Source organism: Monodelphis domestica, chromosome 3 (assembly GCF_027887165.1).
Source record: "Monodelphis domestica isolate mMonDom1 chromosome 3, mMonDom1.pri, whole genome shotgun sequence".
Classification (NCBI taxonomy): Eukaryota; Metazoa; Chordata; class Mammalia; order Didelphimorphia; family Didelphidae; genus Monodelphis; species Monodelphis domestica.
In genome coordinates this window covers 385,995,249-386,067,337 of record NC_077229.1, presented here as the reverse complement: position 1 = coordinate 386,067,337, position 72,089 = coordinate 385,995,249, and the positions used below count along the sequence as shown (strand labels likewise).

The following is a 72,089-nucleotide window of genomic DNA, read 5'->3' as shown; positions in this document are numbered from 1 at the left end:
TATACTAACTCTGCCCACACTCCTTCCCACAGACAAACAAGATATCTTCATTGGAAATACACATAACATAGACCCCCTGCTCTCCTGACTGCCTTTCTATGATACCAGACACCCCCACAGACCACACTAATACAGCTAGGAAAGAAAACAATCAAGAACCCAAACCTAACATAGTCATGCTGGCAGAAAATAGCTAGATCCCTCCTTGCTTTCTCCTTACTCTCATGTCATGTGTCATCTTTCTGCAGATACAGAGAGAAGGCTAGTTTTAGAGTATCAGCAATGCATGAACCTTTTTTTCTCCTAGGTAGAGCAGTGGATGGAATTCTGGACCTGAAATAAGGAAGACATGAGTTCAAGTTCAACTTCAGATACTGGGAGACCATGGGCAATTCTCTTAATCTCTGCCTTAGTTTGCTCAATTTATAAAATAAGAATAGTAACCTATCTCAAAGGGTTGTTGTGAGGAACAAATGAGATAATATTTGTAAAGCACATAGCACAGTGTCTGGCACATAGGAGGTATTTAATAAATGTTTGTTCCCTTTTCCCTTCCCTTTATTTATCCTGGTTGATCACAGCTCATGGGGTAATGAGGGCCTGTATTTATGTAGTAATGATGGAAATAAGGAGAAAGAGATAAATGCAGACAAAGTAGATTCAATAGGATTTGATACCTGAGAGGACAACATTAAAAATTCAAACTTGAGAGACAAGGTCTTGCCACTGACAAAAGCAGTTCACTAAGGAAGAGAAGATTTGTGGCAGGGAATAATAAGTATAATCCTGGGAAATGTAGATTTTGAGGTACACAAAGAAGATGCAGGTAAAGTCCTGGGTCTGTAAATTAGGAGAAAAATCAATGCCAGTAATATAAATTAGATAATAACTTTAACTTTATATATGCTTTCTGATTTACAAAAGTACTTTATCAGTATTTTCTCATTTAGTACTCACAGAAACCCTTTGAGGTTAGTACAAAAATTATTGTCCACATGTATAGGTCAGTAATTCAGTTCATTGGCTTGACCAAAGAACACAGCTATTGAAGTGGCACAACCAAGGCAGAAGCCCTTGTCTCCTGACCCTCATCCAGTGCCCTTTCTATTCAATAGTCACTACGAGGCCACCAAAGAAAGTCTTTTCCACCTTAGTTGTGCCAAACATAGCCATGTGGTGGCCGAAGAGCACTTGATCCTGAGACATCATCTTCTCACCAAGATTCCAAAGGACCTTTGGTGCAGCCCTATGAGAAGCCATTCTCCTGAGCAAGAGGGAAACTGAGCTTTGCCTTAAACTCTGAAATATTTTGTTAAATACTTTGAAGAAAGTTTTATTATTAATGAAAAAAGAAGTGAAGCTTCTTGTTTGTGTGTTTAGAGAACTTTGACTTTTCAGTATGAATGTAGGATCACAGTATAGTAGAACACTTTACTCTGTGCTCTATGGATTTAAGAATAATCCAAAGACCAGGATTCAAGTTTACAAACTATGTGACTTTGGATATTAATATTATTATGACTACTACTACTAATGATTATAATAATAAGCAGTATTTATATTATACTTTAAGGCTTGAAAAATATGTTATCTCATTTGATCTTCACAACAACCTAGTGAGGTAAGTGATATTGTTAACTCCATTTTTAGGAGACTGAGCCTAAGAAAGAATAAATGACTTGCTCAGTATCACTTGGTAAGGATCTGAAGCAGGATTTTAACTCAGGTCTTCTGGATAGCACTCTATTAGCTGCACCACTTAGTAATGCCATTTTCTTCATCTTCATACTCTGTGAAAATTCTTGTGAAGAAATTATTTACAAAGAAGCCTTTGTAAATATGAGATATAAATAAAATATTATAAATGCACATCATTATTATATGGTTATTGATCAAGGACCCTGATAAATACTCTTTTATTTAAAAACAAAAAAGTAATGATGTCAAACACAGTACAAAGAAGTAATTTGATAGATGTCACTCCACTGCAGATGAAAGTCATGTGCAAAATTGACAAGAATCTAGCATTTAAAATGTGGCCAAAATTTAATTACAAATAGAAAGGTGTCAGTTGGATAAAAAGATGCTGTTTTCCTTTTCTCCTGTAGTAATCATCTCCTGTCCTAAGCTTAATTGTCTTGCTTAATCAAATGAGATTATCCAAGAAAAAACACTTGCATTTAAAATGTTTTATGCTTTATGAAATATCTTCTAATTTACTGGTCTCTTTTCTCTTGTCTAGGACTTGTATCATCAGTCCTATGACTGTGTCTGTGTCATGTTTGCTTCTATTCCGGATTTCAAAGAATTTTATACAGAATCAGATGTCAACAAAGAAGGCTTGGAGTGTCTTAGACTCCTGAATGAGATCATTGCTGACTTTGACGATGTAAGTGCTAATACTTTTGGAAAATGAACTGTGTATATACCATGAGATCATATGGGGTTGAGGATTTTGCAAAATAATGAATTGGAATCATATTTTAAATAAAATCAATAAATTTTGAGTGAAGGAATTCTACTGTATCATATCTGATGATCACCATTGTAGCCTCTTGCTGGCAGTGATAAATATAATCCATTAACCTAAATTTAGACTCCTTACGATGGCAGAATACAAATGTGTATTTTATTAACAAAGTTAATATGATTATTTGAATCTGACATCAAAAACTGTTAAATAAAGAATATTATATGTGCTCTAAATGCCAATTAAATTTTTAGAGAGGCATAAAGCTCAAGGAAATTTTTCTGATAGTGCCTTTGTGTGTGAAAGGATAATAAATATATTCTTCTCTTTATGTGATTCTCAGATCAGGGTGCATATTCTAAAATGATTAAGTGATTTGTTGTATTCCATTTTGAAGACTATGCAAAACTACCATCTGTTCTTTAAAATAAAAGTAAATTATGCTGCTTAACTTGTCTTTTTTTTCTGGAAAGCAAAGTGTGCTACTCTTTCCACAAGGGTATGGAGTTTAGAATTCAAAATGTCAGGTGTTCTGTGCTAACATTCACAACAAATCTGAATATGATTTAAAGATTATTTTTTGTTTTCAGGAATATTGTCAATGCTCCATCATGATCATATATAAAATGGAGGGAATGTAAGATTCATTGGCATATGTTATCAATAAACCATAGACACATTTTTATATAAAATAATATATTTAGTCAGTAAGTCTTCCTAGATTATCACTCTCATTTTTAATATATCTTACATAATTTTATTTGCCACCTCCTTCACTGAGAAACTATCCTTGGAAAATGTCAATTATAATAACAGAGCCCAAACTATTTTATAGCATCTCCTTTGGGAACCAAGTCTGTTAAATGTTGTAAAAGATACACAGCAATATACATTGGATTGGATAATGTAGTGAAAAACTAGGGGGGAAATGGATGTCCTTCTCTTCATTTGTTGGCTAAAACTCTACCCTGAAGCCATGAAGTCTCAGGTGAATAACATCGTGCTTGTAAGATGAATTCATTTAAAAAAAGTAATAGTTGGATTTTTCCTTTAATATGTTGGCATAGCTAAAGTTTTATAAATATGGAGATACAAGAGTTGAGTCAAATAATCAAGCATGTACTATATATCAGACACCATGCTAAATGCTATGATAATAATTTAATCTAAACCCCCTCAGCAACAAGAACAGCATTTGTATAGCACTCTCATGTTTATAAGATGTTTTATAAATATAATCTCATTTTATCCTTACAATTGCCCTGTGAGGAAGGTGCTATTATTATCTTTATTTTACACATAAGGAAACTAAAGCAGACAGGAGTTAAGTGACATATCCATGATCACACAGTAAGTGTATAAAGCAGGTTTCTAACTCAAGCCTCCTTTCTCCAAGTCCAGCTCTCTTTCTATTGTGTCCCCTATCTAAGACCGGGAGAGATTAAATGTCTTTTACAGCATCATATAACTATTTAGTAACAGAGTTGGGATTCAAATCAAGTTCTAGGACTCCAAATCCAACATCTTTCCACTGTTCCATTCTTTTTGTAGATAGATAAACAAAGAAAGATAAATAGACATGGATTTAGAATGTCTTCCATAGAATCCAAATTATATATTAATTATGTTTCCAGTGATTCTATTAAGACCCTAATACTAATGTCCATGGCCTCTTATACTGGTTATAACTGGATAGAATGAAGAATAAAGGGTAGGAAGAGGAGGGTATATGCAGGCTTTTTCTGTCGGCATCTTTAATTCCATCCACCCATCTCTGAACAGAAAGAAATCATTTTCTATTCCCTAAAACCTTTCTTTCTTCCCTTGATTTCTCCCCTTACTTTCTCTTCCTCTTCTCATCCACCCTTGCCCTTTCTTTTCTGTTCATGCTTTTATTCCCCTCTTCCTTAAACCATGTTCTCACTCTCACCACTTTTTATTACATTATTCTGAATACATATGTAATGATCAACCATATATAACCTTTTTATTTACACAAAGTCTCACATCTTTTAAAAAGTCAGAAATGTTATTTCTAACCAAGAATCATGAAAGCTACTCAGAATCATCATTCACTGGCTTCAGTATTTGAGTATCTTGAGTCCATGACTACCAAATTCTGAAAGATATTTTCTGAAAACTACTCTACTTCTCTCCAAGAACAGCCTGCTCATGACATGTAATCTATTAAACTATTCTCTCAGGTAAAAGGCCTAAGGCAAACAAACTATAGCCGAAAGCAAGTTCACATTGACATGAACTAGGTATTTAGAGTGCTGCTAACACGTTCACTCTTGGGTCAGTACAAACCTCAGTAATTGAATAATTGTTATTTATTTCTTCATAGTTGCTGTCCAAACCAAAATTTAGTGGAGTTGAAAAGATCAAGACCATTGGAAGCACTTACATGGCAGCCACAGGACTGAGTGCCACTCCCAACCAAGAACACACACAGGTACAGCACAAATATAAACCCAGCCAGGAACAAAAGTGATTGTATATGTGCTCTTTATGTTCATTCACAAAGAATTAGGACAGACATGCCACAACTGATCCTTTCGAATAACACAGAAACCTGGTCCCTACAGTTGTGTTTATACACTGAATCTCATTTACTTTGGCAAGTTTGTAAGTTCCCTGATTCATAAAACTGTCCTCCCTTCTTCTCGTGGCCCAATTGGCACTCAGCAAGACCTCAAGTACGTGCTAGATAGAGAAAAACAACCTTCTACATGACCTCTTTCTTGATTCTCAATTACTAGTATCTCTACCAAATACGTTGTGTCTATTTTGTATACTTGGGTCCAGAAATTGTGTCTCTGTTGCCTTTGTAGACGGCTTGGCTTTAGAACATCTGAGCCACAGTAGGTGTTTAATAATGTTTGTTCATTAATTGATTAATTATTCTTCCTTCTCTTTGCCTTTTTTTCTTAATACTCTCTTTTAATGATGTCACTCACTTGCAAGGTTTCGACTATCACCTCTATACAAATGTCTGTCAAATCTGTATCTTCACCTTTAATTTCTCTCTAGCTCCAGTTTCATATGTGTAATTGCCTACTCAACATTCCCACCCGGTTACTACTGGATATCACTTCAGATTTAATACATTTTAAACCTGACTGTCATCTTGCCTATAAAAATTAACTGTCTATTCTCCCTTCTATATTCCTTCTATCAGTTTTCATCATTCTCTTTGTTAGAGGTTAAATCTCAAAGTGACTTTCATTTTCTTTGTTCCCCACAATTTTATAGCCATCATCCTTCACACTCTAGGGTCCTTTTGTATCTTCTTGGATAATTACAACATTTGTCTCCTGTTTTTCCTCCCCATCCCATCTCCTTTAATCTTTGTCACTTCAACATACATAGTAAGGATCCCTCTGACACTCTAATCACATCTATCTCATATTTATTTCCACTGTACTTGAGTGGCCAAGTAGTAAGGCTCCATCCTGCACTGACTATATCATCAATTAGTACTGTTTTGCCCTCCAAAATCTTTTTTAAAATTTTATTTAATTGATTAATTAAGAGAATTTTTCCATGGTTACATGATTCATGTTCTTTCTCTCCCCTTCTCCAACTCCCCTCCTGTAGCCAATGCACAATTGCACTGGGTTTTACATGTGTCATTGATCAAGACCTATTTCCATATTATTGATATTTGCACTAGGGTGATTGTTTAGAGTCTACATCCCCAATCCTATCCCCATCAATCCATGTGATCAAGCAGTTGTTTTTCTTCCGTGTTTCTACTCCCACAGTTCTTTCTCTGAATGTGGATAGTGTTCTTTCTCATAAGTCCCTCAGACTTGTCCTGAACCATTTCATTGATGCTAGTAGAGAAGTCCATTACATTTGATTGTACCACAGTGTATCAGTCTCTGTGTATAACGTTTTCCTGGTTCTGCTCCTTTCATTCTACATCACTTCCTGGAGGTTGTTCCAGTTCCCATGGAATTCCTCCATTTTATTATTCCTTTGAGCACAATAGTATTCCATCACCAATATATACCACAATTTGTTCAGCCATTCCCCAATTGAAGGGCCTCGCCTCATTTTCCAATTTTTTGCCACCACAAAGAGCACAGCTATGAATATTTTTGTACATTTTTTTTCCTTATTATCTCTTTGGGGTACAAACCTAGCCATGCTATGGCTGGATCAAATGCCCTCCAAAATGATCTTCATGCTCTCTCTTCAAATACTACCTTTCTACCTGTCAACTTTCCCCACTGCCTCACACTGTTTCACAAAGTCATCTATCCCCCTGACCCATTCTATTTCACTCAATATATTGATCTCCATCTGGTTTTACTTGATTCCCAATCCATCCTGGTCTCCAATCTACTGCCTCAACCCTTGTCCTCACCAATACAGTTTTGTATCCTTGACCTTTCATGGTGCCTATTCAAGTCCTTCAGTCCTGAATAAGTTCCACATATCCTTATAAGCTTTTATACAGAACATATCACCTTTGACAGTCCATCTAGTCCACCTACTGTACATGCCCACACCCAGACTTTGTTTTCTTACCACAAAGCATTACTTAGCATGGCTACCATGCCTTCAGGGATTCAGAGACCTTTCTCTAGCCTGTCTCAACTAGCTCACTGTCCAGATGCCACTGACACACAGGAGCACTGCCCCAGGGAATTCATCCTCCTCACACCAGCTCCTATTGCTTAGCTCCCATCCTATAGCAACTCACCACCTTCCTAGCCCTTCCTCTCCATGAGCTAACCTAAAGTCTCATTATGGTTCCTCCCTTGCATCCACTTCTTCCCCTTCCTAACAGTCACTAGTCAAAAACCATTTTCATTACTGTCTAGACTCTAAAAAGTCTCACCTTGTAGAATTTTCCCTCTAAAGCCCTAAGACTTTCCGAATTCCCTAAACTTGAATCCTCCTAAAGGTGTTACTTCTCTTAAAGGGAATGTGAAGTCCTTGACAGCAGGTATTATCTTGTTTTTCTATTTGTATTACTAGTACATAGCATGATTTTTGAATAAACATCAATCACATAATCAATGTTTTTCTGTTCAGAAATGCTCCTAAGTCCTCACTGATGCTTTCAAGCCTTTTAATTTCTCCATTGTTAATCCCTTAAAATTCCCCCATAATGTCTCTCTTAGATATTTTTTACTTTCCCCAAGTTCCAAACTTTCCCCAGCCACACTATTGACTAATGATCTTTTCCCTACTGAGAAGACCAAATTATTTGGTAAGGGACAAGAGTTTAATGTTTGGTGACCTGAGGAATCATCTAACCAGTACAAGGAACCTATGGGTAGACAACCAGAGGGCACAAAATGAAAGCAGCAGATAATTCTGGAAGGTGGACCCCCAGTGGAATAACAAGGGGATGATTCAGGAAGGACCAGAAGAGCATAGCTCTGGTCTCTGATATGCCACCAATAGTCTGATCAATTTAGAACAAGAGAAAAATAAATAAACTAATTACACAGGTATGTATATATACTACCAAATGCTCTATATTACTAATACTAATACAAATTAATATAACTCTAAAGTACCACTATCAGTGTTGGAAGGAAGGAAGAGAAGAAGGGAAGGAAAGGAAGTGAGGGAGGGAAGAAGGAAGAAAGGAAAGGAAAAGAAGGAGGGAGAGGAGGAAGGAAGGAAGGAAGGAAGGAAGGAAGGAAGGAAGGAAGGAAGGAAGGAAGGAAGGAACGAACGAAGGAACGAAGGAACGAAGGGAGGGAGGGAGGGAGGGAGGGAGGGAGTGGGGAAGGAGAGGAAAGGGAAATAGAAAGGAAGAGATGGGAATACAGAGGAAGGGAAGAGAAGGGAAGGAAAAGGAAGGAACAGAAAAAGATAGGGGGAAGCTGGGTGGCTCAGTGGATTGAGAGCCAGGACTAAAGACTGGAGGTCCTAGGTTCAAATATGGCCTCAGATACTTCTTAGCTGTGTGACCCTGGGCAAGGAACCTAACCCCCATTACCTAGCCCTTACCACTCTTCTGCCTTGGAACCAATAGACAATATTGGTTCTAAGATGGAAAGAGGATAAGGGTTATTTACAAAAGAAAAGAAAAGATAGAAAAAGATTTATATGTATATATATATTTATATATATATATAGTAATTTATATTGGAGTTTACATTTTACAAGGAGATAATTTAACTCATGAAAGCAGATAAGATCAGGAAGGGAGAAAGTATAGAGAGAAGTGAATTCAGAATTGGTATTTGGGAAACAATACTAAACCAATTCTAAATTTCCCATTCCCTAGGGAAATAGAAGAGAGGAAGTGTGATATAGTAGGATAGAATGATAGACTTGGCATCAAGAGGACTTGTATTAAAATACTACTTCTGGCACTTCCAGATGTCTGACCATGGGAAAGTCATTTAATTTCATACTTTCTTCATCTATAAAACCGTGATTATAATAACTATAATACCTAGTTCATAGTCTTGTTCTGAGACAAAAAAGCTAATGTATGGAAAAAGAGAGAGCTTTATAAACTTTCAAATACTCAATATATGTCAATGGTGATAGTGATGCATGAACAAAGAAATCTGCAAAATAACCAGAGCTATCAGATAGAAAATCACAAGTCCTTAATACATAATGTAAACAATACATATATAGTTAGTTACCTGTGATGAAAATCATTGGAAGAAAACTGGACTTTGGTTTTGACTCCTGCCAATAACAGTTACTAAATATATGATCATGACCAGCTCATTAAATTTCATTCCCAGTTTTCCTTAATCTTTAAATTAGGGGATGAAACATGTTTTTCCTGATCAAACATGTATAACCTTGATCAAACTGCTTTCCAGCTTAGAATGGGGGAAGGAAGGGAGAGAGGAAGAAAATTTGGAACTCAAAATTTCAGAAAACGAATGTTAAAAATCATTACATGTAAATAGGAAAAAAGCAATATGTGTATATATAAATGTATATATATATATATATGCATATACATATATATTTTTAAATTAGGGGTGATAATAGTTTCATGATCCCTGACACAGAAGGACAAGACTCAAAGTGGAATATTCTAACTAAAGCACTTTATAAACTTTAAGGTGTGATGTCAGCTACTCTTGTTGCTGTCATTGTTATTAGATTAGCTAGGAGGGACAAAAACAATATGCTCGGGGGCATCTGGGTAGCTCAGTGGATTAAGAGCCAGTCCTAGAGAGGGAGGTCCTAGGTTCAAATCTGGTCTCAGCCACTTCCCAGCTGTGTGACCCTGGGCAAGTCACTTGACCCCCATTGCCTAGCCCTTACCACTCTTCTGCCTTGGAGCCAATACACAGTATTGACTCCAAGAAGGAAGGTAAGGGTTTAAAAAACAAAACAAAACAATATGCTCCCGGAATACATAGGAGAGGAAATAACACATTTAGCTGAGATGACCGTAGAAAATATAGCTCATGATGTGGCATTTAAGTATGAGGAATGTAGTACATTTGGATGGAGAATAAGTCATACAAGCACCTGGTAAAATTTACCTTTTCAACGTCATCTCTGTACTTTACTTCTCTTCATCTGTTCTAGCCAAATAACTCAAGGTTATACAAAAAGGAACCATGCTTTTTTACCCTTGTATTTTGTCTATCATATTTCCTAATAACTTTTCTGGTTTTCTGCCTATACTTTCAGAGGCCCAACTATGCAGAGTGAAAAAGGAGTGATGGAAAATCAGGAGACATATGATGGATGGTTTTGAGTGACAGATTATAGAGATGAAATATTCACAGGATTTAAAGATCTTAGAGATCTTGTAACTTTTACAAGTGACTGCCAGAATAAGGGCATGACTTTCTCAAGGTTACACAGGAATAAAGTAGCAAAGCCTGGCCTCAAACCCAAGTACCAAGACTCCAGATTTATTGTTCTCTAATTGAGCCATGCAGTAGACAAGGAACAATAACTGAACATTTAGAAAAGAAACAGAATCAAAAAAAAATCTTTAAAGAGAATAATTGTTGGTTGCTTATAAAACTGGTGAGTTTTAAAACAGGAAAACCATTTAAACTATAGTAATAGATTTAATTCAAGGTTACAAGGGCCTGAACTAAGTTGATGGCAATAGGTATGCAAAGCGAGGGATAAATAAGAAAAATTTTGTGAATCAACAATTAACTGTATTTGGTGACTAACTGGATGTTAGAGCAAAGGTGAAAGAGGAGTAAAAGCCATTACATACTTATTGAAATGAATTATATTCTTCCTTGACCTGAAAATTGGAATGTTAAACCACTCAATTTAATTCTTGCTTTTGGAATAAATCCACGTTTTCTCTCTATATTATTTAACTTCTCTGGAAAGAAAGGAAGGAAGGAAGGAAGGAAGGAAGGAAGGAAGGAAGGAAGGAAGGAAGGAAGGAAGGAAGGAAGGAAGGAAGGAAGGAAGGAAGGATTTCAGAGGATAGAGTGCCAGATCTGAAGTATCTTCCTGAATGCAAATCCAGCTGCAGACAGTTACTAGCTGTGTGACCCTGGGAAAGCCATTTAACTTTGTTTTGCCTCAGTTTCTTCATTTGCAAAATAAGCTAGAGAAGGAAATGAAAAACCATTCCACTTTCTTTGTCAAGAAAACCTCAAATGAAGTAAGGAAGAGTTGGACTGGATAAGCACATGTTACAGAGTTTTAATGGGGGTCATAATTTTGGGTTATGCCCTCTAAGTTTCCTTTAAATTTCAATTTCTATTAGTCAGGGACCATTTGTGATAAATTTATTTGTCAGAAAGGAAATGTTTTGTTGTGTTTTGGTTTTTTTTTCCCTATAATGAAATTGTTCTTCCTTACTGTGACTTAGCTATAATTTTCCTGCAAAGTATATTTGTTACACAGCCTTTTGTTTATTGGCTTACCAGCTTGTGTTTCTAGTTAAAGATCAAAAGAAATTTTACCTCTACATACCTTCATGAAGTGTTTTTTTTTTCCTTCTCTCACAAGCTTAGCAACGTTTGTGCCCTATAAGATAAAAGCTTTCAATGTGTTGTTCCCAATAAAATTTTGTTTATGGTGTTAATTGAAATCAATTTTTCATTTTCAAGTTATTCATTAAAAGTAGAAATATTATCTTCTCTTGCAACAATATCATTCTAATTACAAAGGTCCATAAGTGATATGTCTTATTTCTTTTCTGAGTCATGAAAGCTTTTCTTCTGGGCCACATAGTCCAAGCCTTGCCTTACTTAGATAATGATGCATAAATAATAACATTTATATAGTGCTTCAAAGTTTGTAAAGCACTTTGATCTTCAAAAAAAACTCTGGGAGGTAAGTGCTATTATTATCTCTATTTTAAATATGAGAAAACTAAGAGCAATTAAGTGATTTGCCCAGGGTATCACAGGTATGATTTGAACTCAAGACCTCTATTTTTTTTCATTGAACTACATTTTTATGTTACTGAAAATATGTTCCTTGTCTACATATTTTAAAATAAGAAACAGAAAAGATAGCCCATACATATTAGTGATTAATCTATCAATAAATCCATGAGAATACAAAAGAAACAAAAGCATTCCCTCCCTAAAAGAACTTACATTTTAATGGGGAAATAACACATAAATATACACAAAGCAAGCTATATATGGGATAAGAATTATCAGGGTGAAGGCAATAGAATTTAGAAGAGTTGTGGAAGGCTTCTAGTAGAAGATGAGATTTTATTAAGGACTTCAGGAAGCCAATGAGATCCATAAGTAAGAGTAGAGGAGGGAGAGCATTCCAGACTTGGTGGACAGCCCAAGAAAATGCCCAGAGCTGAGAGTGTCTTTTTTGTAGAAGAGTGTAAACCAGGGTCTCTGAATCAAAGAGTACCTGTCAGGGACAAAGGATAATGAGAAGAACTAAGTCTCTGGTTTTTTTTCTTTGGATATAGGAGGGAACTTCCAAGCCAAAACCAAACAAAAAACAAAATCAAACAAACAAAAAACCCTACATTCTTGAAGTCAAAAGATCTGAGTTCAAATATGACCTCTGACACTCACTATCTGTGTGAGCTGGACATGTCACTCAACCTTTAAAGTTTATTTCAATTTCCTCACATTTAAATGGGGATAATAATAGCACCTACTTCCATGAGTTGTGGGAAATATCAAATGAGATCATATTTGAAAAACTCTTAGCACAATGCCTGGCACATAGGAGAGGCTTAAATATGTATTCCCTTCCCTTCTTTTTCCCAGATCAATGCAGATGGGTACCTTCTCTGCATTTCTCATAGAAAATGGCCTTGAGCACAGATGAAATCAATGATCCTCTCCACAATCACACAGCCACTATGTGACAGAAATGGGACTTGAACCCAGTTCTTCCTGGCTGTGAGGCTACTTCTCTTTCCATTGTGTCACACATTTAATTTTGAAACTTTGTCCCCATTCTAAGTAAGAAAAATACAGTCAATAAGCACTCAGTTCACCTCTGAGCACAGGACAGAATGTTCTGTATGTTCATGTGTATTTGTGTGTCTGAGGTGTTATTTTTTTATTAACCACAAAGAAAGGAAGTGCCCTGTGGATTTGATGGCTATATTTTAAGAAGCAAAATTAAATTTCCAAATGAAACATTTCTACTTAATCTCTAGTGCCACTGGTTATATTCTCTGGTCCTCATGTTGCTGTAGTTCCATATCCACGTTGCTAAAGAAACAAGTTCTCTGTTTAGAAGCATATCTGTCAATCATTGTCTTTATTACTTTATAAGTTTTGTGCTTAGAGATTTTCTTACTCCCCACTACAGTTGCAATACCTTTTAGACACAAATAAAATCAAATCACTTATATTGAAAATTATTCCAGGGTTTTACTTTTTTTTTTTGAGTTTTAGGGGGGTTTTTTGTTTTTATTTTGTCTTTTTTTAACTCTTACCTTCTTAGTATCTGACAGTGCCAAGGCCTAGAGAGTCAGACATAAATGATTTGCCCAGGGTCACATAGCCAGGAAGTTTCTGAGGGTAGACTTGAACCCATGTCCAACTGATTCCAGGCCTGATGCGCTATCCACTGTGCTACTTAACTGTGCCTATGATGTGTTACTTTGGGTTCAATATCTACTCATGGGTATATTAAAGAACACAGGCTAGCAAGTTATCTTAAAGACTTTTTTGATCTTTCCATAAGAACATGAAATTAAGATCTTCTGAATGTATATTTTTAGTTGTTCTTTAAACTGAAACAAGGAGCATTTGGTTCTTAGCAATTAAGTTGCTCCCTATTCTAACAAAGCTGCACATATACTCTAGATCTGACAACGACTAAGGCCTGTCCAAGCTAACAAGCATGTGTGTAATGCCTACAATGCACCAGGCACTTTGCTGAGCACTGTCCTTTTGTCCCTTTGTAAAAAGCCTAAAGAGGTAGGAAGGGCCTGGGCTGTTCAAAACTTTAGAAGACAAACAAAGGGTTTTATATTTGACCCTGGAAATAAACAGGAACCCACTCAAGTTCTGTTTTGTTTTGTTTTTTAAGGAGGGGGCGGAGGTGACGTGGCAGTGCCTGTAATTTAGGAAGATGGCTTTGACAGAGGAATAGAGATTGGTCTGGAGAGGAGAAGCAGGAAGAATCAGTAGACTGTTGCCGTAATCCAAGAGTAGTTGATGAGAGCCTGTACCCAGCAGCAGTGCCATGGGAGAGAAGTGGCCTATAGAGGAGACAGACATGACAGAAAGCCTGGTGGTGCCCTTTACATTAACAGGAAATTTTGGAAGAGGGGAAGATTTTGAGAGAAAGATCATGAGCTCAGTTTTAGACATGTTGAATTTGAGAGTTTGAGGGAACATCTGGGTCAAAATAGATCTGGAGGGAAGGAGAGAAGTCAGGACTGGATAAATAAATCTGAAAATCATCTGCCTAGAGGTGATATCAACAGGAGCTGATAAACTCGCCAAGTGAAAGAGTGAAAAAGAAAAGGGCCCCTTACAAAGCTAGAGGGGATGCATACGATTAGTGGGTGGGCACAACCTGGATGAAATCCAACAAAGAAAACTGAGGAGTGGTCAGATAGGAGAGTAGATTTAAACAAGAACAAAAACAACAAAAAATTTCAATATTATATATCCCTAAACTCAGTCTTGAAAAGTGATATCATGACCTCTTATTTCCAAATACTTTCTTTTATTTTTATTTTATTCTTAGCAATGCTCCAGGGATCAGCTTTTGTTTGACCATATGGATATGGTTGAAATGTCTTCCTCACAGATGACTGATTGATCCAGTCCTGTCAAGAGTAGTCTTCTCCCCTCCTCCTCTCCAATGCAACTTTTGATTCCAAACACTGAGAGTCACATCTTCAAGTATCTATATTAGTTAAACAGTCACTGGCACAAATTTAGCATCCCTCTACTTTTATAGCATGGTATCCTCAGAAGGAAGCATTTTCCTTACCTCCTCACTCAAGTCCAAATTTAGGATTTTATTAGAGTCCATTCACAAAAGGATTTGGAGAAGGATTCAGGGAAAATGTGTGTGTGTGTGTGTTTAAATGAAAGATGATTATTTAATTAAACTGAACATAAATTAAATAAAATGTCTTTGTGTACTTTTAATGAACCTGAAATTACATTGCCCCTCAAGAGCATCATTCACTAAAAATAACGTGAGATTTCATTTGGGCAGTAAAGTCAGACTCCTGTGGGACCCATGAATGGACAGTTAGAAAAAGAAGCTTCTGACATTGTCTAAACCTGAATGTAAGGATCTAGAACTATCAGCATAACTATATTTTCTAGGGTTTCTAAGTCAGTCCAATTCCCTTATGAAAGTAAAATTATGTTAAACAACATTATGAAAGCAGTACAGGCCTAGGCTGGACCTACAATTTCATTGGCATACTGTAATGTAGGGATCAAAGGGAATAAGGAAGATGGAGGGAGAGAATGGGGTTGAGAGGATGAAGAGATTGTTCTTCCCTTCTCTTCTTTTTGAGGGTAATAGCCAAGTCCTGTCTCCTGGAGACAGGGAGTATGTCTCTTCAGAGAATGGTTCTGGGAGATGGCCTTGGTAAGATAACACAATGCCCCCTCTTGAGGTCCAATCTATTCTTGAGAAGCAAGATGAATTCCTATCCATCTGTTTCCTCAGGGGCACCAACTGTCATTTCCCTTCAGGATCTTGGGGCTACCTCACTGCCAAAAAGAGATGTCAGTTCCTTGGCATCTCCTGAATGAAACTTCATACAATTTGACACCTTTTCTGTAGCTCAACGTCTTCAGGAGCTGCCTAGACCATTGAGAGATTAAGTGACTTACTGAGTTGCAGTCATAAACTTGAGCATATCTTCCTGGGTCTAAGAATTATCTCTATCTACTAAACTAGTGTTGGTCAGAATTGTCTAAATGTTACAGACTTAAATTTTATTAAATTTGTAGTGTACATACTTCTACGAATTCCCATTAATTCACTTTAAGCATCGGTTTTACTTATGTATTTACATAGGCAGTGTAGACAATACTTTAGTGACTTAAGTGGTCAATGGAAACCAAACAAGAGTTGCCAATTGTACTTGTAACAAGAATCCATGTAAACTTGCAGATTCTGTAAAGACGTGCTCAAGAGTGGGTGATAGGTCCTTTTTTCCCTCCATGAATTTTTCTCTAGTGTGAATAAGACAATGTCTTTTTTCATAAAATGATGAATATGGAAAAATGTATTATGTGATAATATATGTAAACTCAACATCATATCACCTGCCTTCTTGAAGAGGGGGAAAGGGGGGAAGGAAAGAACATGAATTACAAAATATCAGAAAACAAATATTAAAAAATTATATTGACATGTAACCTGGAAAAAATTAAGATTTATTTATTTAAAAAAAAGAATGGGTGACAGGGATTAGGGGAAGAGCAGTAGCTTAATCAACCCCAGATATAAACTGTGCCCCAAGAAGTCTTTTTTTACCCTTTCTAATGTTTAAGATCTCTCCCTTGCCCCAGTATAGGAAATACTACAAAATGGGAAGAATACCAAGAAAACGTTTTTAATTCCTTAGTAGGATAGGTTTACATATGATGGGATATCCTGCAGAGTTTTATTTCTGAAGCAGTTCAATGTTTGGTTTTTCTGACTGGTATGCATATTCAGTCAACAGAAGATTTTCGGAATTTTTAACTACCCTTTGTACATATTTATCTCTCTTTAGGAGCCTGAGCGCCAATACTTGCACATTGGCACCATGGTGGAGTTTGCTTTTGCCCTGGCAGCTAAATTGGATGTAATCAACAAACACTCCTTCAATGACTTCAAGTTGAGAGTGGGTATGTTTTGGAAAGAATTCCATGTGCTTTCTGATCCCTTTGTGAAAATAAATAAGAAGGATGATCTTGTACACTAGGGAGGCTCAAAGACCTGGAGGAGTTCAAATGAAAACAGCTATAGCCTTGAAACAAGTTGGATTGCTGGCAGAAGGGGCATAGTCATTGTCCCAGAATCTATAACTGAAAAAATAATCAAACATGATTCCAAAGTTTAAACTAGATTCTCCCCATTTCATAGCTTATCGGGGTATATACTCCAAAGAGAAAGTAATACAACTTTTTTTAAACAGTAACAACAGATTGTTTTTCCTTTTTAAAAATGAAGAAAATAAGCACATTGTCTCAAATATTAAGCCTTCATATTTTCGTAACACTCGGTTGCTTTCACATAAGTGATCTCATTTCGTTAATCCCAATTCTCTTTTTAAATAACATTAATTTTGAAATGAGCAAGGATGTAAAGGATGTCCAAAAAATCTACTGCCTTGACTAAGGTTTTAAAACCTATTTTGTTAAAAAGCAGAATAGGTTTTAAAAATAGCTCTTCTAAGAACCCTCCTGCAATTTTAATTTTCCCTGTGATATTTGGGTGGAGCAGCTTGATATTTATCTGGCTTTCACTTTTATTCATGTCCTGAATCCAATAACACACAGGAAGTTAGGCAGGTAGAGAAAACAGGGAATTCAAGAATATAAAGCTTTATAATTCTCTTATATAATGGTTATTGTTCATTTAACCATTTTTTTGCACTTGTAGGTAATATGATGAAAATAGTTGATAGTTTCCTTTTATTTTATTATTTTCTTGCTAATTTTTCTTCTAGCCAGCTTTATTCCTAGTAACTTTTACCCAGACCACATGATGGCACAGAAGAATAAATAAGATAACCACCACAAGGAGGCTACTTTTCAAACTACTTTGTTAGGAAAAAGGAGAATGGTCTGACTTGATAAGGAAAAGTAGGATTTTCCCCCTCCTTCATCCAAATGGACCCCTTCCCCTTCCTTAGTAATATACAACATCTTACTACCACTTGCCCTGCAGAGAAAAAAGAAAGAGAGAGAGAGAGAGAGAGAGAGAGAGAGAGAGAGAGAGAGAGAGAGAGAGAGAGAGAGGAGGGAGGGACGGAGGGAGGAAGGAAGGAAGGAAGGAAGGAAGGAAGGAAGGAAGGAAGGAAGGAAGGAAGGAAGGAAGGAAGGAAGGAAGGAAGGAAGGAAGGAAGGAAGGAAGGAAGGAAGGAAGGAAGGAAGAAAGGAAGAAAGGAAGGAAGGAAGGAAGAAAGGAAGAGAAAGGGAAAAAGAAAGAAGAAAGAGAAGCAAAGGAAGAGAATGGAAAAAAGAAACTATTTTATATATATAGTGTGTGTGTGTGATAGAGTAATTTACTTTTAATAAGCCAAAAGAATATTGTTGCATGTTTCAGCAGTGATGGAATTGGGCTTTGGGACCTATTCTCAACTCTATTCTCATTTAGTTCTTTTAGGTTCTGTTCCCTTTTGTTTCATCCAGACCTATGATTTTGTTAGTGTTTGGAGCTCCCTCCCTGGTGAAGAAACCTCTATTACTATAAATCAGTAATTGTTCTGTGCCTTTTTTTTAAGTCTTAGAAAATTCCCTGGGAAATTAGGAAGTTAAATGTGTCAGTTAAATTAGGAAGTTAAATGTGTAAACTTGAATCCAAGTCTTTTTCTTTTTTATTTTAAACCATTACTTTTTGTATTTAGAATCAATACTAAGTATAGGTTCCAAGACCTCTGTCTTGGAATAGTAAGGGCTAGGTGTTGGAGTTCAGTGACTTGCCCAGGGTCAAAAAACTAGAAAGTGTCTGAAGCTAGATTTGTACCCAGGACTCTGTCTCTAAACCTGACTGCCTATGCATTGAGTCCTATTACTGCCCAAGTCCAAATCTTTCTGACTCCATGACCTATATTCTGTCCACTATCTCCATACTTACCCCTAATCTTTGGCTTATGATTCCAAAAATCACACAGAAGTGACTGATTATAGATTAGGGAAAGTCAATGTTAGGATAAAAGTCATACAGACATGCAATGTATCTATTTTATTGGATAGTCTAGCCTAGTGATGGTGAATCTTTTAGAGAAAACTTCAACCCTCACAGTGCATGTGAGCCCCTACCTTACCCCAGACAGGGTAGTGAGGAAGCACTCCCTTTGGGCTACTATGTGGAAGGGGTGGGTGATGGGAGAAATGTCCTCCAATTCAGGAGAGAGAAGGACTGGAGCCCCCTGTGGCACGCATGCCATAGGCTCACCAACACAGGTCTAGGCTATTCGTCACATACTACCAGTTTCATATTTTCTATTACTTAGACCCCTATGACATTTTCCAATGAACTACTACTAAAATGGCAGGACAAGAAAATAGTTCGAATTCATAACTGCCATGCTATTTTTCAAACTATGAATTCAATGGAAATCATTCCTAAATACCTTTAATTATAATCAGATTTGAAGACTTATGCTATACTTACAAATTCATTCCAACAAAAGCAAAGATCCTATTAGGTAACCTTCTGAAAAAAAACAAACAAAGGTTATCTACCCCATCTTTTCCCCCATATATTTTTTATTTAATTTATTACATTAAAATGCCCAGTTGACTCCCTCCTTCTGACCCTCCCTTCAACCATCAGAGGAAGTATCATTTGACAAAAAATTATATTTATAAACATATGTATAAAAATTGTCGTTTATTTCTGTTTATCCTTTTTTCTGCAAAGCTGGTGCTCTACTCTTCTGCCTAGTAGATACTCCCATCTAGTGGTCAATCCTAGGTACTAAAAATAATGTCTCCCAGGACCTGAGAAAGCATCCATTCAAACAAATTTAAAAAACAGCTTGGAGCTGAATTCTCCTCCCCAGTCTCCTCTTTTGTATATTAACCTGAGCAATTAGTCAGTTAATCAAGAATCACAAATCATTTGTGGTCTTCTGAAAATGGAAATTACTGTCATTGCCAGCAGGAAGTCAGGTCAGGCTGGGCCACCTTTGGGAGCTGTAGAGCTTCTGAGAGTCAGCAGGATGCTGCCAGAATGAGCTGATGGAAGCAGAGACCTCAGACTCTGCAGCAGAGAGAACTACAGTCGAGGGGCTCTGGGCCTGATGGTCACTCGGAACTATTTGCTAGAGTGGAAAAAAATACTTCTAACTCCTAGAACTGAAATGTGTGCTTGAAATTCCTCCTCGGTGAAAAGAAGGCATTCTTTGCTTCTGATGGCCAATGAGAACATGGAGGTTTAATGGGCGAGTGTCTGTATTTTATCAGGTAGCAAAATTGGAAATTGGCTTTAAAAAGTGTATCAGTCTGGTACCTCAACAACTCACTTTGTCTTCATTGGGGTTGTTTCTTTTCTTCCCCCAAAGGAGAAAAGCTTTTATTAAAGCCACCAGACATGAGTAGGGGAAAGCCCAGATTCTCTAGTTGTCTACTGTAATCTAGAAACTTCTTTATTGGGGGGGTGGAGAAGAGCCTCCACCTCCCAATGGCAGAGGCACCAAATAGAACAGAAAAGTCTAATTACCACACTAGCCTGATGTGTACTCCATCTGTGTACACCTTGCTGTTATTTTTTTTAACCTTGATTATCTATCTTAGTAACAACTCTAAGACACAAGAGCAAGGGCTAGACAAATGAAGTTAAGTGGCTTATCCAAGCTCTCACAGCTCGGAAGGGTCTCCTGAGGCCACATTTGAGCCTAAATTCTCCCAAAGCCAGGCCCGGTGCTCTATGCAATGAGCCACCTTGCTGCCCCTACACCTTTCCTTCAAGAAATTTAATGTAAAACCAAGCCCATATTCCCAAATCAGAAGCAAATGTCACTTGTGCCCTTAGTAGAGGCTGATACAGAGGTTTTTGTTTTTGACTAGGAAAATATCAGCCATACCCATTAGTACCCATCTACATATCCAGGAAAAAGGAATTTGAGGCAGACCAAAAGACAATTAGGTAGCCAAAAAAATAGGTTTTTGGTTTTTTGTTTTTTGTTTTTTAATTTCTATTCCTTCTTCATATGACTTTTTGGAGAGGTTTTCACCTTAACATAGACAGAGGAAGGAGAAAATAGCTAAAGTCCTTAAGGAATCTTTGTTTTATTTGATCTAATGACAAAATAAGGCAGATCAGGCATAGAATGAGATGGGGAGTTTCATGGGAGGTGCCTATTTTGAGAACTGATAAAGCTATTTGCTTAGACCTGAAAGCTGTTGTATTTACACCTCCAATTTTCCTTCACTGAGGACAGCCTAGACAATGGAATATTTTTCTTTAGAAATTAGTGATTAATTTTGTCTGTCTCATACAATTCCACCTAGAAATTCTACTGTAAAAAGGTAATTCTGTGATCTTCCTCCCCTCCACTATATTTGGCTCAATCAAAGACTACCCAAAACATTTTCACCTAATTCTATTCATTCTTTTTTCTATCCCCCTGGGTTCCTAACAACAAAAACAGTATGTTAATTTACCCTATTGGTCTTGCTTCTATCTGCCTCTTGGCATGATTCCATTCATGTGTTCAATAAAAAGGTATTTATTCCCCTTTTTATAAAATTTTCCTCTAATATACATAACAAGAGTGTATAACTTCAATCCCAGTGTCCTCTGAAAAACTTGTCTCTTCTTTGAAACTGCTGATATAATCGCTATGGCCACATTAATTAGAATCTGATGTTTTGCAGGTATTAACCATGGCCCTGTAATAGCTGGAGTAATTGGCGCTCAGAAGCCTCAATATGACATCTGGGGCAACACAGTAAATGTGGCCAGCAGAATGGACAGCACTGGAGTCTTAGATAAAATACAGGTATTTCAATTCAGATTTTTATCATTTCTCTTTTTCATGTGCTTAGAAACAATAAGCTGGGGGATGCCACAAACCATAACATTGTCAAGGTTAAAATAGGATACTGTAATAAACACCATGAAAAATAACCATCTTTTTTTGGAGGGGAGGGGATGTTTTTTAAAAGAAGGTAAGTTAGCCATATCAGCAATAAGCATTTATTTAAGAGGTTATTAGTACTAAGCTTTCAAGCAGAAAGAGGATTTCTACCCTCAAGAAACATATTTAAAGACCACAAATTTAAAAAATCTATAAAGTGAAGGAGAGGTGAACAAGGGTACTTCAGCCATGAACATTATGAAGAAAGTCTGGAAGTGGGCATATTCTGGAGAAGAATGAAGACAGGCTGGTCTGTTCACCTTCCTTAAAATGAAGATCTGGGAGAAACCAGCCAAATGGAAGGAGAGGTCACAGGGAAAAATGATAGTTAGTATGAGCAAAAATAATAATAATAATAATAATAATATCCATTGGCAAATTTTAAATTAGTATCTTATTGCATAGTCCACAAAAGTTTTCAGATCATAATAATTGTTTTTCAGTTCTTAAAAAAAGGGAAACTAAAGGTACTAGCCAAGTGTAATTTTACTTGCTTATCCAAGGCTTTTAAAATTGTTTAGTCTAGGGGGCAGCTGGGTAGCTCAGTGGATTGAGAGCCAGGCCTAGGTTCAAATCTGAACTCAGACACTTCTCACCTGTGTGACCCTGGGCAAGTCACTTAACCCCCATTGCCTATCCCATACCACTCTTCTGCCTTGGAACCAATATATAGTATTGATTCCAAGAGGTAAGGGTTGTTGTTTTTTTAATTGTTTAGTCCAACTCATGCTTGAAGTATAATTCATCTTTATAATAATCTTCAACAATATTATCTTCTTTTGAACATCTTCAGTCCTGGAAAGCTCTCTACTTTCCAAAGTGCTTTTTTTTTCAATTTTGGACAGCTAAGTTTAAGGAAATTCTTCTTTATATTCAGTAAAAATCTCACTCATTTTGGGAGATCAACTTCCTTCAGAGTCCAATTAAAAGAAATATATTCCTTCTTCTATATGACAAAGCTATAAATGGTTATATACAGGGACAATGGGTTTTTAAATTAGGTCTTAAATCAAAATAAATTCATCTTTTTTTAAAATCTACTGCTGATTTTACAGTCTAGTTGAGAGACACCTCTTGGGAGTAATGCCTGGCATCTTGAAAGAGAACCAGATTAAGTAAGAGAGGTAAGATGATAAAATGGAAAGTTGAATGGTTCTCAGCCCAGAGGAATTTGGTTCAAATCCCATTTCCCATGCTTGTTATTTGAGTAAGCTCAGACAAGTAACCTCTTAACCACCCTGAGCCTCAACTTCCTCAATGGTAATATAAAAGAAATCAGACTATATGGGCTGGGGTACTTTTCACATTTAGATCTACAATCTGGAATTATTTTTGTTGTTGTTGAATCCTTGTTTAATTCAGTGTCAAAGACAAAGAGGTTGTAGTACTTTTTCCCAGATATGATAATTAAAGAAGAAAAAAATATCTTGGTACCTGTCAAAACATTCTTCAACTTAGGAACCATGAACATCAATAATGTGATCATCAGATTCTTAAGCAGTGGATACAAAAAGATGCATTATTCCCTTTTGTTATATTTCAGACACTGATCAAAGCTCTATAATCATGTAATCATCTTAAATATATGACATGAACTTCATATATAAAATATTATCATCATCATCATCACTATGAAAAAAGATAGGGTATTTAATTCATCTAGTACACACCTGCCATCCTGCCACAGGAGTTTAAATACTCCATATTTCCATGTTTTTAGAACCCTAAAATTCAGTTTTTCAAATAGTAATAAAAATAATAAACTCTAATTTTAATAATAATAATGTTTTTATGTTATCATATAAGTGTATATTATTATATTGTATTACATATTATTAAATGTAATAATATAAATAAAAATAACTAGCATCTGTATAATGCCTTAAGGTTTGCAGAACATTTTCCATATGTAATTTTATTTAATTCTCACAACTTCCCTGTGAGGTAAGTAATATTATCTCCATTTTATAGATGAGGAATGTAAGGATAATTTTAGTGTTTTGACTTAAAATCTAAGTAAGTGGTCACCATGGGAAATTCCCAAATATGAAAATACCCAAGTCAGCTGGGATTTATGGAAATTTTAATTAATAAAGAAAGAAGGACTTAAGGGAAGGAGAGAAAGAGGGAGAGAGAATTAATTTAAACTGCTTTGGCTCAGGCTGAGCCAAGCAGTAGTTAAAGGCCTAGGCCAAAGTGGCCTCCCTGAACCTAAGGGAGAGCAAGTCAGTCTTATTACTCACCACAAGACCATCTTCAAGAAAACTCCAGTCCTCCACTGAATCTCCTGAATTCCAATTAGCCTGAACTGACTTTTTACCATTCCTTTTAAAGAAAATGTTCTCTTATGTCACCTCCCCTAAATTTTCACATCTGCCAATCATAGTAGACACTTTTTTCCAGGACTGCCCATTCTTAGTTCTCATCTTCTTTGGTTCACACCTTCTCTTGTTAGATTATATCTTCTGAGTATTTCACACCTCTTTGCTAAGCTTGCCTTTTGTAAGTTTCTTGACCTTTTTGTGATTAATTTAACCTTTACAGGTACTTAACACCTTTTTGTATTAGATCTAAAAATAGACCTAGCTTAAGGTTCTAGCTTTACTATAAGGTATGAGTTAGGGACTTTCACTGTTCAATCAGGAGTTTACAACTTTATCTTCCCCTAAGGCACTGTCTGAGTAGGGTGGAGTAATTTTAAAAGTTCACAATACATTCCTGATTCTTGTTAGACCAAGTATCTCCATTGTTACAATAAGTGAATAGCTAAACCAACTCTTCTAAGGTACAGTCTGAGTAGTTTTAACAGGAAACTAAGATAGGATAAATAACTTGCCCAGGATCATCCAGCAATAAGTGTATGAGGCAGGATTCAAACACCCCAAGTCTGATCTTCTATCTATTGTGCCCTCCAAGTGTCTAAAATATTGTGATTTTCCCAGCATTCCTGGCAGAAATCATCTGACTGCTAGAGGACTGCCAGGACAGAGTAGAGTACCAACTTCTCTCCCTAGATAAACATTGCTATCTACACCATTGCCCAAACTAAACAACCACACAAGTTGTATAAGAAAATAGATACAATATCTATACAATATTGTAGATACAAGATCGACACTAGATCTTGCTGATCCTTAGTGCCAGGAAAATTGAGTAAGCTGCCCTAATTAATTTTGTGGGGTTTTTGGTGGAGGTGTGGGGGTGAAAGACAATGTGTTAGGCATGCTTCTCCTTCATTACATGCTTCTCTTGTTACAACATTCCCATTTACATACTATCCTGCTCCTTCATATCATTTTCTCTTAGAGAATAATATTCTAAAAGGCAATCAATTTTTTTAATGCTAAATTGTTTTCTCTAAGCATTTTTTCAAAAGCAAATTCAGGAAAGCCCCAAATTCAGGTGAATTCAAGTTTGTCACTGCTAGAGACTTAAAATGCCAACAAATTAATTTTAAAAATGAATGTGAGCAAATGTTAGTTTCCAGAAGGATAGCTGACATCATAAAGGCTTCATGTGACTTAGCATAGTTTGGCAGCCGGAGCAGCCTGAGCTCTGCAGGCCCAGGGACAGATTAAGACAAGTGTTTGCCAGTCAGAACTGAAATATATTGTCAGCTCTGGGTGAGTAATATTAGTTCAGCCGCTGAATGATTTTTCTTTAGATCTACTTTCGTCTCTCTGGAGTGCACGTCGCACTGGATCTTACAGGTTAACTAGTCTCTCAGCTTTCATTTATGTGAAAGGAAAAAGATACCAGAAAAAGAAACCTGATATGAATAGTATTAATAGCTTCTCTTGGGGATTGTGAATGACTCCTGAGTTATTAACAGAGCTATAAAGTTCTCTTCTTTGATCTCACAGAATAGCCTCTCCTTAAGTATAACCTTCCATTATCACAAGATGGATTAATACTTATATAAGAAGAGCTGCTGATAATCTGTGTAGAATTAATCTTCAGCCCTCTAATCCAGATTAGTCTGGTGGCACTACTCAGGTAGATCTAACACGTATTAATGGACAACTCAGAAATTCTCACCAATTCCTGTGGATCTTTAGACATCCGAGCCTCCAAAATTCCTTCAGAGATGTCCAAGTGATTTACTAGTCTAATTAGAATCTACTCCTAAGAAGCAGGTAGTTTGCTCTCATCCTTAGCTGGAGAAAATCAGCAAAAAGACTAGTATCTTACATTTTCCATTCAAATTTTTCATAAACAATGAAACAAAACCACTTCATTCTGCACTTGTAATATAATCTAGTTGCTGAAACACAACTGAATTGGTTAGGTATACTTTTGAGGAATTCACCCAGTAATTCAATTGATTTGTTAAGCATACAGACTTCCTAATTAAAGTCTTTCCAGGCATAATACTAACTAGCATTTATATAGTCCTTTAAGCTTTGCAAAGATCTTTATAAATATTTGATAAATATTATCTTATCTTATCCTCATGACAACCTAGGAGGCAGGTGCTATTATCCCAATTTTACAGTTAAGGAAACTGAGGTGAAGATTAAAAGATTTGCTGAGGATCCCACCACTGATAATTGACTGAAGCTGGATTTGAATTCAGGTCTTTCTGATTCCAAATTCAGGATGCTATTCACTGTTTCACCTAGTTGCTCCTACCTAGGGGTATTAAAAAAAAATTAAAACAAACAAATTAAAACCAAAAAAAAATTAATATACCTCATGATTTCAAAAGGCTTGGGATTTTTTTCCTCCTTTAATGCATATCAGATCTATCCCACATTTTAGTAGATGGTGTGCATGAGTTGCTATGGCCAGATGAATTGATAATTCATTTACAAAATTATAAAATGGAGGCCAGCATGCCAGTTCTTTGAGTTCTCCCTAGGAAAGCCCACAACTGGCAACAGGAAATGGAGCCATAATTACATTTTAATCAAACGGAGAGGGCATGGGGGCAAAAAACCCATAAAGAAAGAAACAAATGATGAAAGAGGTACAGAGGCAGATAGCATGGCTCAGGGATGGAGGGATGCAGTGATGAAGGAAGTCAGTGTGGGGAAGAGGACAGGGAAGGGGAGAGACAGAGACTAGCACTCACATCATTGTAACTTAAAAGTTTCAGCAGCAACGGTCCTATGGAGATGGACGAGCACTCAGGATAAGGAGCTTGAGAATTCATTTTTATAGGGTTTTCTGGGGAAACAGACCAACTCTGATTGGAGTCAGCTTATTAATATATACAAATTATATTCAAGTTTTCAGCAAAACTTTAAAACTCATCATCTTGGCATTATCAGTAATTGCCTTTGTGATATCCTGGTCTAGCACTCTAGAGGGTTTAATTTAGTCTGGCATTTATATACCATCATGCCAGAATCTTGACAAGCAATGCCAATATGATCTATCCCGACTGAACCAATACTACCAGGATGTGAATTTTATTTTATTTTTAAAAATTGTTATCACATAAAAAACACTTCCATATTGGTCATTGTTGTAAAAACACACTCATACAAAACCCAAATCCAAAAATAAAACCACAAACACACTGATGTGAAAGATAGTGTGTTTTGATCTACATTCATCTGACTCCAATAGTTCTTTCTCTGGAGATGGATAGCATCAGGATGTGAATTTTAATTCATATATGGTACATTTTGAAAATCATACTTTTGGTCTTTGGAATGGTCTGTACCTGATTTCCAGGTTCCCCTTTGCTATAATTTCCTTGCTATTGTGCTTTATACTTCTCAACTTACTATCCCAATGGGAAGTGGCAGAGGAGTCAGGGGACCAGAAACAAACAATCTTAATACCTGAAAAAAAAAATCCTTACCTTGCAGTCAACCTTCTGGTGATGAGCCTTTCTGAAGTTAGCCAGGGAGATCCTGGATCTTCAATACATGGTTCATCAATAAACTCATAAGTGAAGTCTTTCTGCCTTCATAGAATCTACCAAAGCCTGTATTCTGCTAACATGGTCTTGAGGAACCCAAGGCCATTCCACTGAGAATTGAAGTAGGATTTCTGTGGAACTGTTGATTATCTATATGCTTTTAGAGAAGAGAGAACTTGGAGCTCATTTAGCATTTTAGACTCTCCTTTCTTCCTCAACATTTCTACTCTGTTGGCTTCTGAGACATCCCATTTTCCTAATTCCTTTTTTACCGCAGACATCACTCTTTCTCTGTGCCCTTCATTGGTTTCCCATTCTGCTCCTGGCCCCTTATTCCTTGAGATTCTGTTCTTGACCCTTCTCTAGAATTTCTCCAGAATCACTCCCTGTCACATGTAATATTTATTGGGAAAGGAAATAGGAAGATTGGAAACAGGGGGATAATGGGAGGTTTGTATGGGGTAAGGAGGAGAGAGGGGAGAGGGAACACTGTTTGGTGAGGCAAAGGAGAGAGATGCCCCCTGCTGAGAGGAAACAGAAGGGGTCCAATGAGGTCTGTTTGTCATTGAATGACTGAAACTGAAGTTTGGCTCCCTCTATGACCAGAAAAGATAGTTCACTTATCTGACTGCTAATTCAAATAATATAAAGTTTAAATAACCAGTTGGGATTATAACAGTTAAAATTTAGGGGAGACTGAAGCAGGTAGAAATTAGTTTCTCTCTGCAAGGAGTATTATATTTATGAGGTTTATTGAAGATTAAGGATTAAAGAAAATACAGGATAAGGAAAACGTGCCTAGGCCAGGGAGGCCTAGACAAGACCTCACCTACATTATGGAAAGAGCCACGTCTGCCCCAAAATGGAAGTCCAAAAAAAGAGTGCTCAAAAGTCTTTGCAATCAGGTTAAATCCCTTCTCAATCTCGGCCCATGTGAGAATTCAAAGCATTCTGGGGAAGTGGAGCAAAGGCTTGTGGGGATTGAAGTCCTGGATTCCAATCCATTTTTACATACCCCCGTTTGATCGTTGTTGGGGGGGCGAAGTTTCCCCAAAAAGGATCATGAGAACATAATCAACTTAAACATTACAGTAATTTGAGGATAAGAGAAAAAAAAAGAACAAAACCAATAACTGCTGGACGAATTGACAAAAAGCCAGTTAGAGGGCAGTCCCCTTTTGGCATGAAAGTATACATACAAAATAAATGTTCAATCAACCACACCCAAAGTTCAATTTTTTTGTGCAGCTGGCTGGTCTGGAGGCTTCTTCATAGTATCTTCTCCAACAGTTCAGTTCTGGATTCAGAGAGGTAGCATCTTCTTTACCTAAAATTCTTCTCAAAAAGAATTTAAACTTTGCAATTTAAATAATGATATTTTTTACATTTCCCCTGTTAAGAAGGTGATTGACAAATACAGGATCACTTAGGGATGCATGGCTGAGGTATGAAGTATATGAATCAATTGGCAAGAGATATTTAAAAAAAATCAGAAAAATCCAAAAGAAAAGAAAAAATTTCTGGATGAAAATATAGACTATCAAAGTCTTATGTGTAAAAATTCCAAGTAAAAGAAAAACAAATCTATGACAGGTCCTTGAATCAGGGCCCAATCAAAATGATCTAAGCAATGATGCATTTACCCAGTCAATAGCCAGGACTACAGAAAGTTACCACGCTATGAAAGGCAGAAAAGGGGACCAGATTATAGAAGCCAAGTAGGAGCCAAGTTTGGGGATACTCATCTGTGAGTATTTTCAGAGTGAGTGTGAACACAAGGTGTTACAAGGGAATCACTTTAAAAGACTGATAAAGCCTATATCGTAACAACATGTTAAACACAGTAACCTCGAGTCTTCACACTAGGTTCAAGACTGATGCTCCCCGAGCCCACGAGAAGCCTCAAGGTAGAAGGATAGAAAAAGGATAGAAGTTTTGGATACCCCGAGGGGCATGGTGGAGTCAAGTTATAGATATGAGGTGGCAGAAATGAGACAGAAACCAGGCTTTATTGATTATAATAGGGCCACAGCATAACCCCAATCTTTAGGATGTCACAGAGGCATGATCCATCCTGAGATCCACAATTAATACCACACAGGTCGGAGACATGATAGAGAAAAGAGAGTGCCTGGCCAAAAGCCAGGACCCAGGTGAGAGAGATAGAGGAGGAAAGGAATTAAAGATGGAGCTTGGCCAGAGGCCAAGCTCCAGCAAGGACAGACATCAGTGAGAGCTAAGATCCAAGATAGGAAGAGAAGGAGGAGCTTGCTGTGGCCCGGTATTTAATCTCTTTGATATGCAAATATACACATCACATAGGAATGATTATCATTGGTTAACAACAAGGTATAGGTGTGTTTTCTCTTAGCCAGGTGAACACAAAGAAACCTGTTTTCCCGCCTAACCTGGGGGAAGCTGGGGTCAAGGGTCAGAGGCCTTCCCAGCCATGAGCAAGACTGAGCATGCTCTCTTCTAAGACAATCTTTACATTCTGTTTCCCTTGTCCCTAGATAGGTGTGGACTGCTACAAAGACCTTTGTATTGGCCTGGAAGTGCATCAATCCATCCTGGATTGGCTTTTCTTTGGCCCTGTGCAATGGCTCTTGTGTGTATATCTTGTCCTGGAATCAGACAGAATCATTAAGCAAAGTCCCATAATTTATTTAAATAATTAGTGGCATCGTTTTTATAGTCACAAGCTTTTTAGGGCGTGCATTAGCAAATGTATTTTAAACTTGTAGTACTGAAAAATCAAAAGGTTAAAAAAAATCTTAATACTGGTGACATGTGCTTCAAATATAAAAAAGAGAAGAAAATAAAAAAACTGAAAAAGTATATTGCACATGCAAGAAAAATATAATAAAAGAGCTATAAAAAATTCAAAAATATAGCTTATAATCATTGACACTGTGTCAGCTAAGAAAATATAAAATACAAGGCTTTCTCACCAAAAAATGAGATCCATTTCCTCTTAATATCTGGCCATGCTCCACTGTAAGTATGAGGCAAATGAATTGAACAGTAGTACAAATATGTAGATATCAACATCCCCAAAATTCTCAATAGCCCAATTAATTACAATAGCAAACAATCACACTATCATATTTCACATAAGTTGCTGTATGACATTATAGAGCCTATGAATTGATGGATATTTGTCACAATTTTTACAAACATAGCAATCTTTCAACCTTGGTATTTAAACATATTTTTAAACAAAGTAAAACTCATCTTGGGTTAAGAACATAATCAAGAAATCTAGATATCATTCTGGTGGAAGTAAAGTAGTGAGCTGAAGAGTATAAATGAGAGGTGCTCCTTTTTTGGAGGCTTTTTAGGGGTACAAATGCCCTGAGATTAGCTGCCCAACTTCCATTCACATATTTAGAAATGTGGGAAGGTTGGGGATTATAAAATGTATTTCACTTCAGCTACTGTAATGGGCCTTACCTCGTGGTAGGGGCAGGCAAAAATGACCAGAGATTGTTAAAAAAAATTCCAAAAATCATATTTAAAAAACCCTTACAATCATTTGAGATATTTAGCATATTAAATTTCCCAAAGGTTGTTATACAATTATAACCAGTCCTGAAGTCCATCCATCCTCTATGTGAGAATTTACAAAGTCAAAATAGAAAGGCTGTTTTTTTTTTCCCATATGGGCTTAATTACAATAATATTTGTTCAATAGTTATAGAGGAAAAACAACAGAATTTCAAAACTCAGTACACTCAAAATAAATTCAATCAACCTTCAGTGTAACAGAATATTGAATCCAGTAATATATGAACTTAAAATCACAAAGTTAAACCATAACAAAAAATGCAATAGAAATAGAGAGTTTTTATAAACCATTGGAGTCTAAAATGCCTTAGAATATAGCCTCTAGTCTTTAAAGTTCCTTAGGTGTGTTTATCCATTTAAATGTCTATTGTCCGAAGGCAGAGTGGTAAGGGCTAAGCAATGGGGGTTAAGGGACCCATCCAGGGCCCCACAGCTGGGGAGTATCTGAGGCCAGGTTTTAACCCAGTATCACATGTCTGTAGGCCTGGCTCTCAGTTTGCTGAGCCACCCATTTGCCTCCCCAAAGTTGAATCTTTGGGCTGAATCTTTCTTCTGGCACACAGGTGAAATCAATGAAATTACCAGAACAGTAAAAAGGTATTCTTTTAAACAGTCCATTGCTTTTTAGGTTCCTGCTTGAAAAATCTGTTTCTTCTTCTCTCCCTTTTCTCTCTCCCCTGCTATGATCCCTCCTCCTGCCCCAGTCCACGTGGAGCCAATACCCGGTTTTGTTACCAGCTGATAGAAATGAGTCCCTAGCGATTTGCTCCAAGGAACTGGGTTTGTTGGGCAGGCAGGTCACCAGGTGATTGCAATCTTGGTTGAATCAGGTGGGCTAGGTGAGCGAGAGAAAGACCTCGGGGTGTTTGAAAAAGATTATTTGCCTTTCTACAAATCTACTCATTGCACACAGCTATTTCAGAATAGTGTTTGTTCTTCTTATAAATTAATTATATTATATAATATATATAATTATACATATAATTATATAATATAATAAATGATATATATTATATATAATTATAAATTAATACCTCCTTACTGATCATATTCCAAAATGATGCTATTGATGCTCTTGCACTCCTTCCAGGTGTTATTGATTCCAAAACTGCTCAAGAATCCTAGTCAAAGGAATTCAGTTCAAATGTCATGTTTTTTCCTGGATAAACCTGGACCTTTCTTTCCTTATCTATGGAATGACAAGTTTGAACTAGAGAGCCTCTTAGATTCTATCCAATCTAAATCTAAAATCCTATGTTTAAGCTTTATCATTTCATAGAAACATAGAAAGTAATTTTAATGCTTGGTTTGGTCTGGATGTCCTACGAAGGTAGCAAGGAAAATCCCCCTCATTTTAAGATGTCAGATTCAAATTCTTGAGTTTTGCTCAATAGAACAACAAAATGCTTACTTTTTTTTTTAAGCCCTTACCTTCCATTTTATGTGTATTTATGTATTAATTCTATTATTATTATGTATTAATTCTGTGTGTATTAATTCTAAGGCAGAAGAGCAGTAAGAGCTAGGCAATGGGGGTTAAATTACTTGCCCAAGGTCACACTGCTGGGCACTAATGCCAAATTTGAACCCAGGACCTCCCATCTCCAGGCCTGGCTCTCTATCCACTGAGCTACCTAGCTGCCCCTGGACTTACTTTCTTTAAATATCAAAATGAAGTTTTGTTGTACTGGCAAATGAATATTAAATAAATAATAATGACTACATATGGCAATCATTTGCAAGTACTTTTCTAGGGCAAATAATTGTATGTATGGACACATTTGTACACATGTAGAATACATACATTTATAATATACGTATGTATACATGCACATATGCTTTCATATATCTGTGTTCACATATGCATATATTAATATGTATTCATTTTTACAGACATTTTTACAAACCTAATGAGGAAAAAGCTGATTTTGAGATCCAATAGCTTTTCTATGATCTACCTATTGCTAATTATCCTTTAAAAACTTCTATTTCAGGTCACCGAGGAGACAAACATCATCTTACAGACGCTAGGATACATGTGCACTTGCCGAGGAATAATCAATGTGAAAGGGAAAGGTGAACTGAAGACCTATTTTGTACATACAGAAATGGCAAGGTCCCTTTCCCAGGCAAATGTGACATCCTGAAGAATGCGCCTGGATTTGGCAGAAAATATCCTGTTTTCAGGAAAGTGCCCCACACTTTCTGAAGGCATTTCTGTTTCCCTGATTTGAATGTGTGCACTATTTTCTGCTACACGGACCTTGTGCAGAAGAATCTGCATGCCCCAGTGGCTCGCGCATCTCTTTTTGGACATGCTGGGACACTTGCAGTGAACACCAAGAGATTAGATGACTGTACTGCCATTTGCACTGTGTTTACTCCCGAGTGGGAGAAAAGACTGAAACAAAATAAAAAGAAACAAGTGAAGAAGAATGAAAGGACTTAAAATCTTAGAAGGAAAACAAAACAATTCTTAAGGCAATAAAACTAGGGGGTGTATCATATTTTCTGGTGCATGTTATTTTCTGGAAAATACAGTAGCTCCCCAACCGCATCCATTAGTCTGATATTAAAATACACAGTATTTGTAAATAGATCGATTCTGTCCCTCCATATTAGTTTGAACGTCTTCACCTGTGTGTCTCATAAGCAGTGGCAGCCTGCAGGCAACTCTGTGACGTGTTGCCAGCGACGGCTTTCTTGCCCTCTCGGGTGATCCATCGCCATCCATGGCAGAGAGAACAGCCACCGCACAGGACCAGTTTTGTACAAAACCTATCATGTTTTGAAGTCATTGTCTTTTGTAAGGTTAATTCATTAAAAGTTTATATGTACTTTGCCTTGGGCCTCGTGTCTCTCTCCACCTACGTCCCCTTTTCTCTCTCTCTTCCCTGAGGGATGCAGGTCTCGCCCCTTCTCCCCTCCTGACACTGGCCGCACATTTTGGAAAGAACTTCCCCATCGTCAATCAGTCTGGATTGATTCTAGAGCAAGCCTTGTTCGGCCTCACTGCCATGTTCAGGTAAGGACAACCTTGGAGGGAGGAAGGGCGGGAGAAGAAAAGCGCCTGCTGAGGGATGCTCCAACCTAATCATGTCGAGGCCAGCCTAAGTGACCATGTTAGCCCAGGGTGCCTGCGCACACAGGCACACCTACACAGCCATACACGTGTGTGTGTGTGTGGGGGGGGGATATAGGCTGCGGTTTCTGCGTTCGTATGTACATTTAAATCCCCCCTACAGGTCAACATGCTCGCATGAGAACGTGCTGTCCAGTCTTGGTGTCACGCTGCCTCTCCGAGAGGTGTGTCTGCTTTACACTGGGCTCATTCCATTCCTGTAGGGAACTTATGGGAGGGAAATTCTCTCTGTCTGTGCTGTGGGTTTTGATTTGAGAGATAAAGACTAAGAGCCAGAGAGAGGAGACACAGACAGAGACAAAGACAGGAGAATGCGGATGGGCAGACGCACATAGGAGTAGAAGCACCTTTTGTCAAATGTTCTTAATGAAAGTGGAGCAACAACGAGGAACGCCACTTTTCCTTCAGACGGGGCTTGTTTGCATTCTTCCCCATCACTTATTTGCCCCCATTAATGGCATAAGTGATGTGGAAGAAATTTTCTATCTTGTCACTATCATTTGCTCCTTATAGATTTCTGCCAAATATCAGAAAACCCCATGAAATACATCCCTAGCAACACGAGTCCCTCTGTTCTTTGCTAAATACCTAAGAATGGCAATAGGAGTATTGTTTATAGATTTCCCCCGTCGGGTTTCCTAGGTTTAAAACTGGACCATCTGTTGGAGTGATGAATTGCGATTCTGCTGCCTGGCTTCCCTGAGAGCCTGGTCTAACACCCATCAAAGCAGTCTGGCAGGAGACACTGTAATATGCGGTAATGAAAAATAGGTCATTTGGGAGCCAACTACCATAGGAACTTGAACCTCATAAAGTTTGCACCGGCCTCTGTTGGTTTACACTGAGGTTAGCAAACTCATCCAAAGTCCCACTGTACATTTCTTGTTCTGTTTTTAAATTAGATTTTGTTTTTAGAAGCTGACTGATTTTCAAAATCAATATGACTAGCTTTATAGAACTATATGTTATTATTGACTTAATTATATTAAAGAATAACAATAGCATCCTCAGGTCTCTGTTTCTGGGCCTTGAATGAATAAAAAAGCTTTCATTAAGTGCTTGCTATGTGCCAACCTCTGTGCTAAGCACTGGGTTTACAAACAGAAAAGGTAAGTCAGTCCCTACTTTCATGGAACTCATACCATTACAGGGAGAGACAGCATACAAAAGGAAATTTGGCTGCAGGATAGATAGAAAGACTTGGTCACCATAATGGTTCAGCAGCATGGCCAATGGCAAGGCCAGGGGTCCTTTGGTTATATCAAGAAGTCAAACAATTGTGCCAGGGGTGGGCAAGGCATAGAGGCAGGATAAATAGTAAGGCTGCTGGCCCTCCATGTCACCGGAATGAAATTGGTGACTCCCATTCCACTAAATCTATGTGAATACTTCAAGTATGACTTCTAGGTAACCTGAATCAGGCCAGAGTGCAAGAGGGGAATGATGTGCTTGCTACTAGCTTGCATCCAAACCGTGCCATGCTCTTGGGAAAAATAGCTACCAGATCTGGTAGAAATTGGACACTGGCCATTGCTAGCAAATTACTCTTAATGATCACCAACTTGGCAAAACTCATTAAGACTACCCTTGGTAGTATGTGGACTTTTCTAGCACCATGGGATCAAACAATTAAAGATTTAGGTCTGAGAGGGACTCTAAAGCTCATCTAGTACAAACCTTTCATTTTAGAAATTCTTTTAAAAATGTTATTGAATTGTCTGTTTTAATTTTATAAATGAGGATATTGGGACCCAGCGAGGTTAAGGACATGTTCAAGTTCAATCAATGCATGTTCTAGATGCAATGCTAGGATCCAAACCCACATTTTCTGGCTCCAAATTAATGATTTAAAACTATATCACAAAGTTTCTTGAGGACATATTTCTTCATTATACGAAAGGAGGCTTATGATCAGATGATAGCCAATCTTAGGTAGTTGGATTTATTTATGACTACATCCCTTGTCTAATTCCACCTACCACCCACATCCAGACATATCAATGAAATGTACTTTGTCTTTTTCTCTTCTATTTTTTAATGAAATGAACTGGGTTTTTTTTAAATATATTCAGGTTGCATATCCATTTTCAAGTTATTTTATGCCTTTATGTGTTTTCTTTGCAGCCTTAAGACTTTTTATGTATGGCCAACATTCCACGAATTTTCAATTCTTAAATAATAGAAACCGTGTCTCCTCTTGCAGACCATTTTGTACACAGGTGTTCTGAATAAGAAACATTGACTAACTGGTGGCATTTCAGTAGGACAAAGGAAAATTAATGCATCTGAAGATTTTAGCTTAATCTCTACAAAGACTTTAATGCTATATAATACGTTTTTTGGTTTTTAAGTTGGATGTATCTATGTAAAGTCAAAATGCATTTCCTTTTCTGGTCAGTGAGAAAAAAGATACAATAAAAATATCCTTTGAAATCTTCTGTAATTTAAGTCTTACCATCTAAACATTAATAAGGACCAGCCATTCCCACTAACAGTGCAAAAGGCAACTCATCCATGTCTTCACCTCTGATCTAAATCATATCTAGACAATTCCTTGAGGACATCTTTTATTCCTGTTCTCTGGAGTTTCTTGTTCATGGTATCTTATGGCCTTCTTGTGCCTCGTGCCTTTCCATTTGCCCTCTTTGTGATGACTATTTTTAATATTTCATATATATTTGTATTCGGATCTCATTGCCATCAAGGAACAAAGGCAAAATGTTCACATCAAAAAGCCCTTTACTTTCATTGGAAGCTTGGGATCAGAAAGGAACTTTGAAATTTCCTGAAAGCAAGTCCACCTGCTTATGAAGCCCTCTTATGAAACTGCCTCTCATCAGAGACAGTTCAGGATAGACACCGTGACATACACACTGCATGGCACACTCTATAAATGTCCTTCAAATGCATGTTGAAATCTGGGTGATACATAATCTTCACCTGCTTCATTTTTCCTGTGCACATTGAAATGTCAGATTCTTTTGTCTGATTTCTAATCTCTCTTGGAAGGCTTTGTAGTGTCCTGGGGATTGATTCAAGCAGGTTAGGGTCCATGGAAACTTTATAACTCTTTCTGAAAATGAAACTATTCCACTTCTTACAAGCATGTGGCATCACTGGGAAAATAGCATATTACCAGAAGAAAGGTTTTGATTCAGGAAGAATGTTGAGGTCATTGAAAGTGTTGCACTTAATTGACATTTAATATCTGAATTAAATTAAAATAAGGAGAACTGAAAAATACAATCTCTCCTTCCTTCCTCCCATTAAATTCTGAGCTTAGTTCACTGTGTAGCTTCAGTACCATTTCTCTAGAGTGATGAACAAACTTTAATAGACTACTAAATAGTTCTTTTTCCTCCACCTGCTTTTTCTTGTGTGGATTGTTAGGTTACTCTTTTGTCTGGATCTCATTTGAAACCCTTTAGTACTCTGTAGAGTTTGATAAAATCAACACAATGTTATGTACAAAAAAGAGCAGTTGTAAGACTCAATATCTATAGGGAATTTGATTTGTATTCTATGCTAGATATTATTATCTCTGGTGAGGATTTATCCCTGCTTTATGCCTTTCTTGATATTAATCAATTTATTAATGTTCAAGTTATTTCTCATATATTTCAAAATATCTTGTGGCAATTGATTTATGTTTGCTACACTGACTTAGGAAATCATAGTCTGTCAATGCAGTTCTCTTTAATCCACATTTCTTCTTTTCCAGGATCAATTTGTTTAATTTCAATCAATCAGTTCAATTCAATCAAATAGTTTAAATTTAAGATTGAAGTTATTTTTATTGCATATCATTTTGTTCTAATTTTCTTTTGCTCAAATGATTTTTGACATGGATCATTTCAAGTCAGTTGTCTGACTGTACACAGGCAGCTAAGTTAGCCATTGTTTCTATATCAGCAACTATCATTTCCTGTTTAAAGTATAAACAACTTTATTTTTATGATGTTATTCAATCATCACTATTTTAAGAACCTCCCCTTTCTCCTCTCTCTTCTTGAAGAAAGTATAATCTATTGGTCTGAGACTTTAGTATAGCAATTAATCTTTGACTTTACATTTATTTCTGAAGCATGTTTTCTAACATTTTATGTAAAACTTTGAATTGAAAGGGCTCAGGTATATATTGATTTGATTTCAAGAATTTTATCAAATTCACAAAACTTCCCCTACTTTCTCATATTCTAAAACAGATGTTACTACAAAAATAATCTTTTTTCAAATTGTTATCATGAGCACCACAATACAAGATGCTCAAATGTCGCAGAAAATGTTTCTGATTTGCTTTTATTATAAATGATAAAACCAATTCCACCAATTCATTTGTCTCTCAATGAACCACTTAGGAATGACTTCCTTTTATAATATAGTTTTATATTGGCAATATTATACAGACAATATTCAGTTCCTCTGATTGTATGTCTCCTCTATCACTAAAAAGAAAAATATCATAATTATAGTAACAGTAGCTAAGTTAAGGTGTATGGATGACCCAAGAACAGTATGATTCTTAGAATCCTAAGTCCTTTTTCTACCACTCTGCCACAGTCACAGCAGAACCAGAAGGTAGCCACGTAAGACTGAGGTTTATTTACTACCGTTTTTGTTGAATTCGTTGCTATGGAAAATATATGTATCATGGAGGGTCCAGCCTACTAGAGAATGGGCCTCTCCATCTTTCCTGGGCTGATCCCAAGGCAAGAAGTATAGATTGTCGTTGGGACCATACTTAGAGCTCTTCTAATTTAATAGACCCTACCAGTGCTTTCCCTCCATTGACACTTCTTTCAAAAATGTAGGGTCACTTCCAAACCACAGAGATACAACAGAGTAGGGCTCTGTGGAGAAGGCTGATTTCATATTGGTCAACTTCACAAACATAATTTGTGACTAAATTACTATAATTAATCATTATTTTCTTTGAAGAGTAAATTATTACTTAAGAGATTAGTGATTTTCTTGGTAAACATGACTGAGGGGAAAATTAACAGGCATAATTCAGTAGAACTTAGAATCAAAGTGTTTTGAGGATGCTCTCAAAGGAATTCAGAATAAATGTTGCTACTCCGTTATCAAAATCAAAAGGCAACTTTATATAAAAGGTCTTTGGGGATGAATACAGAAGTATTTCTATGGTTACTTAACTTTGAAATAACTGCCAATTTATTAGTATAGATTCTTTGATACTTCTTTTCATAAATTCATAACAATAAACCTAATGATGGGAAAATTAGAATTAAATTTAACTATCTCATGGTTAAACTACAACAAACTAAATCATAGTAAATGATATTATTCCAAGGGTCTACATTAATTGAATTGCCTTTAACATGAAAAAAATTTTTTAATTATTTTCCAAATAAGAATTTAAAGTATCATTATAGTAAAATTATATATTCATATTATGTATACATAGCTGCTTCCAAAATGAAAAAATATCCAAATATATAATCCAAGTATAGCATTAAGAGGAACTTTAGCTTTTTGTTCTTAAATAAAAAAATTCTGAATTAATGATAGATTTATATTGCTATTGTCCCATGACTTTTTTTGCTATAGCAAATAAATGGCATTCAAAGTACAAAGTTGTATTTTTGAACCGAAACATATCTTAAAATTTAGTTGCTGTTTGATAAGAGTAAAACCTAATGTGCCCTAGAACCTTGGGAAAAGTGCTGAATATTCATTTTTGCCTGTTGTAAAAGATGAAGTCCCTAGAAATGCTCTAAAATTATATTCCTAGAAAACAAATCAAAGAAATCCATCATAAGAGAGGGGAGTATTTTATTAGATTATGTTTGGGCATGTTGTAGGAAAATAATGTCATTTAATCAAAATAACTTTGACATAAAATATATTAACTATAAATTTGCTTTAGAAATATTGCATCTGGTCCTTAAACTATAAAGAAAACTGGTTAACAAGTAAACAATTTTGAGATGATTCCTATAGTAGATATTTAGCCAAGAGGTTGTGACAATTATCATACTATAACTATAGCCTCAGTAGTTTTGATTTCTAAAAAAATATAATTGAAGGTAAAAACTAAATCAACCTTCACTAGTCCTTTTTATCTCATCCTTTTATAGCTATACATTTCTATTCTATCTTAATTAAACCAGTGGATACACTGAAAACCTTAGGATGGAGCAATGTGTCCAAAACCAGGTGCTTCCATGCAGGTGATAGCATTCTTCCGGTAGAACTCCCCCTTCACATAATTAACCCTCACATGTTCTCTGTTCAGTTCTTCTACAGGCTTATATATATGTCTTCCATAAATAGAAGATGACAGTACTCCAATAGGTCTTGCCCATTCCTATTAAAAATAAAAGACATTTTATACATCATACATTGACTAAAATAAGAATGACCCAACATCATGTCTGCCTTATTGATTCTTGCCAAACTAATAATTTCTGCCAGCATTATATAAGACTATAATGTTTGGGGGAGGCAGGCCTGTTCATTTATTGTGGAAAAGAATGAATGGGCTCATTACCATCACTATATGCAATCCTTGAAAATTTTTCAGAACAGAATCATTAAAAATATTTTTAAATGGCGTGATTAACTTCTCTACAACTCATGACAAAAAGGAAATGTTTTATAAGTAATGGCATTCCCAATTTGGCAAAAATCACAATTTGATCATACCTTTTTAAAAAGATAAAAGACAAAGAAAATCTAGATCCCACCTGAGTCTTTCCTGTTCATAGGATCATAGATTAAAGCTGAAAGTGACCTTTGACATCATCTGGTCCCAAAGCTTCTATTTACATATAATGAAACTGAACTCCAGAGATGTGAATTAATTTTATCTATGGTAATCCCTGAAAAATAATAGTAGGACAAGGAACTGAACCTCTAAATCCCATGTTTGTTCTACTGCAGATTATTGCCTTCTATAGATGTAAAGTATGCTCCAATGCTTTAAGGATCCCCAGTTTTATCAGTGTATTTCATCACTCCATCACTGCAGAGGGAAGCACCTCAACTTGGTATTTGCTGTAGTCAAAATCTGTATTACTCCATTGTCTCTCCAAACCTAACTAAGCTGGACTTGAGATGACAGCAGTGCAGGACACTGCCAGATCCATATCCAAGAAACCCTTTTCATTCATGTTTCCTTCATCTATTCTATAGGAATCTTTTACATACCTAGCTTTTTACATGTTATCTCTTATACTGTCTTCTCCATTAAAATTAAATGAGAAATGATAAAATGGACAACAAAAATCCTAAAGAAAAGGTCAAAGTAAAAAATGGATATTTGAAAAGACTAACAATGACTAAACCTTTTGCCTAATAAAAAAGAGGGAAATTAAAATTGACAATATAGAAAAAAGGAAAATTCAAAAAAAAGATAAAAGAAATAAAAAGAATGTCAACATACTATATATTATATATATATATATGTGTGTGTGTGTGTGTGTGTGTGTGTGTATACAACAAAACTAAAAGGAAATGGATATAAATAAATATGCCCACAATAAAAGAACAGCTCAGTGAATAGAGGGCCAGGCCAAGAAACCAGAGGTCCTGGTTTCAAATGTGACATCAGACACTTCCTAGCTGCGTAACCCTGGACAAATCAATTTAACCCACATTGCCTAGCCCTTACCCTTCTTCTGGCTTGGAACTAATACTTAATAGTGATCCTAAGACAGATGGTAATGGTTTAAAAAAATAAAGAATAAAAAATAGAGCTCTTAACCCAGTCTTAGAAAGTGAAACTAAACAAGCCATAAAGAAGCAAAAAGATTTACATGTGAATTCCATCAAATGTTTTAAAAGCAACAAGTAATTATTATCCTGTACAAATCGTTCTCAAAATCTGATATGTGAAAACTCTACTAAACTACAGCAACATATTCACACAATTATTCTTTATGAGCAAATTCAATTTATACCAATGATATAAGAATGGTTTGACACTGCAAAATACTTCAAACAACATGATTATATCATGAGATGCAGAAAAGTATTTTGAAAAAATAAAACACTCATATTTATTAAAACCTTATAAAGCGTAGGTACAGAATGTCTTTTTAAATTGATAAAAGTGTATATGCAATAGAAGCTCTCTCTAATTAAAGGCAAGAATAAAGGAAGAATGTCCTCTTCCTGCTATTATTTGGCAGTTTCAGTATTGTTTGCGATAGCAATAAGAAGAAAGGAATTAAAGGCCTGGATAGGGGAAAAAAGGAATAGTTATCTCTTTTATAGACAACATGATTATTCATTTAGAAAACTCCAAAGAAACAGCAAAGAAAGAAAATGTGCCAATTAATAGTTTCAGCAAAATAATAAGACACACACTCATAAATTTAAAACTCTATTGTAATATGGGTCTCAGTAGCTCTAAATTTCAACAATTGTTGTGATCTTTGTAGCCAAAGTATAATTGTCATTCTTAGAATGTTGAAGGTCCCTTTAAAATGTTATCTATAAAAATAAATTATCTACAAAAGATTAGCTCATTCAAATATAAAAAATAATATTTTTTTATTTTTAGTAATGCTAATAAAATAATGATTATTCTAAATAAAGGGTTAAGACATAAAAAAATGAGAGATGTCCATACCTACTATTACACATTCAGATGCATGACAGCTGCTGGGATTCTTAAGTTAAATAAACTGTACATCAAGTTTAGGGTTTTTGTTATTATTATAATAATTAATTGAGCTCATTAATTTTTTAAACTTTCTTTAAAAAGAGCATGACCACAGTCAATCTGTCAAAAAGTTACCTCTTCATTAACCTTGAGTCCTATACTTTTGGCATGTTCTCGATCATCCCGATGCAAATGTTGATTGTAATCTGGAGGCCTTTGATAGATGCAATCATATACATTAACAACTCCTGTCTTAAAATAAGGAGGAAAAAATTAATTTGCTTATTTGAAAATAACATACATGTTACAAAGTGGTAGAACTGGGAACTTTAATGATTAAAGCCATATTTTTAAATCACAATAATTTTTTCCAGATTACATGTTAATACAATTTTTCAATGTTCATTTTCTTTTATTTTGAAATCCATGTTCTCTCTCTCTCTAAGACGGCAGGGAATATGATATAGGTTGTACACATATTATCATATAAAACAAATTTCCATGCTCATCATGTTCTGAAAGAAGACACATATTGCTTTCACTAGAGAACAGTACATGAAGGAAAAAAAAAAGAATGATATGTTTCAATTTGCATTCGGATTTGTCTATTCCTTCTGTTTTTATAATATTATAACTCAGGAATCAATCTTGCTGTACTCCAGCATGAGTATTTTAAAGTATGCTCCCCACATTTGCTAGTTCCTGTCATAAAAATTAATATTTCCAGATGCAGAGTAGATTTCTGGCTGAAATGAGAGCCATATCTTAGAGCTGCATGGCACCTGAAATTGATCTCATAATCCCATAAACAACTTTCTTTTTTTCCCCTTCCATCCTATTTCCTCTTTTCTCTCTTGCCTTTTTCTTTTTTATTCTCACTCTCTTACTTTTGCCTTCTGTTTCTAGCATAGGTCTTAGCACAGTCTAAGGCATCATAGGTATCTGTGATCAGTTTCACTCTGTTTGACTCTTGGAATTATGGGGGTTGGTGACATTGGTGAAGTAAGCATCTTTAGCCCTTACTAAATACAATTTAAGGTAGGGCTAAAAAGGTGTTTTTGGTCAACTTTATAAACATGCATTGCTGAATCATTCGAAGAGGATAACATTAATTATGAAGAGCTGCTTCACTAGATTTGCGTTATCTCTAACATCTCAATCTCTCTCAACTCACATCTCCAAAACAGTTGCCAAATATTATCATTATTTTCTTTACAATTGCTTTTGCATACATTTCCTCTCCACTCATTCAGACCACTGTAAGTTCATGTCCTTATCACCACTCTCCTAGACTTCTGACTGGTCTCCCCAACTAAAATATTTCACCTTTCCAGTTGGCCTTCAGAGGGCCCCCAAAGATATTTTCCTAAAGCAAAGATCTGAGCATATCATGTTGCTAAGAGCCAACAGCTGCCCGTCACCTCTAGGATCAAATAGAAACTCTTCTATTTGGTATTCAAAATTCTTCATCGCCTGACCTCATCTAGTCTTTTCAGCTTTCTTATATATTTCTCCCCTCCATTCACTTTATGGTCCAGTGAAACCGACTTTCTTACTATCCCTAACTCACAATACTCTATCTTATGGACAATCTCTGTGTTTTTTCATAATGTGATCACCATATCTGGATTAAACTCTCTTCCTTCTTTTCTCATCACAACCTCTATTGTCTTCCCCTCCACCAAAAAAAAAATAGCTTCTATATATTTTATATATGTCCTTTTGGAGCTCTGACAAAAGTTTTGAACACAGAGCAAAGAGAGACAAGGACAGAGCTAAATGTTGGTGGATGGTCCCATTTCCTGGGTTCTTTAAGACCCAAGAGGATTTGAGACTTGACATGAGGTCAAACTATCCAGATTGCCATTGGAAGGACTTAATGGGAGTTAATGGGTTAGATACAAAGAGAAACTGAGGAAATAAGATGAAGAGAAGCAAGGAGGAAGAAGCACCATGGAAAGGTCATAAGAGGAGCATCTACATGGAGTACCTAACTGAGGTGGTGAGAATGATGTGAGCACAAATCATGTTGAAGGCAAATCCTATACTTCTTGGCCAGAATGATCTGGAAAAGAGAAAGGACCAATAAAATCCCTTCCTTTAGTCTTCTTTTTTTCTTCTCACTGGAGAGGGACAATTATATGGTGGAGCATTTGCTTACTTTACCAACCCCTTTCCATTACCATCATTTTCCCATGGGCTTAAAAGAGATTTTTTACATTTGTTTTATAAAGTTTGCTTTGATTTTTATGTCTAAAAATGCGATAAATTCTAAGTTCTATTTTCTATTCTGAGAGAGAGAGGAGAGAGAAAGAGAGAGAGAGAGAGAGAGAGAGAGAGAGAGAGAGAGAGAGAGAGAGAGAGAGAGAGAGAGAGAGAGAGAGAGAGAGAGGAAGAGGAAGAGGGAGAGGGAGAGGGAGAGGGAGAGAGCTTGGGAACTATTTTAGAATCTTTAAACAAGGAGGAAAAGCTTTAATGAACTTTAAATTGGCAATGAATTCAGGATGCATCTACCTAGAGATTAAAATCACAAGATGTTATAAGAACAGTGGACTGAGAGGAAACAAAGGAAAGCATTTTTCTTCTCTATTCCATTTTCTTGATTACAACAAATACCACTTTTTAAAAAGGAAGCCACATCCAAGAGGAAAGAGAAGTGAGCAGCTCAGAATGGAAAAGCCATATCACTTTAAAGAAATGAGCTGCTAAAGAACACTGATAGTTGTATTGAGTATGTTCAGTGAGGCCACTGACACAGTGTGAATGAAAACTGAGCCTGTTCAGTTTTCCAGGGCTGCATCCTATCAACATATAGATTTTGTGTATCACTATATATGTACCTTTTAGTCTCATCCATCCAATTGTGAGAGGTCTTTGAGAGCAAAGATATTCTTTTTGTCTTTATAATCCTAGTCACTCAACCTAGTGACTTGTGCATTGCAGACAATAATTGCTTCTTGAATGACTGAATGAATATGTTGCTTAAACTTCTATTCTTGCATTCCATTTTTTGCTTTACTCCATAGTCATGTGATTTGTTTTGATACATGGGTGAAAGGATGAAAAAACCTGATGTGCTGATTGATTCTTTAGTTATACTTCAGTAGTGAGTATGCCATTTATGCCTAGCTTAATTCTACATAATTGGCCTTGGAATCTCTTCATGGTAGACCTATAAGTGACACCATTTATATGTGTTACAGTTCTTTTATTTAGGTGCAATTAGGTACATGATATTGAATCTTTCTTTCTGATCATCTGCAAAGAATCCAAGTTATCATTTTTATGAACTATTAAACCCTCAAGTAGAAGGTATAATATTAATTGAATGAATAAACAAAAACACATGACAATTGTAGTCGATGTGTAAAATATTATTAAAGTCTTGTTATCAATAGTTCTGATTCTATACATGCAGAATTTTATTCTAGAATACAAAGATTTGGAAGAGTGCTCAGGGGCAAACCAGTCTGACCTGTACTTGAAAAAGCATTCATTTTTCAATATTCCTGGCAAATAGTCAGCTTCCACTGAAAGGAAACGTACTACCTCTCCATGCAATCCATTCTACTTATACAGCTCTCTAATTTCTAGAAAAAAATTTTCTCTACTTTTTTTTTCATTAATTCTGCCTCTTGTTGACTGCCAACAGGAAGAATTTTGGATTGTGCCACTGATCCTGTCTGCTCCATAGGTCATTTTGTCAAACCACTCAAAATAAATTAATAAGCTTTACCAACTCACTCATCCTTCAGACTGATCTATAACCGAATGGGTGCTAACTAATTAGTCACTTAGAGTTATCTTCTTCCCCTAATAATGCTCCATCCCCTACTAGTCTGCTGGTTGACACAGTCAGAATGCGAGTATAAATGCATACTCAAAGACAGACCCATAATTTGACTCATTCAAGCACAAATATTCATTCAGTTATCCTCCTGATACCTTGGGAAAGTCCCCAGTTACCCTCTCACCTTAATAACCTAAGACTCTCTGCCAGTGTGCTGCATCACACAGTTAGAACACTAATGTTCTCAGAAATACCCACATGATGACTCATTCATGCACTCATTCATTCACCCCAGTGGTGTGATGGAGAAAGAGAGAATCTGCAGACTTCTCAGTATGCATAGATGCCTGTGAAATAGAATTTTAATCTTAGAGTTTCAGTGACTTCAGAAATCATCTAGGCTAACCCTTTCAATTTACAAAGGAACAAAATAAGGCCTGGTGAGATTAAGCAATTTAGCCAAGGTCACAGTGTCAGAGCCTCTACTAGAATAATAAGTCTAGGGTTCTTTCCACTATATCCAGATGATAAAATTATCCAACAAACATGTAACGCATCAATATGCTTCTCTTTCTCTTTTTATCATTATATAAGGTTCCCTGGACCTTAGTCTAGGACAGTGATGGTGAACCTTTTAGAGATAGAGGGTCAGGCCCCACCCCTACCCCCTAGATCCAGTGCCATGCTATGTCCTTCCCCCCTTACCCCAGACAGGGTAGAGAAGAAGCACTTCCATTGGGCTGCTGAGTAGAGGGGCAGGTGATGAGATGCATGTTTGGAGAAGGGGAAGGGAATGCCCTGAGTGCTCTACTCACCTCCAGCTCTGCCACCTGTAAGTCACCCACCTTACCTGCTATGAGCTCCCATTGAGCTGCTGGGCAGAAGGGCGAGGGATGTGAAAAAAAGTCATCAGGCACAATGAAGAGGGGGAGGAGAGCATCTCCACCCCCTCTGCCTTTCTAGTAATGAGCTCTGGGTGAGTGCCTACAGAGTGTTCTGTGTACCATGTTTGGCACCCTTGCCATAGGTTCACCATCACTGGCCTAGGATAATAGAATAAGTTCTATTAACTGTCCCATAATGGAACAAGATTCCTGAAAAGTGGTGTTCCACCTCCTTTGAAGTTTTCAAGCAGAGCTTAGAATAAGCACTTGTTAGGTAGAGTGGTGATTCCTTTTGACTTTAGCTTAGATTACATAGCTACTTAAATCCCTTCCAACTCTTAAATTCTGCTATTCTATATTCTATAGCAATAGATTAAGAGCATGACCAGGTGATTTGAAAAATTCTTTTTAATCCCTTGTCTTCCATTTTAGAATCAATACCATGTATTGGTTCCAAGGCAGAAGAGTAGTAAGGGCTAGGCAATGGGGGTTAAGTGACTTGCCCAGGGTCACACAACTAGGAAGAGTCTAAGGCCAGATTTGAACCCAGGACCTTCACTTTCTGGGTCTGACTCTCAATCCACTGAGTAACCTAGCTACCCCTGAATTGAAAATTGAAAATTTCTTAAGGAAGATCCGGGGTGTAACTAAGCAAGTTTGTAGCAAGGAATAAGGAAAGAACTAGGGAGAAAATACTCTTCCCCATACCTAGAATATTCTCCCTCCTTATCTATGCTTCCTGGCTTCTTTAGTTTCCTTCAAGTCTCAGGTAAAATTCCACCTTTTTGCAGGAAGTCTTTCCCATTCCCTTTTAATTGTAGTGCAGAGCTTATTGATAAATAATTGCTTCTTTGTTGCCCTCCACAGCATATTGTGAGTGCCTCAAAGGCAAGGACTTTCATTTGTCTTTTCTTTTGTATCACCAGCATTTAGCATAGTGCCAAACACATAATAAGCATTTAATACATTCTTATGAACTAATTGAAATCATAGATGAGAGAGGGAATGATCAATGGGACAAGGAAAATTAAGCAAATAAGAAGTCACTGAAAAGAGCTGTATCAAGCCTATGAGTTGTATGTGGCAGATGGAGTCAGGTATTGCCAAGCACCCATTACGTGCTAAATAAATAAATGTAAAGGCCCATCTGAGGTCTTTGTTTTAGCACTGGGTGCGACATTACCTCCTCTCCCCTGACAATTTTCTCTCCTTTGAAAGGGAAGGACTCTCTAAATTGTGCCAATTTGCAGTAGCCTCCAGACGGATGCCTTTCCTACTGCTGTGATCATAGATACTTTTATGTAGATCCTTTTAAGCCACTGCTGAGGTCACAATGCATCTTATTTTCATGTGATAATTGACTTAGAGCTTGAAAGAGCCTTAGAGGTCAACCAATCCAACTTCTGAATATTACAGATGAAGAAAAATTGAAATGCAGAAAAGTTAAATAAGTTGTTCAAAGTCATATATGAGATCATTGCTCTTGTTCAGCCTTTAGTCATATCTGACTCTTGGTGACTCCATTTGAGGTTTTCTTGGCCAAGATACTGGAGGTTTCCCATTTCCTTCTCCAGCTCTATTTTACAGATGAGGAAACTGAGTCAAAAGATTATGTGACTTACCCAATGTCACATAGCAAGTAAGTGTCTGAGGCTAAATTTGAACTTGTGAATGCAAGTCCTCCTAACTCCAGGTCCAGCATTCTATCCAATGTACTACCTCTCCCTGTCCTATGGGATGATAGCTAAGTCATATAAACAAGCAATATGAATCTGTTCAGTCAAGATTTGTTAAGTACTGTAATAAGTACTGAATTTGGAGGCAGAGATTCCAGATTCAAATTCTCAATCCATCTGCTGATTGCTGGGGGTTTGGGGAAGGGAGCAGGGCACAAAATCTGTGTGTGTGCCTCTGGGATAGTCATGTCACCTTCATATTAAAAGAAATCATAATGTATCTTGCATTTTTCTTAATGCTAATATTCTTTTTGTAGATGTGTTGGTTCATATGTTAATTTTAACCTTTCCTAACCTTTCTTTCTTCTGAAAGATGGTCAGTGCATTCCAAGCCAAAATATCTGTACCCATATAATGTTTCAAAAATACTTAGGCTGGAGTAGTTAGGTAGGATAGTGGACAGGGTGGAGACAAAAGGCCCTGGGTTCAAATTTGACCTCAGATACTGCTTAGCTGTGTGACCCTAGGCAAGTCACTTAACCCCAATTACGCAGTAGATACTCCTCTTCCACCTTGGAACTGATGCTTAGTATCAATTTTAAGACAGAAGGTAAGAGTTTTTAAAAGGGGGTCTCTACAATTTGGCATATAGTACATCTTTATAAAAATCCAGATTTTCAGATGATCAAGTCATATTCCCTAAAATCATTTATTCTATAGCAGTCTTATATAAGATTTTGTTAGCTTTTAAGATTAAAATTAGTCCTGTCCCTCAGCATCAGAGTCAGTCAGGGCTTCCACTGTCATGGAAAGGATGTTTTAAGAAATTTCCATTCCTATCAGTATGACCCTGGGCAAGTTAATAACCCTACTTGCAGAGAGCCCTTACTGTACTTCTGCCTTGGAACTGATACTTGTATAATTTCTAAGATTAGACCTACGGAAAAGAAACAAAGAAAGAAATTTCCATCATGACTGTCAGTCTGACACTCTCTCCTACCTCTTCTGAATTCTTATAAGCTCAGCCTTTCATCTTGAAAGCCTTTACATAATAGCCTTAACTACTCAGACATGGCAGTTCATCATTTACATGCTTCTTGCCCTGTACTTGAAAATGTTGGCTTTTAAATAACTGTTTAGCTGTTTATTGTCAACTTTATCAATGGGAGAGGAAAGAAGGCATCACATTTCCCATGCACTTGCTTGTTCTTCATCCAGATTTCTAGCACTCTGGAGTTGTTTTCATTATTGTACATATTACCATGATAAATTTTGTGATCATTCAAAAAAAGTGCAGTTTCACTCAAAGGGATGCTCATTTAGGATTCTGGCAATCACATTGGCCATTCCTAGTAAAACTGAGAGAAGTTAAGTCAGGAGAGAGAGAGAGAGAGAGAGAGAGAGAGAGAGGAGACCTCACACTCAGTGAGTGTTTCCTTTTGATTTTTCCATTGGGTTTTCTGCTGTTCTCATCATCTATTATTGATTCCTTTATTCATTCCTGCCTATTTCATTTCAAGTGAAAAAAAAAACAGTAAAAATAATCTAGGCATGATGTTATTATGAAGTACTACTTGCCCAATCATGGACAATGTTACAAAATCCCCATTTCTGATTCTTATAACTATTGGTATTCTATTAGATCCTCTCAATGGGATTTTTCTCTGACTTAAAAGTGTTCAGTATTTGGAGGATAAAATAAATTATTTTTAAAAAATGAACAGGAAAACAAAAACATTTATTTTGCTTTCTTAAGCTCTCTCTCATACTCTTTCATGTTTTATGATTCTATTGTTCTGGTATAAAGTGACCTTCCAATTGTTATCTCACTTGTCAGCCCTATCATCAGTCTACTTTCCAGATATACACTTTACTGCAACATTAACAATCTTATGCTCTTCTGTAGAGTTTGGTCTGCATTGTATGGAACCTAGGAAGACCTTCCAAGGATGTTCTGAATAATGCCACATACAAACTGAACTGAAAAAGAAATATTTCAAAGTTTCCAAGCAACCAGCTAGGGATCAATGGGACAAAGAAACCTAAATCTGGGATATCTGGAGCCTAAGAGAACTTACATGGATATACATTCTTTACAAGGCAGATATCCTCACGATTAAAGAAGAGTTCAGAGAAAAGACAGGTTGAGCTGGTAAAATCTCATGGTGAAGATTCCTTTTTTAAATGGTTTTTGGGACTTCTGACAATCTCATTTGCCATTTCCTCTCCCCCTAATTTCTAGCCACTTTTCTGCTCTCTGACCCCTCAATCATAAATGGGGTACATTTCCAGGTGTGTTAGGCACTGCCTTTCTCTGAGTCTGGAAGTTCACACCTTTGAGCTTTGACTTGCTCTGTTCCTGATATGAGATGTTTAGTCCCTCCTTATGTAGCCTAGTAGCCCTGCTGCTCCCAGGGTGTTAGATGTGGTGGGCAGTATTCACACTTAGAACTGCTGAACTCAAGTGATTCACCAGCATCAGCCTCCCCAGTAGCAGCCATTCGCTCCAGATTGTAGTCACTCTTTATATACCATTGAATCCAGGTGTTAAAATGGACCTTAGAGGTCATCAATAATGCATAAATTCCATCCAAAAATGTCTAACAAGTAGTCCTCAATCAGTCAATAAACATTTCAATCATCCAGTCTCCACCTGAAGATCTCCAGTGGCAAGTTCAGTAGTTACCAGTGTAGTTCATTCCTTTTTTGAACAAAATCTCTTAGTAAGTCTTTCTTGAGCCAAAATTGGTTTTCCCATAACTTCCATTTAACAAATTTGTTTATTTGGAAGATTATTTTTATTTTTGCCTTATTACCCTCTACTAAATTCAACTTCTTTCTGTAAGTTCAATCTTCTTGGAAAGATATGCAAAGGAAAGCTACTTATTTTTAGGATTTATTTTAAACCAATTTACCAATATCTAGACTCAGAAGAAACTAGGAAAATTACTGGTGGGCTGATTGATCTTTAACATTCATCTCAGCATGACACTGAACACTATGTTTTGCATACTCTGAATATCGAATAAATGCTATTAACTTAATGTGATAAATGTTACCCCAGCTCTCAAGTCCTGTGTCCTACTTTTTAAAAAGTTTTATTGCTGACTTTTTTTAATCCCTCCACCTTCTGATATACTCTTTTCCCTCATAAAACCTTCCCCTATAACAAATAAAACAGTTAAGAAAAGCTGACTGACAATATATTCGACATTCCACTTTAGTGGCCACCCACCTCTCTAGCAATAAGTATTTATAAGTGCCCTTTATGTATTAGGAACTATTGTGTTTCATTCATCCTCCCTCCTGAGACTAAATCTAGCCAGTGGAAAGTACCACAACGATCCAAAATATTTCCCACCAGCTCATGAGTCTTTAGCTGGCCCATATATCATGATCTTAGTGGTAAATATCTCTTTTTTTAATCCAGGTATGTGAAGTTTCCACTAGATGTGAAGTTTAAAGAAAATAGTTTCAGTGCCATCATGCTATTGCAAATCTGTTTACTACAGTAGGAGCACACCATATTCAGGGATACTGTAGTAGCTCTTGTGTGGCTATTCTCCATTTGCTCTTTTAAAAAATGTATGTGTTTTGGAGGACTTGGAGGCCTTGTCAAAAATGTCCATCCAAGGTAATAGGATTTCTTTGTAGAAACAGATAAGTTCCAAACAACAATTTTATGGGTTTTTTTTTTCTTCTTATATTCTTCAGTGGTTTTTATGTCTTGGCCAAAGATGAGATCCAAAGTGAAGCACGATTCATCTTTTTTCACCATTATGAGAATGCAGTGACCTCCTTTGTTCCCATTCAGGTAGATTCTCATCTCAAGAAGACAGGACATTTCGGAAACCTTCGACTCAAAATCCTCTTTATTATTCTGTCTGCTGAAAATGCCAGCAATAGTAACTCTGGAGATGGGCATATTCAAATGATTTTAGTTTTCATTTCAAACACCTGTCCTCACATGTATGCCAAGAAGAGTAAAAATTACAGATGAAGAGTCTTGAGTAATAATCCTTGATTTCGCTTGTCACTTGAGCTACGAACTCCTAGTCAAAATGTATAGCATAGCAATTCTTCTTGATTTTATAGTGTGAAGATTAAATTTAACTCTCCCTTGATTATGAAAATTAAATTAATTCCCCTGCCCATTTTTAGATTTAATCACCAAAGGGGTAAACACTCCATTCACACTTGAGTGGGGGAGGTCTGTGACCCACCTGTGCAATAGTGGGTGATGAATCAGAATTAAACTGACTGCCCTTGGGCAGTCCTGTGAATTTTAAAAGTCTCCATCTTGGTCTAGCACCCAAAAATTGTGCACACCCACCTACACGGGCATGCGCTAGTCAATGACTAATCAGAAATAACTAACTGCCCACCTGGGCTGTCCTAAGCCAAGCTAGAGCCAACCATTGGATTTGTGAGACACAGGAAGAGAGGTAGGGAACAGCCTCTGAGATTGGCGGAACTTCCTGTGGAGAGAGCTAGGGGGAGTTGGTGTTAGGAGCTTGGACAGAGAGGACGCCCGCAGACAGCTTTCCTTCAGATCATTCACGTGAGTTAAGGACTGATTCTTTCCACCTGGGCTTTTGGGCCTAAACTCCCTCTGCCTTGGTCAGAGGTTGAGTAGCCCCTTTCCCTTTTCTCTTCTCTCCTTCTCTCCCTAACCTTTTCCCTACTCCCAGTGTGATTAAACCTCCATAAACCTCATTCTGACTTGAGTGTTTCATTTTAGGAATTTCATAAGTAAATTCCTTGGCGGCCATTGTTAATATTATATAAATCTTGTAGCCACATTTGTAACCATTACTATATTATAACCTTCTCCCAGAAGCCTTAAATTTCCCCATTACAGTTTGGCTAACCACTACGGGAAAAAAGAACCTTATCAGTCTTCTGATCTCCTTACTATCACCTGGGAGAAATCCCACCCCGGCTACCCCCCCCTGGCTCTTGGCCCTGCCTTAGTGCTTGGAAGGTTTCTAGAACCTCAATAAATTTCCTGAATTTTCTTGCCTTTTCAACCCACTTATTGCTCACTCCCTCAGTCCTGTTACCAAATACCTTGGCTTAAAGACACAGCTGCCAGAACAGGTGAGTATAAAACACCTTTTCTCTTTTCCCTTTACCCCTTAAGTTAAATTGGGGTCAACAGGATTTTTTTTTCCTTCTCCTCTTTGTCTCTCATTTCTGTCTCCTTTTACTTTAAGGAGGTGGCTCAGTAGAGAGAGGCAGGCCAGGCTTACCTAATCAACTAAGCAAGGAGGAACCTCAGGAGAAGGAGCTCTTAGGAGCTCCTAGCCCGCAAAAAACAGCTGAATACAGCTAGGGAGCTAACTTAAAACCAATTTTTTTTTCTGTTTCCTGGCCTTTCTAGTCTTAAAAATTTAAGTGGGCTTTGCTCAAGGAAGATAGCACATGGTCATAGGGGCTTTAGCCTGAGGGCCAAAGAAGATTGCTGGGACCCACCCACATACACTTTGTAAAGAAGGAGAATTTACAATACAATAGGCCCTTAGCCTGTATAGGGTTGTAGACTCAGAGCCACCTATTGTAAAAAGAAAAAGCCTGTGGAAAGTTTGCTGCTTTGCCCTGCTCCCCACTTGCTTTGTGAAATTACAAAATATACATATAAAAATGAGTACTATATCCTTTGACAATTATAAGGCAGCTGAAGAAGTAGGGGCATTGAGGAATGAAGGATACCTCCAAATTTTTATATTAATAGGTACTGTCATTTTTGTACTCCTCAATACTATATTTAGAGATGAAAAAATAAAACAAATTGAGGATAAAATAAAACAAAATGAGGAGAAAATAAAACAAAATGAGGAGAAAATAAAACAAAATGAGGAGGAAATAAAGCAAAATGAGGATAAAATAGAAAATATTGAGGATAAAATAGAAAATGTTGAGGATAAAATAGAAAAAATTGAGGATACAATAGAAAAAATTGAGGATAAAATAGGAAATATTGAGAATAAAATAGAAAAAATTGAGGATAAAATAGGAAATATTGAGAATAAAATAGGAAATATTGAGGATAAAATGGGAAATATGGAAGATAAAATAGGAAAAATTGAGGATAAAATGCAAGCCCAATTAGAAGATCTAAAAAGTTTCTTACAGGATCAATTGACAAACAACCACTCTACCAGAAATAGACCTGTTTCTGAACCTTTGAATGAGGAAATTTCCTTCCCTGAAATAGAGATGGAAAATACCTTTCCTATAGCCAAGTTAACAGACTGCTTCTCTCGTGTAGTGCAAATCTTGTCTGAATTTAATCCCCAAAACCCTTCCCCGGCAATCCCAGATTCTCATGTTCCTTCTCCTACAGAAAACCAAATTCCAATGCAAGAGAGATCTTGTCCCCCTAGAAAAACTTGTCCTTGTCAAACTGACCCACAGGTGCAAAATCCAACTAGAGGCCTGTTTCCTCTAAGAGAAGTACCTGAAATAGGACGAAATGGGGATGTGGTGACTTTAAGACATAGGATACCGTTTACTCCCCAAGAAATAAATGAATTTACACGAAATATTCCCACATATGAACAAGATCCTTTTCTAGTAACAAAAAAGATGGGAGACATATTTTTTCAGTATAATCCGTCTTACAAGGACGTTGAGAGCTTACTCCAGGCTTTTTTAAGTGAACGTGAAAAAAATAAAATAATTGCTCATGTCAACAAAACCAGGGGGCGTAATGCAGCACATTGGCCATCTCAGGATCCCGAATGGGACTATAACAATCCTGAGGATTATCTACAACTATACCGTTGTAGAGAGGCCATCCTCACGTCCATGAAGGAATGTGCGGACAGTACAGATAAGTGGATGGAACTGGAAAAAATTAAGCAAAAGGAAAATGAAACACCCTCCAGATTTATGGACAGAATTATCGAGTTTGGGGACAGATACTTAGATTGGGACTTAACTAAAGAGAGTAGTATAAGACAAGCTAGAAGAATCTTTGTAAACAATTCTTGCAAAGCAATTAAAAATTATTTCAAAACACAATGCCCAAGATGGTCAGATATGGACCTTGAAGAATTGCGAAAAACAGCTATATATGTTTTAAAGGGAAACGAAGAAAAGGAGAAAGAAAATGATGATGACATGGAGGAAATGAAGAAAAAAATGAGATATTTAATAGATAGGATAACTAAATTAGAAAGTGGGCAGGGTAATGAACCAACGACAATTGCCCCTCTCCAGAAATCCAATTATCAATCCATTACTTGCCACTTCTGTGAGAAGAAGGGCCACAAAATGATGGAATGTAGAACCTTTCTTAAGATGTTTGGAAGGAATACACAGTTTAATAATAGTTTTAGAAATAATAACTATAATGAATATAGAAATAAGAACTTTAGAAACCAGAATTATAGAAATAGGAATTGGGAAATTAATGACAATGCTCAAATTGAAGAAAATTTTAATGATAATACTCAACAATATATGAGAAATGGCGCTCGTCCAAAAATTACTCGAGGTACTAATGACTCTCAGAGAGGTGCCCTTCAGGGGGGTGCCCAAGGAATATCCCAAACACAATGATGGTGCCCGGGGGGGGCTAGGGCACAGGAATCAGAGGATACAACCTTTGATTTCCCGGACCCTGATGTCCTACTACCCGTTGTCCCTATCCACTGCCCTCCCCATACTAATGAACCCCATGTTACCTTAAAGGTGGGTAACACCTATTATGATTGTCTATTAGACACCGGAGCTTCCTGGTCTGTATTGAAGAGAAAACCTGATTTACAATGTTATTCTATTGGCTCAGAGAATGTAATGGGAGTATCAGGAATAACCCAAAGAGTTAAAAGACTTCCTCCTAGAATGGTGTCTGTAGGACCCCTAGAGGTACAACACTCTTTCCTTTTGATGCCTGACTCCCCTTTAAATTTGCTGGGGAGGGACCTTCTATGCAAACTCAGAGCCACAATAACCTGCTCCCCAGATGGCTCATTATCATTAGAAGTACCAGAGGAATCTTTAAAATTACTCCCTGTACTTCTCTCGGAAAACCAGGACGCAAAAGAGCCTTCCATTTTCGAAATACCTAAAGATATACCTGAGTCTCTTTGGGCCACATCTTCTTCTGATGTAGGCTTGCTTAAATCTGCTGTTCCTGTGCAGATAAAAACTAAATCTAGCCCACCTCCTTCTATCCCTCAGTATCCCCTCTCAAAGGAGGCAATTGAGGGTATTACACCAGTTATTAACTCATTAATAGAACAGGGAATAATAATCCCTTGCAAATCTGAATACAACACGCCCATCCTACCAATTAAAAAACCAAAAAAAGGGCCCGATGGCAAGCACATCTATAGATTTATACAGGATCTAAGGGCAGTAAATAATCACGTTATAAAGAGACACTCCGTAGTTTCTAACATACATACTATTATTTCATCTATTCCTAGCACAGCTACATACTTTACAGTAGTAGACTTGTGTTCAGCCTTTTTTTCAATACCAATACATGAAAACTCCAGACATATTTTTGCTTTCACCTGGAAGGGCTCACAATATACCTGGTGTCGGCTGCCACAGGGTTATGTCGAAAGTCCGAGCTTATTTGAGCAAATTTTGAGCCAAGACACAGACAATATAACATTTAAAAATAGCAAATTAATCAAATATGTAGATGATCTACTCTTGGCTTCAACAGATGCAAAAACATGTCAAGAAGATAGCAAACACCTTCTTTTGGAATTGCACAAAAGAGGTCATAAGATCTCGAAGGACAAAGTTCAGTGGTGTCTCCCCAAAGTAGAATATTTGGGGTTCATTCTGACAGCTGGTGCCCGCTCTATTTCTCCCAAGCGAATTGAGAATATTCAAAAATTGAGTGCTCCTACTACTAAAAAACAGTTAAGAGCAATTCTGGGAGCAACAGGGTTTTGCAGACAATGGATTCCTTGTTATGGGGAAATTACTAAACCTCTTATAGCACTAACAAGGGATGTAGTCCCTGAACCCCTCAAATTAGAGCCTGAACACCTGTCAGCTCTATCAGAGCTAAAAAAGGCTATCTTATCTGCCCCTGCTCTAGGCATCCCAAATTACAACAAGCCATTTACTTTATATGTGCATGAGCGAAGAGGAGTAGCCTCTGGTGTGTTAACTCAGACTTTGGGACCTTCTCAGCGCCCAATTGCTTATTATTCTGCCCAACTAGACCCAGTAGCAGCAGGAGCACCACCATGCCTTAGAGGAGTAGCTGCTACAGCCTTACTAGTAACAAAAACCGTTGATTTAGTATTGGGATGTCCATTAACAATAATGTGCCCACATGAGATTGAAGCATTATTGGTAAAACATAGAACACAGGCATTCTCGGATCAGAGAATTACAAGGTATGAAATAACCTTATTAAATAGTGAAAATATTACCTTGAAACGCTGTTCAACTCTTAACCCTGCCACCTTGCTTCCAGATTTACCTACTTCAGGAGAACCACTACATAACTGTGAAACATTAGTGTCCATGGCAGAAAAGCCTCGAGATAATCTCTTGGACACTCCCTTAGACAATGCAGATCTGATTTTATTTACCGATGGTTCCTCTTTTATGAGGGATGGCATACGTTACACTGGAGCTGCCGTAGTCTCAGAATTTGCCACTGAATGGTCAGCTTCACTACCTTCTAACATTAGCGCTCAAGGAGCAGAGCTCATAGCTCTGAAACATGCCTGTATAATTGCCAAGGATAAAAAGGCAACAATTTATACGGATTCTAGATATGCTTTTGGCATTTGTCACTCAGTCGGGATGCTATGGCTCCAGAGAGGATTTTTAACCTCAGCTGGAAAATCCATAGCTAATGCAGAAATTATTAATGAAGTTCTTTCTGCTCTCAAACTGCCTAAAGCCCTAGCTGTAGTTCATTGCTCTGCCCATACAGGAGGCTCAGACCCTGTCTCTAGAGGAAATGACCGAGCAGATGCTGCTGCAAAACTAGCAGCCATAGAAGGACCTGGATTAATTTTAACATTAACAACCACTGATAATTTAAATTTATCACTCTCCTATAATGAAAAGGAAGTGGAAAAATGGAAACAAAAATTTAAAGCAAAACAAATTAATGGAGTATGGGTGTCATCTGAAGGAAAACCCCTGCTCCCTAGAAGTTTCTATAACCAAATTTGCCAATCTATTCATAAAAATGGTCATTTTGGTACCCAGGGCATCGTGGACTCTGTTAAGAGAGTATGGATAGCCCCTGGTATAACTACCATAGCCTCTAAAGTGTGTTCATCCTGCCCTACCTGCCAGGCATATAACCAACATGCCTTTCGTGGTAAAGCCTTTGGTGGACGTCCTCTGGCTTACACACCTTTTGAGCACCTGCAGATAGATTTTATAACGATGCCAAAGGCTGGACAATATAAATTTTGTTTGGTCATAGTAGACCAACTGACCAGATGGCCAGAAGCATTTCCTACAGCCCGAGCCACAGCAGCTTTTGTTGCTAAGGTGCTTTTAAAAGAAATTATTCCTCGCTTTGGCCTACCAGCACGTATTGACTCCGATAGAGGGAGTCATTTTACCGATTCTGTCTTAAACCAGATATATTCTTGCTTGGGGATAACTCCCAAATTCCATGTTCCATATCATCCCCAGAGTTCAGGCCAAGTTGAGAGGATGAACAAAGAACTTAAAACTATGATTGGAAAATTATGCACTGAGACCCATTTAAAATGGCCTGAAATTCTCCCTCTGGCCCTATTTTATCTTAGAAGCAGGCCTAGAGGAGACTTACATATTTCACCATTTGAGATGCTTTTTGGACATCCGCCTATACAGGCTAAGCCTTTCTCCCCGGCTTATACATCGCTATTAGGGGGAGATATTACTATTGCTTCCTATATACAGGAATTACAGCACAAACTGCGTGAGCTACATGAATCCGGAGCTGCAGTACAAGCTGGACCACTAGACTTCTCACTTCACGACCTGAACCCAGGAGACAACGTGTATATAAAGAATTTCAAGCGTACTGGAGCAACTGAACCTTCATGGGAAGGACCATTCCAAATATTGTTAACTACTCCAACATCTATAAAGGTTGGAGAAAAGGACTCTTGGATTCACTGTTCTCATGTAAAGAGAGCATCTTCTGTTGAGACTGATTGACTGTATCCTATACATGCATTGGAGATAACTATACATTGACAAGTGGAACTGTTTTATTCTGCTTTTGACACATTGAATTCCTAAATTTAATTTTTTTCCTTTTTTCCTTTTTTTTTCTCTTTTCCTTATTTTATTATTATTATTATTTTTACATTATTTTATTTTTTTTCCCTTTTTCTCATTTCTATGTACTTTAGGTACATATGATCAATATTAATTTTTATTCTACAATATTAGTTTAAAAATATATATACTTGTTGTTATTATTAATACGCACCCAAACAGCTTTAGACTATGGGAACCTGCCATTTATTGATAATTGTTGTGGGACTATGATTAATGTTTGTGTCTGATTCTAGATATGAGATCAAACAAGGAGCACAGATATAACCTGGATAATGCCAAAAGAGCTCACAGGTCTAAAAATCAAAAGACCAATCCAGGTAGGATTAATACATTTCTAAGCCAATACTAAGGACTTGAACCTAGTGTGAGACTCGGGGTTGCGACACTTGACAGACGTTAAGATGTAGGCCTTCCCTGTATCCACACTCTTCGTGAAAATACCTACAGACAAGTACCTAAGGTTGGCTACCATCCTGGCTCCATCCATCCCTGAGAACGAAGGTAAAAATCAGACAAGGGGATAACACTTCCCTAGATATAAAATAAAAATCTGGTCCTCTTTTTTCTCTCCTATAGTATGGCAACTTCCTGTAGCCTGGGCTGCAAATGGGGAAGTAAAATATACTGCATTCTGTCCTACAGACTTGTGGGATTAGAAATTACTTAACTGGACCCTAATACAGAGGCCTGTAAAAAAAAAAAAAAAATTTTTTTTTTTATTCTTGCTTTCTCAAATTTTGTATACATAGATTTTTTGATTTTGATACTGATTTTGAATTCTTTAATGTAAATATGCATATATAAAGGGTTATATTTTTTTCCCTTAATTTTTTCCCTTTTTCTTCTTTTGATTTTGATTTTATTTTGATATTGTTTTGTTTTTCTTTTGAATTAACTCACACACCCCCACAACTAAAACTTGAATCCTCAGCTGGACTCAGTGTTTTTTCAACACGTTCTTCAGGGGGGATTGTATTTCATCAAATCCAAGATTTAAATTTTGTTCGAGAGAGAAATCTTCAGAGAAGCTTGCTAACTAACTGAATCCAGAGAATGAACTGTTTGCAGAAAGATATCTAAACCTTTTCACTACAGGAAGATCCAGAATGAACCTTGGGGTGTGGTTGATTGAACATTTTTTTGAATGTACACTCTTATGCCAAAGGGGACTGCCCCCTAATTGGCTTTTGTCAATGCGCCCAGCAAAACATTGGTTTGCTGTCTTTCTCTCTCCTCTATTTCCCCATATTTACAACTATTATAATTTTCCTTAGTGGGTAAAAAATTTTTGTATACACTTACAGTTAGAAATTTTTGGGGTGCAGTATGCTTATGTTTAGTGATCAATTGGGGAGACTAGTCTCCCAATCATCATCAGGGGGGATTGTGAATTTTAAAAGTCTCCATCTTGGTCTAGCACCCAAAAATTGTGCACACCCACCTACACGGGCATGCGCTAGTCAATGACTAATCAGAAATAACTAACTGCCCACCTGGGCTGTCCTAAGCCAAGCTAGAGCCAACCATTGGATTTGTGAGACACAGGAAGAGAGGTAGGGAACAGCCTCTGAGATTGGCGGAACTTCCTGTGGAGAGAGCTAGGGGGAGTTGGTGTTAGGAGCTTGGACAGAGAGGACGCCCGCAGACAGCTTTCCTTCAGATCATTCACGTGAGTTAAGGACTGATTCTTTCCACCTGGGCTTTTGGGCCTAAACTCCCTCTGCCTTGGTCAGAGGTTGAGTAGCCCCTTTCCCTTTTCTCTTCTCTCCTTCTCTCCCTAACCTTTTCCCTACTCCCAGTGTGATTAAACCTCCATAAACCTCATTCTGACTTGAGTGTTTCATTTTAGGAATTTCATAAGTAAATTCCTTGGCGGCCATTGTTAATATTATATAAATCTTGTAGCCACATTTGTAACCATTACTATATTATAACCTTCTCCCAGAAGCCTTAAATTTCCCCATTACAGTTCTAAAGCAAAGCTTCAACTGTGATTCGTAGATGTAAAATTAGGGGAAGGCACAGGAAGTGATGCAAAAGAAAGTGTCTTTAAAAAGGAGTAACAACTTCCTGAGTGGAGTTCTACTTGGAGTTGAACTTCTGATGAGAGGGAGTTCATCATTCTTTGTAGTTGAGACTGGAGAAGAATCTGCTGACTGGACCTGAGACCCTCTTCCTGGTTAGGATTTTCTTAAATCACTCCTTTTGGACTGACACGTGGTGAGTGAAAAAACGAACTCCTTTCCTAGATTTTCTGAAGAAAACTAGCCTCAGAAGAGACCTATCCTCTTGAGAGAGGCTCCCTGTATCCTCAGGTCCTCAGCTACAAGGGCCAAGGCCTCTCTGGTTAAGGTTAAACTCCCCTGCCTGGGTTGAGCAAGGGGACAGAGTAAATTACTTAGTGCTTAGGTTAGATATATCACCCTAACCTCTCTCTGATTTTCTTACTTCACTCTTTTCTATATTTTGTTAATAAATTGTAAATAAATCTCTTTGGAATAAATTAAATTCCTGATGGCCCTATTTTAAATTTAATCCAGCCCAACCTTTTTTAATAAATAATCCCCTTTCCCCCCTTACAATGGGCATCAGCATATCCAAGAAGAGATTTGTCAAAACAAAAAACCTTTTACTTGAAGATAGTTGATATGGATAAATTCAAGTTTTGTCTCTTTGAAACTGGTAAACTTTCCCTGGTCTATCAATCTCCCTAAGAAACAAGGCAGTTGATAATTCAAGATTCTGTTACTTGACTCAGAGCAGCAACTAGAGAGTCAATTATCATCACTAATGGAGAAAAGTGATACCATCAGTATATAGATAGTATATATATAGATAATCCTAATAATAGATAATCCTAATCACCTTTTATTTGCCTAAGGGTCTAATAGAAGGCTTCCCTACCCCCTCTCAAAAAAAAATTACTTTCCTAAGTATACTTCACTTTGACTGATACAGAAATTATTATACATTCGTTGAACTTAGGGAATTAGTTGGAAAAAAAAAAACCTGAAGATATACCTAAGGAGAGATCAAGTGATAAATTCCTGTTTAAAATAATATTCAATGGCTTTATAATTGTTTATTTGGATATTTCTTCCAAAGATTCAGATTATAATCCATCCAAGCCTGTCCATTTTGTGTGATTCCTTAACATGTCCCCCCATAAAGTGGGGTTCACTCAACTGGCTAAGGTCTTCCTCACTCTCTTCTTTTTTTTATTTTTTGGGAAATTTTATTTAATTTAGAATATTTTTCCCTGGTTACAAGATTCATGTCCTTTCCCTCCCCTACCCCTACCCCATTCCCATAGTTCACCCACAATTCCACTGGGTTTTACATGTGTCATTGGTCAAGACCTATTTCCCTATTATTGATATTTGCACTAGGTTGATCATTGAGAGTCTACATCCCCAATCATATCCCCATTGACCCATGTGATCAAGCAGTTGTTTTTCCTCTGTGTTTCTACTCCCACAGTGTTTCCTGTGACTGTAGATAGTGTTCTTTCTCATAGATTCCTCCAAGTTGTTCAGGATCACTGCATTGCCACTAATGGAGAAGTCCATTACATTCTATTGTACCACAGTGTATCAGTCTCTGTGTACAATGCTCTCCTGGTTCTGCTCCTTTCACTCTGCATCAATTCTGGAGGTCATTCCAGTTCACATGGAATTCCTGCAGTTCATCATTCCTTTTAGCACAATAGTATTCTATCACCAACATATACTGTAATTTGTTCAGCCATTCCTCAATTGAAGGGCATCCCCTCATTTTCCAATTTTTGGCCACCACAAAGAGTGCAGCTATGAATATTCTTGTACAAGTCTTTTTCCTTATTATCTCTTTGGAGTACAAACCCAGCAGTGCTATGGCTGGATCAAAGGGCAGACAGTCTTTTATCACCCTTTGGGCAAAATTCCAAATTGCCCTCCAGAATGCTTGGATCAATTCAAAACTCCACCAGCAATGCATTAATGTCCCTACTTTGCCACATCCCCTCCAGCATTCATTACTTTCCTTTGCTGTCATGTTAGCCAATCTGCTAGGTGTTCTTCACTCTCTTCTAGCATGGTAAGGAGACCAGTATAGCACTTAAGTTATATATCTCTCTCACAATGCAACAGGTTAATTTTCTCTGCCTATCAAATTTTTCCTCATAATACATTTTAATTCTTCCTATTATTCATAATTCCTCATTAGTTTTATGATGTAGCCCAGTCATATGCACAATGTGCTTATTTATTTTCTTATTTGTTATGTGCATTAACAACTTTTGGACACTATACTATAGTCCTATGAACCATAGCTTATTAGCACAACCAACAGAATAATGCTATTAAAAAGATTTTAATTTTTTCCCCGTAGAAACTTGGAATCATTAAAGGAGCTTTCAAATTCCCTAAAGCAATCAAGCCCATCACATCAATTTGTACTGTCTGTTGCAAACACACATAAAAATAATAATAGCCTTTTATGTTGTAGTTTTCATGATTTATAAAACACTTTATATTTATATATATTTATAAGTTGTTAATGAGGAATTATGAATAATAGGAAGAATTAAAATGTATTATGAGGAAAAATTTGATAGGTAGAGAAAATTAACCAATTGCATTGTGAGAGAGATATATAACTTAAGTGCTATACTGGTCTCCTTACCATGCTAGAAGAGAGTGAGGAACATTGTTTCACCTGATATAAAGTGTTAAGTTCATTTAGCAATGATCAACTTAATTATCAGGAATATCAGAGCTTAATTTGCTTTGTTTTCTGTTTAGAATAATCCAATTATATCGCATTGACTCTGGGGTCAAACTTTCAAATCGGAAGTTTGTATCAGGAAGAAAATACCTCAAATCTGAATTTATAATGAGGAAAATATAAACCTTTAAACCTTCAGGAATTTTTAATCATAATTCTCCCCAAATCATTAAGATTTTATTCAAAATCTCTTCATGTGTACATTCTCCTGGGTTCCACTTTTCCATTTAAGTAGCATGAAAATCACGTACAGCTGGAGGAGAGTAATTCAAAAACATTATTGAACTGAATCACCTTTGATGCTGGTAGAAGTTTTTAAAGAAAATGCACCAAGAGCTACAGTTCCCTAGAGATGCCTACAATTCATTCTACAGGAGTTCATCACTTCTAGCTGACAGCTTCTAAATGCTGATTTTATTCTAAGTTTCAAGGGCACACACAAAGATTTTCTTTTAATCTAACAGATCTATGTATTAACTTTGTAGACTCCTTGGGTGTCCAGATGCTATAGAAGATTAGTTGTGACACAGAGCCATTCATTTTTAGGTCAGGATAAAAACTAATGCAATCTGTTCACAAGCAGATGTTGTTCATCTCTTAAAGCAAGGAAAGTCTGAGTGGGAAAGAAATGGGTATACTTGGTCCCACCTCTAATAAAATCAAACAGAAGGATTTCCATGACAAAAAGATAATTTCATTTTAAGACTTCTTAGCTTAAGAATTGCTTCTTCACCTTCTCTCTCTTCTTTAGAGAGATGTGGGCTTTGGATGTAGAATTTCACTTGCCAACAGATACAATTGATCTGTTATTTGGTTTTCAGAACTGTTTCTTTTTCATTTTCATTTTTTATTTTTATTTTTATTGATAATTTGCTGCCATCATTATAAATATTAGTTATTGTAAGGTGCTGTGCTGTAGCAATGCTCTCTGAGGGTAGCGAGACGAATAGGATTATTTGCCTGATACTAAATCCCCTCAGAAAGCTATTCTTTTTGAGCTATTCTTTTTATTTTATTTTTTATGGCATTTATCATTTCTCCCTCCCAAGATCTCTTCCAAAAATTTTTTAAAAAACAATCCTTATAATAAATATATATAATCCAACATAATAAATCACTACTTTGGCCATGTGGAAATATTTATATCTTATTCTGGATTTTAAGTCTATCAGCTCTCTAGCAGGAGATGGATATGATTCATCTTCAGGCCTCTGGACTCATCATTAATCAGAGTTATAAAATATTTTCAAGTTTTCTCCCCCTTTATCATGTTGCAGCCATCGTGTAAATTTTGTTAGTTCTGCCCACTTCATTCCACATCAGTTGAGAGATGTCTTCTGAGTTTCCTCTGAAACTATACATTTTTGTCCTTTTTATTAATTACATTCACTTGCCAGATTTGTTTAGTCATTCCACAACTAGTTAGCCAATCCCCTCTCCTCCCAAGTTGTTTTCAGTTCCTGGCTAATATGAAAAGACATTGGAAATGGCAAGAATGAATATGGGAGAAAAAAAAATATCCCTGTGGATAGTTTTAGTAAGTATGGGATAGGTATTTCTTTGAGAAAATCGATATAGAGAAATCTCCATTAGTACTTCACTGAAACTATTTTCATTCAAGTTTCTAAAATGAAAGTCTATTTTTCTATATTCATCTCCACTGGTAGAATTCATCTAGTTCCCCTTCATATCCTTTCTGGACTTAATTTTTGTCTTACTGATCCTTGCAGTAATTTCCCCAATCTTTCAACATTCCCTTTACTACTTCTTTTTTCCTTCACTTTGATACATTGTTCTCTTTCAGAAACCAACCATCCACATTATGGCTTTCTTTTTCTTTATTTATTTTCTTTTTCCTTTTCTTTGTTCATTTTCTGTCTTCTTTTTTTCCAAATTACATGTTGCTACAATTTTCAATGATCTTTTTCTGACATTTTTTAATAAATGTTTTCTCCCACCCTCTTCCCTTTCCTAAGACAGCAGGTAATATGACATAGGTTGTACATGTGTTGTTATATATTTCCATGTTCCTTATGTTGTGAAAGAAGACACATATTGCTTACACTAGATAAAATATCAACTATTTTATTCATACTATTTTTGTCCTGGGATTGTGCTGTTTCGGGACAGCTTATGTGGGAGCAGAAAAAAAATTGATTTGGGGGTCTTGGAAACAAAGGAGAAAGAACTTCTTTCCTCAATACTGACACTGTTCCTGTCAATACTGACACTATTCTCCCAAAACTGTCTGCTCCCCTTGCCTCCTGGGAATAGATGTGTTAAACACAAATTAGGGGGCATTGGTCATCCAGGGGAAAAAAATCAACTCAGATTTATTTCTCTGATCCTCTAGGTTGAGAAGTTCCCCATAAATGGCAATATTTAACAAATATTACTTGGTGGTAATGATGACTATGATGTAGGTCTACAACAACCATAGCTAATATGTTGCCAGTCAATCACTTCAAGTATTTAATGAGAATCTACATTTGCTGAGTACCATGGAAAGTACCATCACAAAGAAGCTGACGACTTGGCCCTTACCCTCAATGTATTTGAGAGAAGACAGACAAAATTAAAAATTAGCAAACAAAATAAAACAGAATGAAAGTAGCAGTTTTAGCCTAAGACACCTCATTTGGTACAATGGATTGAGTTCTGAGCTTGGAATTCAGCTTCTGCATCTAATATGTACTGGTTGTGTGACCCTGAGCAAATCATTCAACATCCCTGGCCCTCAGTTTCCTCATATGGAAAATGCCAGTACTGGCATCAAAGGGGGTTAGTGAAGACTAAAGTAACAGGTGAGAAAGGCCTTGAAAAATAGGCAGATTTTGAACAAGTAATGAGGAGAAAGAAGCTATTTCAGACAAAGGCAACAATAGGTGAGGGCAACAAGGCAGGAATGTATATACCCTTCTATAGAAAACAAAGATCTACCAACCTGACTAGTGCAGAAGGCTGTTATTTGAAAAGAAGTGGGAAGTAAGATTGGACTCTTGTTTTATTTTGAGTGATACTTGATTTAGTAGAGAATCTTAACAGCATTTAGACAATAAATAGCACATCCTAAATTGTTATGGCACTTGGAAAACTAGAAATTGGGGCAATATTTTATACCTAGTATAGTTGTTAGCACTGTAGTAGAGGTGAAATTAGGGAGGCATTTTTTATTCAGGTTCCAGTGTTTAGCACAATGCCTAGCATATAGTAGGTACTTAATAAATGCTTACTGGATTGAATTGGGAAAGAGTGAAAATCATTTTCCTGTAACTTACTCAGGTTAGGCTGCTGTTTTAATTTCTGAGCATGCATTTTAAGTAAGTCATTAACAAGCTAGAGGATTCTGGAAAGGGTGACCATAAGGATGAAGGGCTTAGAGATCATTCCATAGTAGGGATGATTGAAGAAAACTTGAGAAGACTTAAGGAAAACATTATATCTTTCTTTAAGGACATAAAAGCCTGCCTTGTGGAAGAGGGGTAAGACTTGTTCCTCTTGACACCAGAGAACATAAGGACACAATGGGTAGAAGTAGCAGAGATGCAAATTTAGGATTCATGTAAGGAAAAAACTTCCTAATGATTAAGGCTGTCCAAAAGTGGGATGGTCTATCCTGAGAAGTGGTATGCTTTTCTTCATTAGAGATCTTTCTAACTGACTAACTGACCACTTAGGATATGCTATAGACTCTACAGTGTAGAGAGGATTCCTGTTCAGGAAAATATTGGCCTGCTGAAATCCCTTCCAGATCTGAAATTCTGTGGTTCCTGGTGACATATGTTTTCTCATCAGTGGTTACTGACCCAGTTTTACATCGGATTTAATGATGACACCTCTGTAATTGAAAGAAGCCTTGATTAAAATCTTATCTCCATCAGGACTTTGGGCAAAGCATTTAACCTCTGCTTGTCTCAGGTTCCTCATCAGGAAAAAGAAGAGCTTAATCTAGATGGCCTCTAGGGTCCCTTCTAAACTCTATCCCTATGAACTTATGAATTCTCTCTGCTCAAATAATAACAATTGCCCTGCTTATATCACAGGGCTGTGGCAGGAAAGCACTTTGAAAATTAAAAAAAAATTATGTAAATGAGATCCATTATTAATTTAATAGAGAAACTTCATTTTTAAAGGCTGGCATACTAATCGTCTGCTGCTAAGTATGTGATTTTAATAACTGTTTGTTGGGTTGAATTTGAAAAGAGTGAGAACCACCTTGTACCTTACTCAGGTTAGGCTGCTGTTTTAATTTCTATTTTTTATATTTATACATAAAGATACTTAGTGATTTTATGTATATATTAGTGTGTATATATGTAAAGAGAAACAGAGACAGACAGAGTTTGAAAGACAGATACAGAGAGACAGAAAGACAGAGAGACAGAGACAGAGAGAAACAAGAGACAGAGAGAGAAACAGACACAGAAATAGAGACACACACAGAGATAGAGACACAGATACAGAGTGAGACAAAGACAGAGACAGAGAGACAGAGCAAAGTATTTTGCTTTCATATATGTACATATCATAGTATTATATATATATACATATATATATATATATATATAAATTCACATAATGTATAAATTCTGATTGTGAAAGGGGGTATGATCTGGGAGAGGCATCCTGCAGAAGATGAGATTTTATCTAAATCTTAAAGATAACCAAGAGGCTGTGGTGACGAGGGAGAGCATTCCAGGTACTGAGCCAAGGAAAAGGCACGCCATTGGACTTTTTTTTTAACCCCATTTGGCAGAGTGGGGAGGGTGGAAGCAGCAAAAGAGGGAGGGCCATTAAGAGACGCGCTGCGCCTACATCCAGGAAAGGAGAGCTCTATGTCGCGACCTCCTAGGTCTAGTCTGCAGCTCCTTACCTTCCCTTCCTGGTAAAAGTAGCTGTTCTCCTTGGGGCCCGTGCGACGGGGCGGGATATAGCTCCAAGAGGACCAGGCTGAGACGGGCAGAGGCCGGGGCTTCACTCGCAGCTTGTCCTCAGTAATTTCTTCTTCCTCCTCTTCCTCCTCCATGTTTTCGGGCTCCTTCAAGATCGTCCTGGTGACTGCTCTGGCCACAGAAGAAAAGGTCGAGGGTTTCCGCGTTCTTTCGTTGCTAAGGAACCGCCACAACAGAGCCTTGCAGAGCAGGCTCAAAATTGGAGAGTTCTCTTGGCCCCTCTTGGAGGTCCTCTAGCCTTCCCTCCCTTCCTTGTCCCGGGACGAATTTGTGGAATCCTAGATCTAGAGCTGGAAAGGGCCCCAGAAGCCATCTGGAACAACCCTGTTATTTTACAGATGAGGAAACTGAGGATCTTTAAGGTTAGGGGACTTGCAAAAGGTTACACAGAGAGGAGTCAGGTGGAATTTGCGCTCAGGAGTGCTCTGATTCCAGAACAAGTTCAAATGTTTTCACAACAGTGAGGTTAAGTGTGGACTTAATTTATAATTAGGACACCTCTTCCTTTCCCTCTCACATCAAGCCTGTTGCTATCAAGTATGAGCACCAGTTTCATATCCAGATTCTTATCCTTTGCTGTTTAGTTTTTTTGTCAGCATTTCTGACTAGGGATCCAGGCTGAAAGTGACAAGCTTGTTAAAAAGGATTAATTAACACATATTTGGTAGTCTCTTCTGTCAAAGCAGAAGGTTCAATGGACCAGTGCGCCTCTCCCTAAGATGCCTTAAGATTATAGTATTCAAGGATTTAATGTCCATAACTAAGAGGTTACCTAATTCACCTCAGCCTTTTGAGAGAGCCCCACATTTTAAGTCATTCAACTTGGGTTCTTATCCAAGTTCTCCGACTCAGAATTATCTCCTGTGACTTTGGGAAAGAAATTTAACTCCTCTGAGTTTCCCTATCTGGAAGGATGAGGAAAGCAGAGATCTAGTATCTTTAGGGCTCTTTCCAGTTCTAAAGCCTATACTTATTTTACAGAATGAGGAAAATAGGGTTCACAAGGGTTAAAGGTAGGACAGAACTCTTCTCCCCATCCTCCACCAAATGTAAACTTAAGAGTGTATTAATGGAAATCTAGTTTGTGTTCCCACTGGATTCTGAACCCTGTGCTCACTGACCCTGACTAATCCAGAGGAGATCTACTGTAGAGAAACCATAGCATAGCCTAGATCAATTGAACAGGGTCATAGGATGGGATGGCAGAGTTGGAGTTAAATCAGCTGGGCCCAGCACCCTATTTTATAGATGATGAACCTGATGTCAGGGAGTACTACTTAATTATAAGGCTTATCTAAGGTGACAAGAGAATGAGGAAGTAGAATGAGGATTGGAATCCAGATGGTCTGATCCCAAATTTATCCCTTGTTCCACCACACCAGGAGCTCACTGCCTTGTCTTGTGGCTGCATCACCTCTCTAGCCAACTCCATGGCTCCTAAGTTTTCCCTGAAATATTTGCTGAAACTCTCTCTCCAAAGCTGGTACTCACTGCATCTCTACTTCAGCCACCCCTCCTACCAAAGGAGTAGTTCCTCCCACACTGCTATAGTCTTCCTTTGATGCTAACTCTTGTACACTACCCTGCTTGCTTCTACTGCTGCATTTGATAATTTTATTTCCCTTTTAAATTGCCTTCCTTGGTCAGCCTCTGATTAAGTATTATTATTCTTTCCAACAGTCAGACTTCCTAGGCCACCTGTTTAGGGAATGTTGACATCTTTTAGTTTATATTTTCAACGACCTCATATTTCTGTAGTGGTGGTGCCAAAAGGCTCCTCAGGAAGATGTTAGCTTTTCCTCACCTCACTTAATTTAAATCTGGGTTTTACAATGACTAATTGTAAAGTT

At 37.1% G+C, this 72,089-nt stretch overlaps 2 protein-coding genes across 2 annotated transcripts in view; one reads left to right on the top strand and one right to left on the bottom strand.

The window, feature by feature from the left end:
• The window catches only part of ADCY2 (adenylate cyclase 2), a 580,155-nt gene extending 546,194 nt beyond the window's left edge, over positions 1 to 33,961 (top strand). The window contains 5 exon segments of the mRNA XM_001363655.5: positions 2,243 to 2,389; positions 4,818 to 4,925; positions 16,602 to 16,716; positions 21,418 to 21,542; positions 33,114 to 33,961. Coding sequence (XP_001363692.2) covers positions 2,243 to 2,389; positions 4,818 to 4,925; positions 16,602 to 16,716; positions 21,418 to 21,542; positions 33,114 to 33,266 — 648 coding nt within the window. The 3' untranslated portion in view covers positions 33,267 to 33,961.
• Positions 33,962 to 40,040: 6,079 nt separating this feature from the next.
• On the bottom strand, positions 40,041 to 70,483 carry CFAP90 (cilia and flagella associated protein 90). The gene is made up of 3 exons (XM_003340595.3): positions 70,161 to 70,483; positions 43,029 to 43,145; positions 40,041 to 40,592 (listed from the first exon to the last, which is right to left on the bottom strand). The coding sequence occupies exons 1-3, from the start codon at positions 70,311 to 70,313 to the stop codon at positions 40,413 to 40,415; spliced, it is 450 nt and encodes a 149-aa protein (XP_003340643.1). The 5' UTR covers positions 70,314 to 70,483; the 3' UTR covers positions 40,041 to 40,412.
• Between the last annotated feature and the right edge of the window lie 1,606 nt (positions 70,484 to 72,089).

Excerpts from the sequence above, each read along its gene's own strand:
- CFAP90 (XM_003340595.3), bottom strand. The coding sequence starts at position 70,313 with ATGGAGGAGGAAGAGGAGGAAGAAGAAATTACTGAGGACAAGCTGCGA. Across the intron at positions 43,146-70,160 it reads ACTTTTACCAGGAAGGGAAG|ACAGGAGTTGTTAATGTATA; the intron begins GTAAGGAGCTGC and ends CCTTATTTTAAG. Across the intron at positions 40,593-43,028 it reads GACTCAAGGTTAATGAAGAG|GAATGGGCAAGACCTATTGG; the intron begins GTAACTTTTTGA and ends TATTTTTAATAG.